Raw genomic sequence first — 72,089 nt, 5'->3', positions numbered from 1 at the left:
CCTCAGTCAGTGTTCACTATGTATTAAGTCTCACTCACACACACCCCTTGCTGTCTTTTTCAAAGCTTATATTCAAAAGACCTTTACCTTTACTCCTTTTTTGTGACAGACTATAAGGTTTAGCCCCTAGCTATTGGGGGATGCTTCGACGCCCATCAGATCTTTGTTACACGCACTGCACTGTATTTATATGATATATACTGTGTTTATTGGGTTTTCGTCATATTTACTTTGTGTCTTCTTGCAGTTAGGTCGCTGTTCAAGTATCCACTCTAGTCAGGCCTTAGCAGAGCTACCAACAGCCAGCCAGACGAGCCCATCTCTGTGGGTAAGTAACCACTAGTGACTGTGGGTTGAGCGCTCGCTGCTGCGATCTGAGCGTTATCTGCAGGTCGCAGGTTTGAATCGCAGCAAGGCCAACTCAGACTTTCATCCTTCCAAGGTCAATAAATGAGTACCAATTTCGGTTGGGTGATATTGTATGTAAATATGTGCTCTGTAAAGCGCTTTGGATTAAGGCGCTATATTAATAACACATCATTATCATTAATGTAAGGTGATCCTGTATAGCACACTCAAACCACTTTGATGACCTTCATTTATGCACACCGTTTGAGACTCTCCCCCAGGAGCACGGCCACCCTAGGCTCCAGTTGAGCCTATAAGCAGCAGTGTCCAGGCAGAACTGCTATCCTATTCCTCTGCACCCAAATTAGAGTTAGAGAATCAGTTGCTCTCCTCTTTCAATCTGGCCAAGTTTTGTTATTGTCAATTTGCATCCAGACCTAATGTGTGCTAGGGCAAAATGAAAACCTGGATTATACCTCTCTGAAACACTGGGGTGGAGGGTAGGATTATTACACAAATGTGTGCATTTGTGTTCAGGCAACAGGAATTCACGTTCTATCTGTATGTATTGCTGCATGCACCCTTGGTGTTTTTCATAAGTTAATTACAATCCACCTTTCCTTTTTGGCTACTATTTTTTTGCTGAGACATCAGACCATAATACAAAGTCCAGGCTGCTGCTGGCTAGGAAAAAGAACATGCATGCATCCAGTTCATTGACCATGCCATGGGACTGGATTACTGTTAGACTCACCATTTTATAGACCCAGCCGGATATTTTTCTCTTTTTTGGGGAGGGAAGTTATGGCGAGGATAGGGATCAGTCAAATCTGAAAATGCTGACATTGATCTAAGGGAAAGCACTTGTTTCCTCTTAATAAAATGATATTTTGGTTGTTGGCAGCCAGGTTACTTAGATCTACTGTGATAAAGGTAGGAATCTGATGCCCATTTAAGGTCATTTTATTTTTTAGGAGAGAAATGGATTTCAAAAAAAGAAATGGAGGGTAAAGAGAAAAGAAGGAAAAGCGGATTGAAGAGGAAGTCAGCAAAACAAAAAAATTGAAGATCTGGTTACAGGTCAGACCATCAAAATGTCAGGTGGTACTGCTGGGGCAAAAGTCGAGTAGGGTGACCAGGCATCTTCTTCAGGTACAAGTGTCAAACCTGGTTCTTCACTGGAGCCATCAACAAGTGCTCAAGATGTGAGAAGACTAGAAGCCAGAGTCTCTGCAGATATTAGGGACATCTCAACAGATGCAGATGCAGCAGCAACTACAATGTCAGCAATTATTGAAGGTGCCCTTCGAGAGGAAGTGTCGGAAACAAGTCTGCCTGAAATAATTGAGGTGTCTGTCTCGAGGAAGTAGCAGCCGGTGGTGGTACCAGTCTGTCACAAACAATTGAAGATTCACCAAGGAAGAAATGTCAGAAACAAGTCTGTCTGAAATAATTGAGGGTGTTCGTCTCGAGGAAGTGGCAGCCGGTGGTGGTACCAGTCTGTCACAAACAATTGAAGATTCCCCCAAGGATGAAGTGTCAGAAACAAGTCTGCCAGAAATAATTGAGGGTGTCCGTCATGAAGTGGCAGCCAGTGGTGGTAGCAGTCTGTCACAAAAGATTGAAGATTCCCCCAAGGAAGAAGTGTCAGAAACAAGTTTGCCAGAAATAATTGAGGGTGTTCGTCTAGAGGAAGTGGCAGCTGGTGGTGGTACCAGTCTGCCACAAACAATTGAAGACTCGCCCAAATTAGAAATGTCAGAAACAATTCTGCCTGAAATAATTGAGGGTGTACATCTCGAGGAAGTGGCAGCCGGTGGTAGAACCAGTCTGCCTCAAACAATTGAAGATTCCCCCAAGGAAGAAGTGTCAGAAACAAGTCTGCCAAAAATAATTGAGGGTGGCCGTCTCGAGGAAGTGGCAGCCGGTGGTGGTACCAGTCTGTCACAAACAATTGAAGATTCCCCCAAGGAACAAGTGTCAGAAACAAGTCTCCCAGAAATAATTGGAGACATAATCCCCCCAGAGGAAGTTTCAGGTATTAGTCATTCTGAAGAATCTTTATATGCTTTACAACATACTGAAGACTAAGCGAACAGGGGTGTGCCGCACAGAACACGGACAAATGATCTACAGGTGGCAGACTATTTATTTTAACGTCCAAAACCAGATCAACTTTCCTATTTATTTCAGCACTATCCAATTTAACCTCCCAAACATAGACACATTAAAGCAGACTTAGCATTGTGGTGGAAAGATGGGAGTAAACAGCATTGGTTAAGTTACTCTGAAATACAAAAGGCCGTTTTTTACACAGTATGTTTAGCATTTACTAGACGTGGAGAGAGGGGTCTTTTCATCAACGGGATGAAAAACTGGAGGCGTCTTTACCAGCGCATTGTAGAACATGAGGCAGGCCATGGTCACCAGAGGTGCACAGATTCATATATGTTGACCTTTTCAGAGGTCAGCATAGGCGGTCTATTCTTTCACCGACAGAAATTAGCTCGAAGTGAGCAAATATGAAAAAGGGGGAGACATATTGGAGCACTTTATTGATGTTGTAAAAGTCATTGGGAAAAGGGGGCTCCGTCTTTGTGGGGAAATCAGAGTCCATGTCCGAGCTAGATAACAAAAAGCTGGATCATGGCAACTTCCTTGAAATCCTTCTGCTCCTAAGTAAATATGACAGACCTCTAACGGAACATATTGAGGCCATCAAACCAAATCCAAAAGGAAAACTGGGCAAGGACGAGGTGCTTCTGTGGCCTTCATGTCAAAGACTACAGTTGGGTATGTGATTGACGCCATTTCCAAACTGATTAAAATGGCAATCTGTCAAGAAATAAAGGAAGCAGGAATATTTTCCATTCAGATAGACTCAACCCAAGATGTGAGTGTTACTGATCAGTGCGCTATAATTATTAGATATGTTACTGAAACTGTACATGAACGCCTGCTAGCAGTAACCAACTGCACTTTGTCTACTGGAAAGGGGCTTTTTGATTTGGTGCAAAGTGTTATTAAAGATAATGGTTTGAATCTACGAAAGTGCATTGGAAATTCAATCGATGGTGCATCCAATATGCAGGGCCAGTACAATGGTCTCACATCCTGGCTTAATAAGGAATCCCCTGGTCAAATTCATGTCTGGTGCTATGTACATGTATTAAATCTTGTACTTGTAGAAGGGGCACAAGCATCAAATGAATCCACGTCTTTGTTTTGCCTGTTAAACTCCTTTGCCATTTTTTTCCAGGAGTTCTACAAAAGGATGGATGTCTGGTGTGAGCTGTCTGTGGAAGGCCGCAGAATCCAAATAATAGAAGGAACACGGCAGTGGGCAAAGGCTGCAGCACTATGGAAAGTTATTGGCTCCTTTAATTACCCGAACAAAGCAATGTTCATTGCTGTGGTTGTAGCCCTAAATAATATTGGCTCAAATACAGATAAATACAATGCAAACGTCTGTTACCAAGCACTAAACTTTGCTGAGGGTCTGTGAAAATTCCAAACAGTGCTTACAGCCCAGTTATATCTCAGAGTATTGAATTCGACAACCCCATTATCTAAGTGCCTTGAGATAAATGGAATAGACATCCTCCAGGCACAAAGAATGGTCTTGGACACTACATAAGCGCGTGCTACACAGTCAAGAAATTTTGATTCTGTGTACTCTGCAGCAGAAAAATGTGCATGATGGGCCAATGTGGGCTCGGAAAAGAGAGAGTATATGATAAAGGAGTGGAAACTGCACTTCAAGAGGGGAGAGTGTCCCACAAAAAGAGGATGCCTGGAATGAGTGCAAGGGATGAGCCAATCACCTTGGCTAAAGACCGGTTTAGAGTTACTGTACATAATGCCATTATGATCATGACATAATGAACATTCTTCAAAGCCTAACTAGTCGTTTTAAAACCCACTCATCTCTTGCCACAGATATAGCATGCCTGGATCCCATCAATTTCAATGAAAGTCTACCTGACAATGCTCTTAGAAATATTTGCTCCTTGCTTGAAAGACTGGATGACTCCATAACAGTACAGGGGTTAAGGGAAGACCTCTCGGACTTTGCAAGCAACTGGGCTGAACTGAGGAGGACACTACCATAAAAGTATGCCTTTGAAGCCCTAGATAGTAAAGATCCAGCACTACAAGAATTTGGAGAGCTACCTAAACATTTAGTACAGAAATTCAAAACGTGCCGTTATTGCGGAGTATGTTGCTATTTAATTCTTAGAAGGTATGACATTTTTGGTAGTCCCCACCGGCAATTTTATTTGGCATACAAGTTCATCTTGACCTTATCTTGCACACGGGTAGCATGTGAAAGAAGTTTTTCGAAATTGAAAAATATTAAATCCCGCCTAAGAAACCATCTCAGCCAGGACAACCTCGAAGCCTTTATGCTTATGTCTGTGGAGCGTAGTGTGCTTGTCCGATTGCAAAATCCGGACATAATCGACCTGGTTGCACATAAAAGTGTATTGTTGCAGGAACTCTTGATTGAGTGATTTCCAGGATTTTCATGATGCTGGAAGCATGATTTCCAGGAGCTGTGCACCATGTCACAGAACTGTATGGAAAGTTATGTTATTTCATGAGTTGTATTGTTATTTGAGCATAAATACAACTAGCAACTGGTACTTTCCGGTATCATCATTTGGCTGTTCTGCTTATTAAATGCAATTCTATTTTCATTACTAGTGGCAACGAGTAGACATGCTTTGAGTCTGGTTCTGCAAAATAAGTATTAAGCTATGTGGTGATGATGTTTTTTTTAAAAAGAGCAAAAGGAATGTTATCACTTTCTCAAGCGTTTACACAAAACATAACATACAACAGACACACAAACCCTTCATAAGTAGCATTTTCTGTAAAGTCATGAATTGAACCGATTTACGGATGATGGTTTGAAGGTCCCTTTTTTTTAGGCAAGGGTTGGGCAACTTTTTGAGGTGACCGTGAGGGGTGTGCCAGCTTTTTGAGGCGAGGGGTGGGCCACTTTTTTTGGGTGTCTGGGCCTATTTCGCCTGTGCGCTGCGGGGCAGGAGAATGGCCGTGTGGGACACAAGGATATCTTTTCTCACCTGCAGCATGGCCATTTGTCTTCTCTCGCAGCAAGTTAACTGACAGGGTGTGCCAGTTCTCCCAATTCGGAACACTGACTCAACTGTAAAAGACAACCTGCTCAGCTCAGAATACGCACGCACCATTGCATCCGTTCTGTAAGGCCTTCACAATGGGCGGGACAAATTATTGGGCCCAGACAGTTAAAGAGCGATGGAAGGCCCTGTCCCTGAAACACAAGTTCGCACATTTCTAACAATGAACAATGTCAACGTCTTTCTGCACATTGAGAGCACTTGTTTGTGGTAGGGAAGCACTTTCTGCTGTAAAAATCTTGCTTGCATTATTTAAGAGCGTAACTTACTTACATATAAAAATACAGAGGCAACATGCCCCTGGATGTTCCCATGTGCCCCTGTGCCAAGCAAATTATGCAAGTCTAAATCATTTGATGCTGGACCTCTCATTCGCACCCTCTTGCAGAAGTACAACCCCTGGCCTATTTTGGAAATGCTGAAGACATTTATTTGTGTTTTTCCAATATTTTTCATCTTGATATTACATTTTCTGGAATGAATTTCAGTGGAGAGTGTGGGCATGTCCACCCTCTTTGGAGCATTCTTAATTTGGAATTTATTCATAATTAATTTTATACAGTTTCTGCTGCTGAGACCTCACAAACACCAGAGCGTACACCATGAAACAGCATGAAACGTGAATCCAGCTTTATGAAACAGGGTGAATGCAAGTTGTAATTTCTCTTCCATGCAGGCTACCACTCCACTCCTTTGAGACAGCCCAAAAATTATAATAGCAGATTGGCAGACAATATTGCCCTTCTCTGGACCGCATCTGTTATGTAAAGTCATATCAATTCAGTACATGTTAGGCTAGGCCATGTTATAAACTCTGCAATTTTATTACATGTCATATCATGTCAAGATTAATTTTATGATATGCTGAGGTCCCAGGCCAGCACGTCACATCACATGTACTTGTGTATATTTCTAGCCGCTAGCCGATAACTGCAGAGCAATCACCAGTTGTGAAATATATTCCTCCAGATAAAACCAAGCTCTCACCTTTCTTTGTGCACTATCCCATGACCCAGACATTGTCAGGCATTCCATTTTACTTTTCTAACTCCTCCCACTTGTCTAATACCTTGCACAATTTATTACACGTCACAAGCAGTCCAGGGATCTCCTTCCCCTACAATGAGTGCGGCACACAATAAAAACGCTTAGATTTTTTATACTACAGATCCTTTTGAGAAGGCCTCCAACCTATCTTGCACCCAACCTCCACAAACACCCCGTGTCACAATGGACTAGGAACCAGGCCGGTGTACATCAATATATTAATTTATTATTGAATGTCAAATTAGAACTAACACATTCCAACGGTGTGGCAACACAAAGACAAATATCCATTTTGGTCAAGCAGCACACTGAGAAAACTCAAAATATACAGTACAAAAATGTACTTTTACTTCTTTCAACACTACCATCAGAAAACATTTCGAAACACACAAAGAAAATGGATGCAGGCAAACAGGAAAGTGCATGCGCACAAAATGATGCTTGAGTCTCAGCAACCCTCACCCCCCCAAACATCCACTAGGCTTGTCAGTTTTGGACGGACAGCGGTGGCAAGAAGTGGGAACACAAGGGAACATCGGATTTGGGATATAGTTCACAGAAACAATATGGGGAGCAAGCAAAGAATGGGAAAATTCTTTTTTAGCGCACAATGGAAGACTGGGGTTTTTAATTATTTGTCACAACTGGTATGGGAAAGACAGGGAATTTGTTTTGCTAAACTTAGAAAAGCAGGCAGGGCATTTAGAGAATACTAGTCAGCACACAAGAGGAAAATCGGTTTTAGGATATTCAACAGCTGGGCAATGTGAAAGAAAATGCAAATGGAAATTTGTTTTCACCTCACAATGGGTTAAGAAGAACAGAATGGGAAAATCGTTTTTTGGAATGTGGAGCACAATTTCAATGGGAAAGAAAATGCAAATGGAATTTGTATTTTACAGATGCTTAAAATGACAGTTAAGTGCTGGGAAATGGGTAGCTCACAAGAGGAAAATTGGTGTCTGGTTAGGATGACAGATGCAATGAGAAAATACAGCTGCAGATGGAAATTTGTTTAGCGGGGAACAATTGAAACACAGGGATACATTCGTTTCTCAGATCACAATGGGATTAATTCTTTTGGGCAACACTTTATGAGTATACCAATTCAATATACACTGGGAAAAGATGGTTGCTTTCAAATTCCAACAATACAAATCCTGTGAATTAAATGGGGAAATTAATTGATTTTCTCAGAAAAATACACTAAGGAATTACACAGGCAAATGGGGATTCTTCAATGGGGCAATGACTTCAAAACACAGGCAAATGGGCCTACACACTCTATGGTTTTTGGGGATTAGTTCTACTTACAGGAGAGGTCTGGACTGGATATCAAGACGTGTCAGAGCACCACTGCCAGGACAGCCAATTGGGTCAGTCAAGGATTTTCTCTTTCCTCCAAAGGGTCCCAAGTTAGCTACTAGGTCTCCTGGCTCCTCTGCAAGATTAGGCCTCACTGCTAGTGCTGGGATGTTCCTCCAGATTTCCGACAGCAGCTCGTCTCAGAGGTTAGTGGCAAGTGTCCTGATCTGAGGTGGGGTTACTTGCTTATAGGGCAAATGACATCAATATTGTGTCATAGTTCCCGTAGAAGGGATTGGTTCTGTGTTACTAGTCCACTCCCATCTGTGTGCTGATAGGTCCAGAAAATGTGGGAGTGCTTTAGGACACCAGGGGAGGAGACCACTCCATCATCTTACTTTGACAGGGGGGGTTGGTCTGGTTCAGGGACATAGAAATCTCAATGCATGACAAACACCCTTAATCTCCATATTTTGACAGATATGAAAGATTTTCTGAAACCTATATTTTACTGCGAGTCAAATGACACTACTCAGGAGTTTTTCTATGTCATTCCTGTGCAGAGCTATACTTTTTCTTCATTTACTCCAGAATGATATCAGTGAAAAATATGCCCCTTGATGGGTGGCATATGAATCATATTTTACATGTTTTGTCACATTTTTGCATCACTAGTAAACACAATAAGGCCACAGTAACCTTTTCCATAATAACTTCAGTTGTGTGTACCTTACAAAAATCATTTTGGGATGCCCAGAGGGGTTTAATTGACAGCTTTCTAGAAATACCTCAATGAATATTGTGGGAAAAATATAGTCAGTTTTACACGATGAAAACCATTTCTCCCATTTTACACATTGGACAGTCAAACCCACTCATTGGCCCTGTCCCCTACTTTCCTGGAGCACATAACACTAGAAGAGGCCTGTGTTTAGATTAGCCTGCACATTCCAAAGGCTAATGACCAGCTAATGCATGTTTTGATTGCAGCTTGTGGGGCCTAGGGTCATATAACTGGAGAGCCGAACTGTCTTTACCTTGTCCACACCGCACATTTGATCGCTACAAGTATTTAAGTTGTTTTTTTTTAGAGAAACACTCATGTTTGAAGTTTACAGGCCTCTCTTGATCTCTAGGACAACCTAAAGGAAGGAATTCAGTTTCACATCTGAGGAAATCGCAAGCAGCCCAAAGCCTTTCACACTCAATTGAAATTGCCTTTTTAGCTCACATTTTGCCTTTAAATAAGCTCTTTAGAATGCACACAGTTTCTGTATAAATGAGTGTTCCACAAAGTTGTCCCTTACATACAGCTATTAAGGAAGACCTCATAATTACACTTTTAGTGGCTTTGGTGAACATTGTCACTTTAGAGGCAAAATCAAAATGTCATTTTGGTTGATTTCAGCTGTGAAAGGCCTTCATTTTACTGCAGTTTAGCATCCCCTTATATATTATGTACACTGGCGTTTCCTCTGTGATGGGCTCATGATAGACAGAAACCAAGTTCATATTTGAAAGTCTTGCACACATTTTGATGAGCATATGATTAGTTTACAGGGAAAAACTGAATTACTCATTTTATTTAATGCTCATGACAGAAAGAAATCTGCTTCAATTTCTGCACACAACGCTGACATCCCATTGAGGGTTCTGTGGACTGTGGTTTCTGTTACTTCAGCTCTCCAAAAATTTGGCAAACCTTGCCATGTGTCTTTCCCTTATGCCAGGCTGTTGGCATCTTTAAATATCTTGCTGTTTGGATGCCCAATTGCATTCCTTTTTACCTTGCTTCCATAAGCCTCATGTCCCACATTAATTCAGCTCAGGCCTTTTACTTAGGAGCATGTCGCCCATCAACTGTAGACTTTTTTTTAGGGCAACCAGGGGCTCTTTGATGTATTTATGCAGAGAGAGTAGAGAAATGAGAGAATGAGGTGTCCATTTCACATTGCCTGGCTTCATCCCAGGAATCTCCTTGAGAGCGCGTCTGCTCTTTTCCTGGTCTTAATGGAGTGGTGCTCTGGTTGGTGCTCCACTCTTTTCAGATTTGTATTTCCATTATGTTATTGGTCCTGGGCCTCTCCCGTTCAAGCGGCTCCACCTCGGGCCTGTAGAGGCAAGGAGTTATTTAATATGCCAAGAAGAAAGGAGAGATTACATATTTTATACAATACTATTTTTACCTAGTGGGGACGTGAAAATTGACAACAAAAGAACAAGAGCCACATATCATATATACATTGCAAACATGTTTTCATACATTCATATCCTTCGTAATTACTTCAAACTAAGAATAATTACTCCCTGTAGATGTATCATTTTCTTCATCTGGGTTCCAATTCTTTACCTTTACTCTTCAGATGGTTCCTGGGCTCTATCCTCACTGGGTTCTTCAATCAGTCGCAAGATCTGCCTGGGATGACAGCTCTTCAACTGACTGATCTGAACCCATTTCTCTTCCATTTGTTCTCCTTTAGGTATGCAGATCTTATAGAAGACAGGTGAGATTTTATCTACAATTTCAAAGGTGCCACGCTCTTTGGTCTGGTTCCTTTGAACATTGTACAAGTAGACCCTGTCTCCTACATGGTACTCTTTCTTGGTGGTCTTTAAGTCGTAGTGGGTGTTCATCCCCTCTGCTGACTTTTCCAGATTTCGCTGTGCGTACGCAAAAGCATGTCGAAGGAGTTCTCTCGAATGCTCAATATATTTAAGGGTCGTGGACACATTGATCAGGGTCTGCTCTTGAGTTCTGTAGAGCAGATGCTGAGGTAGCACAATTTTTCATCCCGTCATGAGCTCAAACGGAGACATTTTTTGTCACAGAAGATGGTGCAGACCTGATGGCCATCAGGACAAGTGGTAATTGGATGTCCCAACTAGGCCCAGAGTCCGTCACAAACTTCTTTAGGATGCCCAAAATCATTTTATTATAACTCTCAACTCCCACACTCGAGGCTAGGTGGTAGGCAATGTGGAATTTTCTCTTAAGCATGAGTATCTCCCACATCTTTGTCATCACCTCGCTGGTAAAGTGACTTCCTTGGTCAGACTCAATACTTTGATGAAGGGAGAAACACAACAAGATATGATTGATCATGAGGACAGCCACTCTATTCCCTTGCAATTTGGGGCCAGGAGACATTCCACCCACTTGGTAAACAAGCGTGTCAAGGATTACCATGTACTTGTTTCCTCTAGAGGAGCGAATCACGGGCCCAATGAAATCTACTTGCAAATCTGACCAAGGCGGTGTCATCCCCCTTTTCTGTAGGGGAGCTCTGTGTGTGAGGGAACTTGGTTGAAATTGCACACACACATGACATCCCTTCAAGTATTGGTCAAGGTCCTGGCCCATGTGTGGCCAGTGTGCGACCTGTCACAAGATTTCCAATGTTGTATTAAACCCCCTATGAGTGGCTGGGGGCACATCATGGGTGTGAATTAACATCAGGCTTTGGAAGGAGGAGGGTACCACCAACTGGTTACATCCAGAAATGGATCTCTGTACCAACAAACCATCTTGGATTCTGAACATTTTGGAAAACTAGATCAACACCCTAAGATCCTCTTTCCCGATGTAATCGGATTTGGTCAGAGGAAACTTCACGGGGTCTTCAATGTGTTGATAACATTTCCCACTAATCAGATCCCTTTTTGTGCCATAATCAAATCAGCATCTGGGGTTTCCTGTCATGATCTCTGCTTCCAAAAGATCAGGACTTGCCCGACTCCCTTGGAAGCAGACCCATAACCCCGGTTCCGAGTGCCAGCCAGTCTCAATTGGGACCTTTTGGACCCTGTCCTGGCGCCAGTGGCACCAGGCTCATAAAAATGCCCAGTCCCAGCGCTGGAAGCACTGGGCTCATAATGCTTGGGTGGACTTACCTGCAGCAGACCATGCTGCTTACTTACCTGCCAGTTGAGCCCCTGATCCTCTTCTGTTTGGGACTACTTTTCCTGTTGGGTGGGGCAGGAGCCACTCCCTAGGTTCAGAACACTGGAACTCTTCTGGAAAGCAGGAACTCTTTTCTCACCTAGGCGAGGTTGTGGAAGGAGACACCTAAGCACTACAGGAGGCTATTTAAACCACACCCGATGGATGAATCTTGCTTTGCGTTATTCTGCATTCTCTGCAGCAGAACGCTCATCGTGTCTTCTGCTTCTGATCCTGGGCCTAAGGGAACAAAGGCTTACCATCCTGGAAACCAGTCTTCAACAGCACCTGTAAAGACAAAGAAAGAACAGGTTAGCACTACGGTCTTTAGTGGCAGCGCATCTCTTACCTGGTCCATCGGCTGTCACCATTGCCTCGCGCTGCATTCCGGCATCTGAAAGACAAAGGCTTACCTACTCTTCGCATGCTCCGGAGGTCTTCGCACTGCATTCCGGCATCTGAAAGACAAAAGCTTACCAGCTCTTCGCATGCTCCGGAGGCCTTCGGCGCTGCATCCCGCAGCTGAAAGACAAAAGAAGGTGCGTTTAAAGACATTGGGCAACTTTATTACTCACGTGCCATTACTCCTTCCCACGCCGAATCCAGTGGGTATTCCAGCACCCTTCAGCTTCTCTAAAGCTCCGAACTTGTACCTGCAAGATAAAAGGGACAGTTAGTGCGCATCGTGAAGCAGGCTACAAGCGCTTACTTACTTGCTTCCAGGCGCTTCTATTCCTCACGCGGGTTCGATCCTCAACTCTCATCAGCCCGCCATCCGCCTTCGCCGGAACCCTGCAAAACAAGAGATATCATTACAAAAGACTTTTAAGACATTTGAAGTGCCCAGAACTTACCGTTCGTGCAGTTAACGACGGACAGCAGTCCTCTGAGGTCAAGAGGCCTGCACCCTTATCCAGTGAAGAAACTGGTTACGGCACCCTGCCCCGAGGCAGATGGAGAGCTCGGCGTTCACTTACCTAAGGTGATGACGTTAACCTTTGGGGTTCTACAGGAGAAGAGAAAGGGAGGAGGAGAGAGGCACCCAATAACCCCAGTTCATTAATCCCATATTTTCTATCTGCAGACATCTTACTCTTCGAGTCAGACATACAGTGCACAGAGGTCCAGCCCAAAGAGCCAACCGTGTGTTACACATCACCTTTGAAGATACGGCATTCACCCAGTCAAGACCGGCGCCTCTGCGGGAATCAGGTGAGCGTTACATTTCCTTACTCCACTGGGCAGTTGAGAGTTCATTTTGGGAAAGTGTTTGGGACCTGGTGACAACAGAGACCTCGATTTGCCCCAACAGGGACTCAATCTCTATGAGATCCCGTGGATGGCTTTGGTTTAGGCCAACTGGTCAGCCAAGTAATTTCTGCTTTTGTCTGGTCCATCTATTCTGGAGTGACCTTGATCTTTTTCCAGTAGATGGTCATCTCATTAGAGGTGACCAGATCATCAATGGCTTGTATTAATTTCCCATGCTTGAGTGGTTTGTTGTTTGCACACAGAATGCCCCCATTTTTCCAATTAATCAGGTGTTCCAGGAACCCATTCTGGACATCATCTGAATCAGTGATTATTACCAGTTTGTGGAGCTGGTGTTTCATGACATTGAGGATGGCTTGATGGACTGCCATCATCTCTGCCACCTGACTACTTCAGGGACCAATCTTGTACCCAGAAGAGGGCTCTGGGGCATCATTCACCCAAGCATTCCCAATGCTAGCCAGCAGTTATTTTTCTCTGTTGTTATCAACATGGTTAGAGCACCCATCCACATACACTGTGGGTATCCCCTGGCATGTGTCTTCCTCAAAGACTTTGTGTGGGGAAGTCAGGTACGCCTCCATGTTGTCTTGGGTTTTTAGACTTTCATCCTTGAGACAATTTTCTTGGGCACAATCATGCAAGTCAGCCAAACCTTGTGCGAGGGGACTCTTCTTGTTTTGGCCATATCTGACCTCCCAGGATAGCCTTGCATGGACAGAATCCAAGAAGTAATTCTGGAATTACTCACGTTCCCTGCCCAGATTCTCTCACTTTGAAGGTATTGCAAGGGCTGGTGAGGAGTCTCGACAATGATGTGCTCTCCCTGGATGAACGGGGGGGTAATTCTTCAATGCCCACACTGTTGCCAGGAGTGCCGTCTCACAATCGTTGAATTTTTCCTCCACAGAAGACAAAGCCTTAATCCCACATGAAATGACTTTGTTGAACTTGACGTGCTTTTAATATAATACTGCTGTTAAGCAAGTATTTGAGAACCCTGTATCCAAGAAGAACTCCTTGTTTTTGATGGGGTAAGCCAAACAAGGCACTTGTGAAAAGCTTCTCTTGAGTTGTTTTACTGCCTCGGCTTGCTCTGGAGCACACTCCCACTTGACCCTGGTCTTTAGTAAATGGACCAAGGGTCTTGTGACCACTGCACAGTCCTCGATGAACTTCCTACTATAATTAGTAAGTCCAAGAAGGCTTCTTAGTTCACGCAGATTCATATGGCCCTTTAATTTTAATAATGCTTCCACCTTTTTTGCCTGAGGACTGAGACCCTCAGGGGTGATTTCATGCCCTAGGAAGTTCACGCGGGTCTTACACCATTACGCCTTCTGGAAGGACAGTTTTGCTCCGGCTTCCTTCAACTGGGTCAGAACATAGCGTATTTCAGCTATGTGTTCCTCTAAAGTTTAGCTTTTGATTAGAACATGATCTACATAGGCCATGTTTCCTCTTTCACGGCCTTGTGCAGAAAGATGTTAAATTAGTTTCCGGAGTTTATGTATCCAAAGGGGGTTCGGGTCCACGTGTATTGTTGCCCCCAGAAGGTAAAGACTAGCTTATACTGGTCTTCCCTACTCACGGGTACTGTCCAGTAACCATTGGTCAGGTCAATGGCGGTATACAACTTTGTCCCTTGGATCTGGGCCAGTCCCTGATCGATGTAGGGAAGAGGCCATCGGGACATGTGGACCCATTTGTTTAACTCCCTAAGGTCTCTGCAAAGTCTCCATTGGCCATTGGGTTTTAGTATCCCCAATACCGGGTTAATAAAGGTACTGTGGACTGGACAAATTATCCCACGGGATTCTCAGTTCTTTATGATGTCTGTGAGTGACTCCATAGATGCGAGGGGCAACCAATATTGCTTCATGAATATGGGAGCCATCCCAGGGTCTGTTGGTATGGAGGTTGTGTGTATCTCGGTGCGTCCACAGTCGTACAAGTCCACGGCAAAAATCTCTTGAAAATCACAAAACACCTGTTTCCATTTCTGTATTTGCTCCTTGGTCTCACAGGCGTCAGCGAGGTTGATTCATTCCTCAACCATCTGCCTAAAGCCTGGAAATACCTTGGGTTTCACAATTTCCACAGTATCCTCCAGTTTCGTGGAAAGATCTCTGGTGATGGTGTTGGCCTGGACACGAGGTTTCAAGGAGGAGAGGCAGTCACCGTTGACCTGAAATACCACCTCATCCTTCATGATGTCACAGGTTACCTCTTCTCCCCCATAAGGGCAGGAAGAGTACACCAAGAAATTCCCCCCTTGCCAGCTGCAAATCTTTTCTGTAGGTATGTCGTCATCTCAGAGGTAACAGTCAGGTGATTTTCAAAAACGGAGAAGGGTTCCCATCACCAGTCTTTTCTCCTACAGAGATTACAGTGATGTCAGGTCCTTGATTGGTCCTAAAGTGGAATTCGCCATTTAGTTGACAATGGGCTAGCCTGCTGTTCTACACTGTCATGTGTGAAAACACTTCCTCAATCCCAAACTATGAGCACCCACTTTGTCATGGTTCATTACACAGCACACGCAAGCCAGGGAACTCCTCCCCCTGCAATGAATGTGGCGCACAATAAAACACTTTTTATTTCTTTAGTATACTACAGATTCTTTTTGAGTAGGCCTCAAACCCTTCTTGCACCCAACCTCCAAAAACACCCTCTGTAACAATGGACTAGGAACAGGCTGGTGTGTATCAATAAGATATTTATTGATGTATTAATTTATTGTCAAACGAAAAATTAACCAATTACAGCAGCCACGACTGTTGTGGCAACACAAAATGCAATAATATCTACGAAACAACCATGTTAAGATACACAGAACAGAAAAAAAAAACAATTTACCTCAATGATAGCACCAGCCTTAAGCACCCACCTCCTGCAACACTCAACCCCCCCCCCAAACATCAACTGGACTTGAGTCCTTTGAATGGAAGGCAGTGGCAGGGAGTAGGAATACAGGGGGAAAATCAGTTTTGGTGTGGTACCCACAGAAATAATATGGGAAACCAGCAAAGAAGGGAAACATCTGTTTTTGGAGCAACATGGAAGAATTGTTTTTATTATTTCTCACAACTTCTAGGGGAAAGAGATAGAAACAGGGAATTTGCTTGCTTATTTTTAGGAAGACAGGCAGAGCTTTTAGGGAATACTAATCAGCACACAAGGAGAACATCGATTTTTAGAATATACAACACAGGGGCAATGGAAAGGGAATGCAAATGAAAAATCGTTTTGACCATACAATAGGGAAAGAGGAACAGAAGCATAACATCATTTTTTGGGTTATTGAGCTTAATTTAAACGGAAAAGAAAATGCAAATTGAATTTGTTTTTGCTGAGGCTGAAAAGGTCAGGTAGTTTCTGGGAACAGGGTTAGCTCATGAAAGGAAAATTGTTTTTTGTTCAGGACGACAGATAGAAGGGGGAAGTTACAGTGGCAAATGGAAATTCATTTAACACTGAACAATTTAAACACAGGAACACATTTTTTTTTCAGATCACCGTGGGATTAATTCTTTTGGGGCAACACTCTATAACTATAACAATTAACAAAAACACTGGAGAAAAGATTGCTGGTTTCGAATTTCACCAATTCCGATCCTGTGAAATTCAATGTGAGAATTGACGGATTTACTTACAAAAATACTGAGGATTTACACAGACAAATGAGGGGGGATATTCTAACATAAACCAGCAAACAAGAGATTCTTCTATGGGGAAATGACTGAACTACACAGGCAATTGGGGTTTTCAATGGGGAATTTTCAATGGGGGAAATATTGGATGCAATGCTACAAGAATGAAGGGCTTGTACAATTTAGGGCTGAGGTTATTGCTACTTACATAGGAAGCCTTTGTTTAAGGTTTAGTAAAGCCAGCTGCACCTCAGGACACTCTGGAAAGATAGGACAGGGGTCTGGTCACTCCAATCTCAAAAATGACAGCTGTCAATTGGTAAGTTTCATAAGTCTTCTCTCTGTCCTCCTATCTTTCTCCTTTTTCTGTCTCCCCAGTTTTTGTGTGTCTGTCCTGGTGCAGTCCCCCTTATATAGCAGAAATGGCATCACTAATTTTACAATCTAGGAGAAGGACCCTGCAATAATCACTGCTGCTAGGATTGGACAGTTACCCTCTCTCTCTCTGCCCCCAGTCAGCATTTGTTTAGGGGTTTGGTGTAACGTCTGTCTTTTCTCATTTGTCACCATCCTTTGTTTTCCTTTCAACTTTTTGGCAAAAACTAGTTATGTATCACAACTTAATTGTACTAGCAACTGCCGTACTAAACATATTTTCTGTTCTAGCTGATCATGGGGAATTAGATAATCTGACCACCAAATCCGTACGATGCAGCATGGTCAGGTGTCACATTTTTGTCATTTTCATAAAATGTACGACAGTTATGAATATGTAAGTTAACTATATCCCTAATTTCATTTTCCACCTTTTCACCAACTCTCACACCTGTAACAGGTTCAGATCAGCCAGAAGCGCAGTCTAACTGGCCACTACAGTTCCCAGAGTCACAGGTAGATGCAATTTATATCCCCAAAACTGCCTGGAAATTACATAAAAATTGTATAAAAAGGAAATAAATCCACAGTATGGTTGCTGTGCAAAATGCCTACAATTAAAATAGTCTTTTAAATTAATTGTGAGTGTTCCTGCTCAGCAAATGGGATGGCTGCTTCATCCAGCACCACCATCTGTTCCCTTGGGTCAGCCTGTGCCCAGAGGTTTTTATGAGTCGCTTTGAAGTTAGTGTGTGCTCTATGCTGTGGGCGCAACAAGGATCCACACCTTTTAGTCATGCTCCAGCCAAGGATGTCTTTCTTTTGAAGTCCCTGCTTTAACTGCCTTCAGGGCCAGCCAGTCTGGGGGACAGTGGGCTTTCCACGCCTTCAGCACAAACTTCTATTGCAGAGGTCATTACATGGGAGATGTCACATACTGCTGAAGTGGGGCTTTACTTTGTGAAGTTTTGCCCTCAGCCAGAAAATGTTCTTCCTGAAGACTAAGTGTCTCTTCAAATGTCACTGGAGTTTTGTGGGTGAAACATAATATACATTGCTTTGGTCAACCCACACATCATGTTTTGCTTTCCTACATTTTTCTGTGAGCAGTGATATTTTTTTCCATTGTGGCTTTTAAAATCCGTTTTTATTTGCAAACATATGTGGAGGCCGTTTTTGCTTTCAATGTTTAAAAATCCTGTTTTCCATGTCACAGAATTCTTTGATTCCTCTTTCTTGTGTGAATGGAGCTGATGCTTGTCCATTGATAATGACAGGTAGGCCCCTTTCCACATGGCTCTTTAATTGTACATGAAACAAAAGCCTGGCAGTTTTTGTTGCAGTGTTTAAATGCCTGCTATTCATATGGAAAAACAAAGCAAAAGTCATGCCTTTTTTTGCAGGGTTTAAATGCCTGCCATCCATGTGAAGGGGAATTCTGTTTGGGGCCTTTACATGCACTCCACACGTCGGGAAATGGCTGTTTGTTAATGTGGCCTTCTCATCGAGTGATAAGGCCACTGTGCAATGCCTTCCCAGCTTTGCAATAAAAAATAACCTACAGCAACTGCCTGATCTGAATATCACACACAAACATACGTGCCTCAAACCAGACTTTTACAAAGCATCTTCCTTGGACATTCAGGTGAGGTTCTTCAAGTAAGCTTTAATGTAGATACAATACAGGATGACACAACAAATCACTGGGTCCCATCACCCAGGCTGGCTTCCACCAACTGCTCACTCCTAGAACATTGACACAGCATTCACACCTAAACATTCTGTCACAGAACACCAACATTCTCTCAACACATCATTCACATGCATACATTGCAAGCACTTCACAACACATCTCCCTCCTTACACACAGACAGAAAACCACAAAAGGAAACACATAGGGAACACACTAAGGTGGCATCTTTTTAAGGAGACATGTAGCTCACTAAAAGAAAGAGGTTTGGAGAGAGTCCCTCCCCCCAACATAATCCACATTCGTGCATGGAGGGCGTCCTCCCTCTCTACATTTGCTGGCTTCCATGCAGCACTCGTCAAACATTTCAGGAAGTTCCTACTTTCCTAAATTGGTATGGAATACATTCTACTTACTCTCACTTCTCCAATGGGCGCAACCCTCCAATCCTTGTGGGACACCATATCCACACATACACAGGGAAGGTGTGACCCTCTAATCCTTGTGGGACACCATATCCACACATACACAGGGAAGGCACGACCCTAAAATCCATGTGGGACACCACCCGCACACACACTTGGAAGGCGTGACCCCCCAACCTTGTGGAAAACCATACCTAAACTCACACACAGAGAAGGCATGACCCTCCAATTTTGTGAACCACCATTCACATACACCTCTTATACGGAAGGTGCAAACCTCCAACTATGTAAGACACCATTCCCACATACTCAACCACATTTCTTTCATAGAAGGTGTGACCCTCCAACTTTGTGGGGCACCAATACACCCACCCACTACACTCTAAGGAAGGTGCGACCCTCCAACTTTGTGGGACATCATCATCCCCACTCATTCATCCATGCCATCTTCCCTTCAGGCATCATAACACGTCTAGCAATAACATGCTCCTAATTTAAGCATCCTTTACCCCACCTAACCATTAACAACAGTTAAGTGCTAAAAGTCCATGCTGATTAAAATCAGCTGTAAACCTGAAAATCCTCAAAAGGTCACTTCTAACCAACTACTTAGCCTCTCACAACACTTTGGCACTTTCTGTGCCCTTTTTAAAGCAATGACATTATTTCCTAAAAGTCTATAGGTGCTTTGCACCTCTAACCTGAAAATCCTCAGAAATATTACTCTTTAATACACAGAAATGCAGTTATCATTTACTCCTTACTTACACTGTGTATCCATCCACTTCACAACACATGCAATCAACTTTTCAAACACTTATACATGTTATGTGATTGCAATGAACGTTTAGCTCCACATATTAATGTGAATATTTCCAGCTCTAAACCTGAAAACTCCTCAAGAGGTTACTTCTGGACCACCAACTCAAGCGCACCACTCACGCTACTTCAGGCACAATTCATTCACTCCCCTAGCCTGAAACAATAATAATAATAAACAATGTAAAGACCAGAAATGCACAATCTAAGATTGCATTTCACCACTAACATGCAATTCCTCAAAAGGTTAAACTTTGGCCCACCTACACATGTCTCGTTCGCTTCCCTTGCCTCTTGAAAGGAATTGGCTTTAATTATCCATGCATGCCACCGAAACTCATTACACCCCTTGTCCCACATGTATCTACAATGCTCCTGAATTGACATCATACTTTTGTACCAATAATGCAGGACATGAACACAAAATAATGACAATACGAGCGCTGCTCCCTATTGAACTCTAATTGGGAAACCTCTTAAGGCCACTGTGTTTTCAGTTCCAGACAGGCATCTTCTCACCACAACAAAACATGCGTCTGAGGACCAACTACCTACAGGTCCAAACCTTACCAGTCCTGCTCCTCACTGCAAACAAAAATTCAGACCAAAAACTCAGCTGGATCTCATGGTCACACCGACAACCCCAATTCGCCCCTCGGGCTGCCACAGGGCTGTCCTTCATTTACTAGCTTTCATTACACATGTGGTATCTGCAGAATCTCAAGACAACTGGACCCGGAATCACAGACAAAAAGTTTTCACGTCTGCAGTACTCCAACACACAAAGTTCTTGCACCAAACGCATTGCCCCCCCCTTTTGTTTTACGGTGAACATCTGTACCGCACTGTGGGAGTCTACCCCATTCTCACTATATAGAGAAGCAGTCCATGTCGATAACCAGCACAACTACCCACTGTTCCTGTGCTGAGCTTTCTCCCACATAGACCTTGCTTTCACTTATCATTTTATGACGTCTCTGCGCAGAAGTATCCAGACAAGGTCAACTTGCTGGACACGCAGAAAGGTGCTTTACTCAGGAGTCAGCCGTTATTCACTTAGTTCCTCCCTCTCTAATCGCGCTGCATACCGAACGCTGATCTCCACTGCATGGTCCTCCCAGCATTCCAGACCATTGGCAGCTCTGGGGGCAGTCACTCCGACGTCATCATTCAACCTTGGGAGAAGAGTCACACGGAGCTCTGCAGCTCCAACAGTCAACGCAGCTGGCCATCAGCACAGTGCATCTGGTTACCTCATCTACTCGCCCGTTTGGGCTATACATATATCTGGCAGGCCACACAGCACAACATGTCCTTTAGCTCTGAAAACCTTTGGTCAAAGTGTCCTTTTTCTAACCTCAGCACCTTTCCACCGTGCCCCTCACTCCAGTACATCCTAAGGGCACAATATAAAGGTAGAACGTCCTCAGTTCCTCCCTTTAGAAACCCAGACCTTTCCTGGTAGCCCTGGGCACTCTGGAGCCGCAGCTCTCTCGGATAGACCAACTCCTTAAACTCTTTGGGTGCCTCATAGGGAGCATCCTGACACCTTCATGCTAAAGCAATGTCTGACCCGGTGCTAATATAAAATAGGCTTTGCATTTTATGCTGGCTCTAGTGTTATCCCAAACTGACTCTGGTACCGGGGACTGCACTGGGGCTTCTGTTTCCCTTCTTTTTTCCCTGGGTGATGGGACTTACTTCTTGTGGGGGGCAGTGGTTCCTCTCATTCTCTACTGCCCCCCCCTCTCAACAGACTGGCACAACTTTTTTACTTTTTTCTTTGCACGTAGGTTCCTTTTTCACTGGTTTGAAGGAATCCTCATCACAATTGTTGCAAAGTATATTCCTTGGACACTTTGGTAAGGTTCTTCAAGTAAGCTTTAATGTAGATACAATACAGGATGATACAGCAAACCAATGGGTCCCACCACCCAGGCTGGCTTGCCCCAACTGCTGAATCCTAGAACCTTGACACAGCATTCACACCTAAACATTCTGTCACAGCACACCAAGTTTCTCTCAGCTCATCATTCACGTGCATACATTGCAAGCACTTCACAACACAAATAAGAATGTTTATCCCCCCATGTCACACTACCTACATTGTTTGAGTTGTCAGCATGCAAACAAAAGTAACATCAAATCAAATAATTTAAAAAAATAAACATTAATTTTCTGAGTTGATACTAGAACCCACTTCTGACTACCTGCTCTTCATTCATAACCAAATGTCCTAACGGTTTCACAACCCAACGCACACGCGTAAAACCAATAGAAGTGTTGGTAAGCGATATTGCACCGCCACACGTCACCATGTGTTCGGCTTCACTAAAACCATGTGTAGGGGCTGCATGGTTGCCATCTAGTGCCACACTGTGGAGAGAGTGGAGAGGTGACGTTGTTTTTTTTTATATGTATGGATGATTCTAAAAAAGATATAAATTAGCCAAAGGTGACTTGACATGATAATATATATAATTAACAGGCAAATGAGGTTTCAGGGGTTGCTTAATAATAATGAATTAATTATAATTGTTTTTTTATAACATACTTTGGATTCAAACCTGCGTTGCTCTACGCCCGAGTACGTTACCCCTGAGCTACACTACCAGTGTCAAAGATATATCTCGACAGGTACCGTAAGCATGGAGTCCATTTTGGATAACATTTGTTGGTTTTTATATGGAAACCAACACATTTAATGCAGTCCCACCTGTCTTTAAAGTATTTCTGAAGGGGTTCCGCTGCTCCCAAATCACCATTTCTCTTGCATGCAAAAAAGGTGTGTTATCTGTGAGTCCATTTTAAAGTAAACTCATGTTTGTTTCAATTTCATTGTATTACCCTTTCCTTGGTCCTGACGATTGTCCTGATTCCCACCCATTTCTGGCACATCTGAAAATCCCTCCACATGTCTTCTGAGTGTAACTAGTGTCTTTGATCAACTTTGTTCTTGAGCTAGTATACAAGCTTTGACATATTTTGGGTTTACACACTTACAATTGCTGTCCAGCATATCACGGTAGCTATGCAAATGTGACACTCCATTTGGATTGGTGACATGTACTCTTTCATTGAACCTAACCTTACATTCCCTTTTCATAGTAAGTGTTTGCTAACTTAGAAATAACTACCGTGGCAATCAGGATCCATCCTTGATGGTTAGATTGGGAAACTAAAGCACAACTAGTTCAATCTGTATCCAAACTGCATTGAACTCCTTCAACACATCAGACAACCATCACACTCAATGTCTGAGTACCAGACCTACCATTTAGTATACATCCTTATTCAATCTGCGCCTTATCCCTACACTGATTATTTGCTGCAGTCCCTCTCAATCGAAGCCAAATTCACATACACCCAGTCTTAAAGTAAACGCCACACACCTCACTGCATGCCTAACCTTCTCCTCACCGAGCACCACGTATTATTGGTTCCTCCAATTCCACCTCATTTCCACCCTCTCATCTTACCTCGACAAACTAAGGTTTGCAAACCTGTGCATGGGCACAATAGGTAATATCAAGTCTGAACAAGTCTCAAAACTTCGAGAGCACTTCAGTGGTAACAGATGCATAATCTGACTGTGGCTCTGTCAGCCTGCTGTTAGCTGATCATGGTGAAGGAGAGACAAACATCCTAGCATTACACATGGAATCGCCATTATGTTTCATCTTTCCCAACCCACAAGGAAGTGACTCTGTCAATACAATACCATGGTCCCTGCTTTGGCCACCTACCTGGCTCCCTTTTCATCAGAATGGTTTGAGCTTCTCTTCTGGTGCTCCAGGGACCTGGACTATTAAGGCCCTGCTTATGCATTTTCCCTCTGCATTTCTCTTGTACACTGACTTGTGAATTCCACGGTGAAGGCTTGAAGCACACAACTCCCATCTTCCACCCACTTATGGACGATCACTACAACACATGAATCTCACATAAATAAGCTGAATGCCCATCCCACTGTGGACGTGACTGTGCCACTAAAATCCCCTAACCCACCTTGTAATGTCCTCTTTGGCCAGAGGCCTTACATTCCTTCCATGAGAAGTCTAATCTCATGTTCGGGTGCTGTTGTGACCTCATCCTTTCTCGTCATGCCACTTCATTTACCTGTTCAAGTCTCTATTCAACTTCCTTAGGAATTTCAAGAGAGCCCCGCTGGAAGATTAAGGTGAGCTCAATGCACTCCCCGCATGATCAGGATTTATGATCTATTGATTATGGAGTACCGGCAGACTCATGTGGGGATCTCAGTGAGTAGAGGCTGGCAACGGGTAATGCCTCATTGCCTTTTTGTCACTATCACACAACACTCACTCTCCTCTAAGATACATACTTCTTACAGACTGTTACTGTAAGTACCTGTCTTTCACCTGCCCTCCCTTCCCCTTCGGACTCTCCTTTCTGCTCAACCACACCTTGTCCAGTGCTCCACTTAACTTGTATCCCCTTTGCTGCTACACTTGTCTCCTCTCTCTCTGCTGCCTTTGTGAACAGCTACTTCCTCCTTCTCCTTTAACTCTACCTACCGTAGCTCTCCCTTTGGGATGCTCACGGCCACTACCTGCACCTTGCTGTCCATTTTTCTTTTCTCTCGTTTTTCACTTCCCCTTATTAGTGCAGTCACCTGCTGCTCTCAGAAGTAACACTTAGCCACACCACCTCCCCTCTTGTTAGCATTGTCTGTCCTTCCTCTCACGTTCTCCCTATGACACCTGCCCTTCTTTGTCCTTTTTCTCATGCTCTCCACTTACTTATTGGCTGCCAAATATTTCTTGCCACCTTGCTTGCTGTGATGGGGTGATAGTATTTTGCCCCTTAAGTAATGGTCTGCCACCTTGCCTAAAATTACTTTACCCACCCAGTCTGTAATGTTGTGTTCCTTCGGATGCTGCAGCAGCCTTCCCCTGCTAACTACGGTTCCATTCAATACATTGCTGTTCCATACTCTATATGTCGCACTGCAACAGTTGTGGCCCTGACCACCTCAGTTTCCTAACCTGATTCCTTAGATATCTAGTACTTCTCATCACTCTGTGAGTCTCAGCAACATTGACTCCCTGGTGCAGATTCGTTGGCCTACCTTGCATTCAAGGCTTCCACTGTTACATGAGGAGTTTCTGTGTGAACTCATATGTTTCATGTAACCCCCTTTGAGCCACAAATGCATGAGAATTTAAGGGCATTCTTAAGTTTAACGATTTTTCTGTGTGCATGGTCCTTTTCACAACAAATAATCTGTCTGATTCTCCCTGAACTATTCCATTTGCCCCTGCTCCGCCTTCACTGTACTAGAACCAATTATCATATCCTACATCTATGCCCAGTCACCCCCTCTATTTCCCCATAAGATTATATTTCTAAACCTGCAAATAAATGTCACGTTAATAGAAACATTTACATGTATTGCCATCTTTCACATCATCCTCTTGCATGGCAGTTCCACATGATATCCACATTGTCTGTTGTTGATTTCATGGACTTCAATTGAGGTACAAGATGGAATATGCACCTTAATTACGTTTCTCTCCAAAAGAACATGTAAGCCAAGAAATGTTTTAACATTGCCATCTTAACCTCCGGATGCACTAATAAACATGCTGCAAACATTCATGAGCTTCTGAAGGACCATGACATCAACATGATGAAAATCAGATTTACCGACAATTACACCACTTTGGTTGATACTCACTTATCAGTTGGGTTTTAACTTTGTTTGGGGAATGGCTCTCATTCCCCCTCTTAATTGTCTACTAATAGAATCCCTACTAACAGTACTTCATCATTTGAAAGCATTGCCTGCACATTCTTTGACGTCCCTAGAATACAAGTTTGGCTAATTACAATACATCAAACATAAATAAATAATCAGATAATTGTTAAACTGCAACACTTATTTGTATTTGTATTTATTGATTTATTAAGCGCCTTACGCCAAAGCGCTGTACAATTGAACAACATAATACATAAACAAACAATATAACAGTTGAAGCAAATACACTATGAATCAGTCAACAAAACAGTGAAAAGAGCAATTAACTGAAGGGGATAGGTAGGGAAGGGTAGCGGGAGTGGAAGGAGGGGAGTGGAGAAGGAGGGTAGGAGGAGGGAAGGGGAAGGGTGGAAGCAGGAGAGGCGGGAGATAGTTAGGGGAAAGAATAAGGAGGGGGAAGCAGGAGGAGGAGGAGTTTCAGGGAGGAGAATGGAGGAGGAGAGATTTAAGGGAAGTGCGGAATGAGGTGAAGGTGGGGGTAGAGCAGATAGCAAGAGGAAGGGAGTTCCAGTGTAGAGGTGCTAGGAGTTGGAAGGAGCGTAAACGAGAGGAGGCACAAGGAAACAGAGTTACAGTGAGAAGGAAATGGTCAGCGGACCGAAGGGAACGGGAGGGAGAGTAGAAGGAGAGAAGGGAGGAGAGATAAGGAGGAGCGAGACCATGGAGAGATTTGAAGACAAGGCAGAGCAATTGAAATTTAAGTTGGGAGTGAAAAAGGAAGCCAGCCAAGGTAAGAGAGAGAGGTAGAGATGGAGTCACGGGTGGAAAGTAGACAGAGGGTACAAGCAGCAGAGTGGTAGATGGATTTAAGAGGGGCAAGATGAAAAGCAGGAAGTCCAAAGAGTAGCGAGGAGCAGTAGAAGAGGTGGGAGAAGATGAGGGAGGAGATTAAGAATTTACTAGCATGGAAAGTGAGAGAAGGACGGATTTTGCGAATATTGAAGAGGTGGCAGCGACAGGTGTGGGAAGTGAGGTAAATGTGTTGAGAGAAGGAGAGTGAGGAGTCAAAGAGAACCCCTAAGTTACAAGCTTGAAGAGAGATAGGAAGATTGGAGGGAGGAAAGTGAATGAATGGGGGAGGAAATGGAGGGGGAAGAGAGTTAGAGGGAAAGAATACAACTTCGGTTTTGTCAGTGTTAAGAGAGAGAAATCGGGAAGACATCCAGTTCTTAATGGCAGTAAGGCAGGAGGAGAGATTTTGGTGAAGGTCAGATGAGAAGGAGGAGAAAGAGAGAAGGAGTTGAGTGTCGTTGGCATAGAAGTGGTGGGAGATGCCAAACCAGGAGATAACAGGGGCAATGAGGGAGGTGTAAAGAGAGAAGAGGAAAGGACCAAGTACCGACCCTTGGGGTACGCCATATTCAAGAGGATAGGTAGGAGAGGACCGGCCACCCCAGGAGACAGTAAAGGTATCATGCTATTGTTATCATGCTATTGTTACTATATATGATATGATATGATATGATATATAGTCAATTGGTGTGAAAAGTCTTTTTTTTGCAGGCTCATTTGTGCACATTTTCACACTTCACTGCGATCGAATTTGCAAAGTTTACCTTTTTTTCCTCCATCTACACTGTGTAACGAAGCATGGTATCAAGAATAGACCAAAGCAAATGATCACAGTTCAAGGGTGTTTATTAAACTGTATTATGGGTGAGGTAAAATGGGAGCAAGCTACGACCACCAAATAATAATAGTACAGTCCTAGTGGTATCTTAGTCAAATAAAAAGGGCCTGTACAAAATAACCTATTGCCAATACCTACTGCTATGCTACAAAATAGTATTTGTATTTGTATTTTGTATTTTATTTATTTATATTGCGCACCTAACCGGGAGGTAGCAAGGCACAGTGGCAACAAGAGGTTTGCAAAGCTTGGTTACATACAAGGTACGCGGTCCGGCTGTGGTTACAGTGCTGGATGCGTAAAAATGGAAACAATGCATGCCGAGGAGGCATAACTTACAAAGAAAAACAATAAAGGCAATATTATATACAAGGAGCAGGTTGTCACATGGCCGATGTCTACGTCAAAGCAGGTGACAACCTAAATGTACATATTTACAAACATAGTAGCCTGGAGCATCAGGGCAGCAAGAGAGCAGGTGGTCATTTATATGTCGTGAGTGTTGAGCCAATGGATGGTTTTGGATCTAAATTGGTGGTAGGGAAGGTCCTCCCTACAGGTGGGAGGGAGGGAGTTCCATAATTGTGCTGCTTTTACCGGAAAGCTATTTCCTCCTGACATAGTACGTTTAAACGTAGGCACCAGAAGGAGATTAGAGTTGGCCATCCTGGAGGGGCGAGAGGAAGTAGGTCTGGTGAATCTGGTGATAAGGTATTGAGGGGCTGCTTGGTGGAGACATTTATGAGTCAGAGACACTGATTTGAGGAATATTTTGTCTTTAGTGGATAGCCAATTGACAGATCTTCTAGAGTCAGAAATATGGGCTTTCTTCGGGATGCTGAGGGCCGCTCTTAGGGCATTATTTTGAAGGATCTGTATTTTGTTGGTGATATATTTGTTGCAGCCTACATAAAGTGCGTTGCAATAGTCCAGCTTGGACAGGATCAACGCCCTGGCTAGTGTGATGCAGTTGGAAGGGGAGAGAAAAGGTTTGGCTGCTCTGATGAGTTTGCAAGTATACGCTGTGGCGGAGGCCATGGCATTGACTTGTTTTTTGAGGGTGAGAGTAGAATCTAGGTAGAAGCCGAGGGTTTTGACCTCCTTGGCTACCGTGATCTTGTTATTGTCAATAGCAAAGGAGGAGTCATTTTGGTCCAATTTGCTAAGGTTATGTGGCGATCCCAGAATGAGGAGTTCTGTTTTGTCATCATTCAGGCATAGACCGTGTGAGGCCATCCATGCCAGAATGATGAGGTACACTCCATTGACGAAGGCCAAATCCTTATCATAATCCCCCGTCAGCGGGATGAGGATCTGGGTATCATCGGCATAATTGGTGTAGGTGATACCCAGGCCATCTAGATCATCAAAAAGGGGCTTTGTGAATATGTTGTACAGTGTCGGGGAAACGCATGAACCCTGGGGCATGCCACAGGTGATGGGCGTAGGGTCAGCTGCTGCTAGAGGTGAGAAGACTCTCATTGTGCGGTTGTTTAGAAAGGAATGGATCCAATCAGTCACCTCTTGAGAGAAATGGGCTGCTTTTTGAAGGTGATCACATAAGATCTCGTGGTTGACCAGGTCGAAGGCAGCTGATAGATCAAGAAGTAGCAGGAGTGCGGTCCTGCCCTGATCTCTCAGTTCATCTATCTGTGCCTTAAGGTCTATGAGTGAAGTTTCGGTGCCATGTTGAGGCCTGAAGCCCGATTTTCTGACTCCTAAGAGCTGGAAGTGCTCGAGGTGGTGTTGGACTTGTTGGTATGCTACTTTCTCTATGATTTTAAGAAGGAACGGTACTGTGGTGATGGGGCGGTAATAAGTAGGAGTGGAAGGGTCAAGTTTCGGTTTTTTGAGCAAGGGGAGGACCCATGATTGTTTCAGATTGTTGGGTACGGTGCCTGATGTGAATGACGCATTTATTAGTTTGGTAATAAATGGTGCTAGATCACGAGCTGCATCCTTAATCAATTGTGCAGGACATATGTCCCCATGGCAGTTCGATGGTTTGAGAGAGAGAATGACCTTTTTTACCTCTTTGGTAGAAACTCTGTGGAAGTTGGCTTGGGGATTATGATCCTGGGTGTGCGTCTGAGTAGGGTGAGTCATTTTGGGGGTGATACTACTAGGCTTGGTAGAAGAGAGAAGGGAATCTTTTTTGGTGTTTATCTTTGTCTTAAGGGAGGAGATTTTGTTTGCTAAGGCATTTTGTATACCCGTGCACCAGTTTTTGTCCTTGAGGCACGAGTCAGGCACTTGGACGGGAGATTCAACCTCTTTTAGTATAGTAAAAAGTTCTCTGATGTTAGATTTGGCTTGTAGGATACGGGTGCTATAGGATGTATGTTTGGCCAAGATAATGTCTTTTTTGTATTGGGAGGCTAGTCTACTTAGGTCAGTCTTGTTTTTTTCCGAGGGATGTGATCTCCAGATTTTTTGGCAACGTCGCTTTTGCTGTCTGAGGGCTTTGAGATGGGGGGAAAACCAAGAGTTGATGTGTTTCCTAGGTTTACTCTTTTTGAGTTGCAGTGGGGCTATGACATCAAGAGATGAGAGCATGACTTTGTTGTAAATGTCTACCATCATAGCGGGATCCGTATGGTCCGGGATGGCGTTCAGGGTCGGAGCGATCAGAGGGATCAGATTTTCAGGGATAATCTTCTTTTTGTTTCTCGTCTGGACAGCTGGGGCTATACTATCAATGTGTGCTGGTGTCGCCTCTAGTGTAAACGGGATCAAGTAGTGATCTGTCCAAAGCTGTGGAAGTATAGAGGAGATTAGGACTGGGCAATTGTGCACAGCTAGCCAGTCCAGAGTTGTACCTTTGGTATGAGTAGGCTCCGTGATCTTCTGGGAGAAACCCAATTCCTCTAAGGTATTATTAATTGTTATGGCATTGGCGTCTGTGGGGTCGTTAAAACCCAGGTTAAGGTCTCCTAGTAAAATGCTTTGTGAGGAGTTCTTGAGGTTATTAGATAGGATATTTGTAAGGTCTTCCTCAAATGACCATAGGGGGCCAGGTGGTCGGTAAATGAGGTTGATGGAGATGGATTGATATGGTTAGTTTAGCAGTTAAGGATTCGCAAGATCCTGCAACGGGAGGTGTCTCAATAGTCAGGGCAAATTTAGTTTTAGCTATAATGGCGAGACTTCCACCTCGAGAGGTGGTACGATCAAGTCTTAGTAGGGTATAGTCATCCGGAATGGCTAGCATAATTGCGGGGCCTGCTGTTGGGTGTAACCAGGATTCAGTAACAGCTAGGAAGTCCAGGTCTTCATTGTAGAGTAGGTCGGCAATGTCAGTTGCGTGGGCTACCATGGAGCGGGCATTTATCAGTGCTCCCTTGGTCCCAGGTTCTGTTGGTTTAGACAGAAGTGTTGAAGATTTGTGCGTACTTTTCAGGGCACGGGTAGGCTCACGATAGAGTCTGCTGTTTAGTTGAAGAGGGTGCTGGAAGGAGCTGAGGTTGCTGGTAGTGGCCTTACTGTGAGCTATATTGTTTCGAGGGTCATAGAGCCTTGGGAGCCTTGCACGTAGTTTGAGGTTCCTTTGTATGACAGTGCAAGGTGTGGTGATCATGTTGGTAGGTTTATGCCAAGTAGGTGGGGGCTCGTGTGCAGGTAGATGAGTGGCATGGTTGGGTACTGGACATTCATGGTATAGAGCAGTAGTCTTAGTGTCACAGTATAGAGCGTGTGGTTATATGTGTGGGATAATGTTCACAAGAAAAGAAAGAAGTGTTCCCAAAATGATAAGTCAGGATGGTTCAGCTGGGGTCTCCCTTCCCCATGTTTTTAGCATGGGACAAGGCGGGACACTTGAGCACATCACACTCCTGGGCTTCTTTGGCACGTGGATACAGTTTGTTTCCAAAATATCATGCCCTTCTGTGGCCAAGTCTCTTTCACACACCAGATGTGCCAAAAACAACAAACAAAAAGTTCCTTTCAATAATCTTCATGTCAGGTGATTTTCTCCTCACTCCTGGATCTCACTTGACCGGGCTCCGATCCCTCTTGCAATGCTGACCTCCCTCTGTCGGGTTCACTACGGCCTTTCTTTCAAAATGTCAGCAACTTGTAACATTCAAGAGTCTCAATGTCTTTTTAAACAATCATTCACTGTGGACATCCCTTGGTCGGGCTCACTCTTGTCGACACAATGTTGTTGCACGCGTTATGGTTCACCCCAATTCAAAGGCATCCTTCAGTCAGGTTCACATTTGCCAAATACACAGTTCACTTTGCTTTATCACAATATGGTATTCCCTTCCCTTCGCTTTTCCTCTTGTCAACGTGTCAGAGACTTTCAATTGTACAAGGGTTTGACACGACCCTTGTATACCACTGCGACATATCACGACAGCCTCCACTAAGGCCTCTTGGTTCCTCTAGTTTCAACACAACCAAAAAAGCCTCTAGTCAGAGTCCTTCGAATGAGCAGCCTCACAGCACCAGACCACTCCACATCTGTACCTTCACTTGAGTTTCTTTAGAGTTCATTACACACATGATCTTTGCTCACACAAATGTTGCCATTTGTAACATTGGGCTCAACACAGTTCAGTTTACTTATCAGCTTTCTTCAACTCACTGGTTGTGCTGAACCCTTTGGTGTTTCTTGTCTTGGGAGTCAATGATGGCACCACACCGGCAAGCACTTCTCCCCGCTTTGGCTATCAGCATGGGAATTACCCTTGCACTGTTGACACCTGTCATACCACACGCGAGCTGGACTTCCCAGTCTTATGATTTCCTTTTTTGAGGCTTCGCGGGTCTGAGTTGACAAGGGCAAGGGCCAGTCCCTCCTCGTCATCCTTTCTGGTCTCGCTGCTTTTCTCCTCCATTTAAACTGCTGGTCCGGAATAGCTGCTTCCTCGTACACCTTGCTCAAAATGTGCTCTCATGCTCTGTCTTTTAACCCTGTGGGGAAGGGAAAGGGCAGTCAGGTGTGTGTAGTTATTATCAATAGCCTGACTGTGCCTGACCCTTGTGTTGGAACATGTCAGGTAAATGGCTCTGGTGTTAGTCAGTTGTCTTTCATGGTGTAAGAAAGTGTTTGTGGCAGAAAAGGGGGGAGATAGAGCTTCTGAATTTCCTACAGGGTAGGATGGTGAAAAGGTGTTATAAAGAAGGGGGTACTGCGTCTCACTTTTTGGTGTCCCACGTCCACTCCCCAAACACCACACATCCAGGTGATCCTACCCCACTGGTTCACCCCCAGGAACTGGATCGAATAGCAATGGTGTGTCCTGGCCACCTAGATGACAGATCTCCGGGGACTAGCAGGTGAGACACCTTCAGGTTTCTCACAGCTGCCAGTGACATTATTTTTATTTCTTTTATTTTTACATACATAGATGCGCACAAAACCCTGAGGCATATCGGCGCTATTTACATTACAAGTGCAGTAGTACAGCCCACAGCGTGTAGGACCAAGCATGAAAATGATAAAATAAGGGTAGAACACTCTGGTATAGACTCACCTCCTGGGACGGGGGCTACATCAGTTGTGTAGGTAAGCATATATTTAAAAAGCAACATTCATGTGGGTGCACAGTCTGGCAAAGCCTCACCTCATGTGATGGGAGGGTTACATCAGTGCACAGGTAAGCATGTATACTTCAGAAACAAGATTTATGTGGGTGAAACAAACAAACAAACAAACAAGCCCCACTTGCTATGTCTATATTGGTGAACAGCGTGCAGGATCACATCCGGCAGGCCTGAGGAACAGTGAGCAGTGCTCAAGTAGTCAGGTATGGAATGTTAGAGATTGTGCAATGAGATAGGACCGGAGGGAGACATATCAGCGTATGCTGGTCAAGCTGCACACAGCGTGACTGGGGGCCAGGTCAGCAGCGCAGAGCATCATCAACATCGTTGAACAAGGAAAATACATTGGTGCGGCCGCCGAGTCAATTTGTAAGAATGCTGTGGTAATGAAACAATGAAAGGATGTCAATAGATTAGCACGGGTAGCAGTCATGGATTAGCTGTAGAAGTGTCCATCCCGCAGCATTGGGAGGGGGGTTGTGAGGGTGAGGTTAGCAGGTGGGCATGGGATGGTTGTGAGGCTGTTGAGACGGCAATGGCGAGAGTGGCAGGAAGCTTTCTTACCTGTCGTGTGGGTCGGTGATGGGTAAGAATTTGATGGAATGACTCAAGATGAGACTCAGTTATGGGTAGTGGCCGGGAGGGCCCATCCAAAGCCCATACAGGCCTTTAGTCAGGGCTGGCTAAGTTGGATGCAGGGACCACGTGTCAGGCATCTTAAGATGCAGCCTTGGTGCATCCGAGTGCTGCATGGAGACAGATGTAGCTACCTTGGCCTCCAGGATTGAATGCTTTCCTGACCAATTATCTTCTTTCCTGGCCGAGACAGGGGCCCCCTTGCTATTAGTTGATGCCAATGACCAATCACATTTCTCCATGCACACAGGTGCCTGCTGCACTAGCAAGCCCCCAAGGACTTGCATGGATAACGTGGTGGTCATATTAAGATGCAGCATTGGTGAATTTGAGTGCTGCATGAAAGCCGATGTAGGTGCCTGGGCCTCTAGGCCTGCATGCTCTCCTGAGCAATTAACTTCTTTCCTGGCCAAGACAGGGGCTCCTGGCCTTAAGTCAAGACATTCTTTTGCCTGTGCCAATCATCTTTTAGGTGATATTTCATGCCAATTCTTTTTCCTGATAAAAAATGGAAACCACACATGTATGTAAATGAAGTCGTTTTCAAAAACACAGTTTGGCTGAAGAATTGAGAAGCATATCCCCATTTGCAAAGTTTACTAATTGCTGAAGTGCATTCAGCCACACATACCAAATGTACATAATCACATTTGTGAACATTATTACTGGCTATAAGTACATTTAGTAGGAAACAAAAGACAGATAGCTACATTAAGTCGATTTTAATTCAAGCGTATTACACATGCGCTAGACAGAAGAGGAAGTCCACTTACGCACAGCACCCTTCACTTTGGCATCAGCCTGCCTATTGCTTTCTCTTGATGACTGTCGCCGAGTGTTTGTGGCTGGGGAGATGGCCCCTAAGAGCACAACAGTCAGTGGGTGTGTCTGCCTCATATGCTATGCTGTACATTACTTGCAATGTGTGCCGAATTGGGGTAGTACGGCCCACACCTTTGAGAAAGGAAGGCCTTGTTGGAGAAGGTGGTTTCCAAATAGAGTTGACACATGCAATCAAATGCACTCCCAATTAAGTCTGTTATTGCCAGAGCAATGTGTTGCACCATGTGCAAGACCTGTTTGTACGCTTGAGCTTGTTAGTTAGAGTTTAAAGTTTGACTTTAATTTTTCGGGTTTAGCTCTTACAGTTGAGATTTTAAATGTAAATTAAAAAAGTCCAAAATTAATTATGGACTTTTTTAATTTACATTTAAAATCTCAACTGTAAGAGCTAAACCCGAAAAATTAAAGTCAAACTTTAAACTCTAACTAACATTTTACAGGGCAGTTTCTCAAAAGGATAAGCTTCTCGGTGATTTAGCACCAAGATGCATTTGCACCATTGTGAATTTCATTATGCCTCATGTATTCTGTAAGAAAAGACCCAACAATGAAACACCTGTGAAGGAGTCAGTAAGTGGGATGCTGCATACCACTGCTCTTTGAGGGGTTTGGAGGACTGGAACCAGCAACACCTTAGCCAGATGAAACCACACAATTCTATGGGTTTGACAGCTGTCACTGTTGGCCGAAAGTATACTCCAACTCCCAGAGATGGGTCAAGGGTTTTTATTAATAATTTTGGCAAGGTGATAAGGGTTGTCTCTTGCCTAGAGTAAGCAGTTTCCTTCCTAACTCAGGTTTCCTTACTCCCATTTTTAGTTTCCAGAGTTCATTGACCCATTTTGTCTAATTTCTGCCTCTCTGTCAATGAGGGCCAAAAGGCAATCACCTTTTCTATCTAGTCTCCCTCTGGACTTCCGAGGCTGGATCTACACTAAAGGGGGTTGTAGGTTTGTGCTGTTCAGACACCCAAGCCCCACTCTGTCTTCTTCCTCTCATGCTCTGGTGTTCCACTCCCTATTGCTTACTGTCCGTATACCCTCCTCCCACTACTCTCCTGCTTCCAACTCCACCCCATTCATCTCTCCTGCTACTTCCAACACGTCTTCTACTTGTTCATCCCCTTTCACTCCCTCAATCAACTTTCACTCACTCACTAGTCAACTTTCACTCACTATACGTGCACTTACCAACCTTACACACACACTCATGACACAGCATTAGTTGCTCTCACCAACCAATACCTGACATTTCCTCCTAACCACCTCCACACTTCATTGCACCATCCTTCCTCCTTATGATCTCTTGGTCTGCCATCTCCTCCTCCTACTCCTTCTCCACTGACCTCAGTTGAACAAACCATGACTTCCTGTTCTTCTTATCCTCCCCTCCTTCTCCCATCAGACGTTTTACCAATGGGAGAAGGAGGGGAGACTTCTTGCCATAGTCAATCTTGTCCTATCAAAAACATCAAAAGACTTAAAAGGGGAGCTAAACCCCATCCCTTTCTTCCATCTGGTGCCGATGTGCTTGGCAAATGGTGGCCCACATTGGAGGGCACTCCAGTTTATGTTAGAGTCCCACATTCATTTCAATGAAATCCCTAGTAAATGTATAATGGTAATGGGTGGCTGCCCCCCAGCCAATGAGGAGGCTCGGAACGGGGGAATTACCACATGGTAATCCCTCCGCTCCAAGCCTCCTCAAAGATAGAGGCTGCTATCTTCCCCCGCCGTGGATCCAGGTAAGTGCTCTACTCCCTTGCCCTTCTCCCTCTCCATAGATTTCCCTCACCCCACCCTTCACTCCACTTGCCTGCTTTTTTCTGCTCCGTTTCAGGAGCGGATGTGCTGGAAACACTTCTGTCTCCAGCACGTCCACTCCCGATCTGCGACATGGAAAGGAAGAAGGAACTATGCCTAGTCCCTTCTCATGGTTGCCATATTTGTTGTTTACTTTTTTATTAGTTTTTGAATGACCGCCATGGAAAGGAAGAAGGGACTACCATCTTTCTTTCCATGGTGGCCATTGTGTTAGTTTACTTTTTTAATTATTTGCTTTTAGTACCCCGGTCTTCAAAGCCGGGCTACTAATAGCAATAATCCCCTCGCTGGGGTTGGCATTGATGAGTCAGGTAATGCCCCAGGGCCTTCGTTGTAGCTATGGGCACCAGAGCATAACCTGACTCGGTAAGACCCCCTGCCCCCTCAGGTTCTGGGATTATTGCATAATTAAGCCATTCAGCAGTAATGTGATGGTTTGTTTTTGTCTCAGGCAGCTCCAGTGCAGGTGTCAGAGTAAGGTGTACACTGGCGTGGGGGAGTGGTGTGCAGCATCCCTGGTGGTTGTGCAGGCTTTTGGTCACTTCATCTTGCCACAGCAGTCTGATGACTGGAGTTGTCTGGCAGAAGACTTAGATGGGTTGATGTCTTGCGGAAGGGAGGTCTGGCCAGACTTTGGCTGCATCTTGATGTTGTCTAAAAATAAAAATAAGACACTGGCCATTCTTGTTACCAGGTGGTATGAGGAGATCCACAGTGGTACTGTTGAGATACATACAGGGACGTAGGGATGAGACCTAAACTGAGGCCCTCCCATCTACCACATTCCCAGTCTGAAGTAGGAATTGATCTACATTCAACACTGGTAGGCCAAACATCTAGAGGGACCTGGAGGGTTCTCCATACCCTTTTAACAAAGTCAGACTATTGACCTTGTCACACAGCATGCATATGTGCTACAGAACGTCAATGTGCAGAGGACTGAGCAGCCACTTTGCGTACCCAATGTATGTGCAGCACATAGCATGTGTAAGAGCATGTTTCCATTTTCCAAACCTCACAGTGTACACACATCTGAAGACCCAGACACCTTTGATGACATGTAGTTATGGGAATTATGGGCAGCTGCATAGCAGCCTCAAATCATGTAGGGGCACATAGACATTAACTCCAATAGGGAGATGCAAACAGATGTATGCAGGGCTCTACATTCATCAATGGTTTATGGTAATGAAAATGACAATTTGGTCGAAATAAAGTATCAAAGAATAAAGATAGTGACAATTTGGGTTGATGAATGGGGTTTCGAGAAGTTCACCATTCCAAAAGCCAATATTCACAGATGCCAATATCCTGAATTTTTTATTTTTTATTTTATTATATTTTATATTGCGCTTTTTACGAAAGCGCTTCCAAAGAACAATCAGCCATAAAATAAAATCAGCATAAACAATTCTGTTCAAGATCAGCCATTAACAATCACACTGAAGAAAGTGAATTTTTAAGGAAGAGCGAAACAGAGAGTAGGAGGTTATAGAGTGGAGAGATAGAGGAAGGAGATTCCAGTGAGGAGGGGCAAGCAGTTGAAAAGATCGAAAGCGAGATTGTTCACAAGGGGCATGAGGAACAGTAAGTAGGAAGAGTCCAGCAGAGCAGAGAGGGTGGCAAGGAGAATAGAATGAGAGAAGAGAAGCAAGGTAATCAGGAGCAAGACCATAGAGCGATTTGAATACTAGAGAGAGGAAATTGAATTTGAGCTGAGAATGAAAGGAAAGCCATCCATGAGAGTCAAGAGAAGAGGAGATTGCGTCACAATAGGAAAGTAAAGAAAGTGAGCATATGGCAGAATGACAAATTGATCTAAGAGGGGCTAGGCGAGAACAAAGAAGAACAAAACGTAGAACAGAGCAGTAGAAAAGCCAAGAAAAGATCAGTGAAGAAACCAGGAGCTTAGTGGCATGAAAAGTAAGAAAAGGGCACATTTTACGAATATTGTAGAGGTGAAAACGACAGGCTAGAGAGGTGAGTGAGATATGATGGGTGAAAGAAAAATTTGAGTCAAGATAAAGGTCGAGATTGCGGGCAGTAGGGAAAATCAGCAGATTTGAGGGAGGGAAGAGGATAGAGGGAAGAGGAGATGGAGGTGGAAGAACATTGGCAGGAAAGAAAAGAACTTCGGTCTTTCCAGTGTTTAAGGTAAGTAAATGAGACGTCTTCCATGATTTAATAGCAGTAAGTCAGGAAGAAAGAGTGGAATGGATGTCAGGTGTGAAAGTTGAGAAAGAGAGAAAGAGCTGAGTGTTGTCCACATAGAAGTGATGTGACACTCCAAAGGAAGAGATAACAGGGGCAAGAATGGAGGTGTATAAAGAAAAAAGAAAAGGACCAAGAACAGACCTTTGTGGGAGTTCGTGATCGAGAGGGAGAGGAGGAGAGTTATAGCCACCCCAGGATATGGCAATTGTTCGGTTGGATAGATAAGAAGAAACCCAGGATAGGACAGTGCACGAAAATCAAATGAGGAAAGAGAGTCAAGAAGCAAAGAGTGGTCCACCATATCGAAAGCAGCAGTGAGGTCAAGAAGAATAAGAACAGAAGAGTGTTTCGAGTAGCGAGCAGTAAGAAGAGAGTACAAAGGCCAAGGCGGTTTCGGTGGTGTGGCAGGGACGGAAACCAGACTGAATGGAGGGAAGGAGAGATAGGTCAGAAACAAAAGATGAAATTTGTGCATAGACAACACGTTCGAGAAGCTTGAAAAGAAAGGGTAAGAGAGAAATAGGACAAAAGTTTGAGGCAAGAGAAGGATTTGTTGTGGGTTTCTTGAGAATAGGTATGATGGTTGCATGTTTAAAAGCCTATGGAAAAGTTGAATTAGCGAGGCAGATGTTGAAGGAGATCCTGTTGTGATGTCTAGTTGATGCAACAGACGCATCACAATACGATATCCAAATAATAATTATTCCATTTTACACACACTGGTGCTGCTGAACAGGAATCTACATTGGAACCCAAAGAACCTGAAATATCACTATTGGAGAGAGACGTAGAGTTATGGAAGGGAGATGTGGCACTGAAACAAACCAAGGGTGAGCCAAATGAAAGTACATCAGGTGGGGCAGATGGGCAACCCCAGCCTCAGAAGGTCCAGAACTCAAGAACTCAACTGGCCCAATCCAACACAATGTCGCATAACGCAAACACACTCCAGTGGGCTGGATCGATGGCCCAAATATACAGGTTCCACACAACCAACTGCACCCTTAAGGGGATAAAGAGATGTGCCAGCACCTACATCCACACAGCTCACCTCAGTTCGCAGCAGTCCAGGAGAAGGGATCCTTTGCTTACCTAGGGATGCTGCAGATAACAGGCTAACCATGTTGAGAAGTCAAAGACTACCCAGTCGTTTCACAGGGCAACATAGGAGGAGTTGCATGAACTATGCAAAGAGATCCAGTGCACGCCTGTATGCAAGTACACCAAGGATTGCGGCAACACTCTGAAAGCATCACTGTTTGAAACAACATTTTGCTTGCTCTATAGGTTTATGTGGCTGCAATGGCCACTGGGGCCTATAGGAGCAGAGCATTCAGTATGGGTCTATAATACATACACTGTATTCCTTGTTTTTATGAGGCTTGCACTTTGCGGATGAGCCTATGATCTTTTGTTTTGAAGATGTTTCACATCTGAGGACAAAGCAATATTACTATGTTTGTGAACTATAGCTGTGTTGTGGTTGTTATTTATTATCTGGATGACCTGCTGTGGAGATAGGGGTATACTTTGTACGTGTCAAACATTGTACGATGGCCATTCCATTAATCAATGTTGATGAGGGATGTTTATGTCGTTGAATAGCAGGGGTCTTCAACCGGCAGCTCTTCATATGTTTTGTACTACACCTCCCATGATCCCTCACCATACACTATGCTGGTCAGGGCTTAAGGCAGCTGTAGTCTAAAACATCTGGAAAGCAAAAGGTTGCATACCCCTTTTGTAGAGTTACAGTAGTATTATGCAGTATTCTGAAATATTTTGTCCAAGTTGTCCACTATTGGGTCATCACTCGCAAAAACAAAGAATGTGTAGTGCTATGTCATTACATCAATGCACATGTGTTTAGCCCTTGACTCTGGGATGCGATAGGCTTTGGCATCATGAATTGGTAGCACACCTCTGAGGACACCTGCATGTCTGTGACTGCTGGCCTGCCCATATTTTTATTATGCAAGCACAATGATCACAGAGAGCCTGTCCAGCATGCATGCCTGCTCATCTGACATATCTCCCAGCCAGACCATCCATAGTTCCCAGTCTCAAGTTGTTGTGTTATGGCAGAGTGCCTGGAAAGGTAGTTGGCATATCTTCCACATGTTAAGTTTGTATTTACATTCAAGATGTGGTTGTTAACGTCACCCATCATCTGCACATCGTTGAATGCCACTGTGTCATGTTCCTGTACAGGTGTTCTGTATCTATCAGGCGGTCCACATGGGTGTGTCATGATTTACAAATGTTACGAACGAGCTAAGACATCTGTGCCACAGAACACAAAGTTCACAATTGGACAAGGGCTGGTGTCAGAAGACAAAGTTACATATTTGCTGTAGACAATATATTGGCATTGATAAACAACGCTTGTGGGTTCAGCGGAAAGCAAACACATAGATTGTTCCGTGGCGTTAGCGAAAGCGATTAACAAGACATGATAGACGCCTCTTCCTAACCACAGAATAGCAGCCTCTTGTCTTCAATGACTTAACGCCTTGATGCCTTGAAAATACACGTGGTCTTGACACCATCATAGTAATAAGCTATGGATGTTCTTTGGACAAAACCTACCGTTAGGGTCAGCTGAAGGTGAACAGTTTTTCCCCTTTCAGACAGAAGAAAGCCAACCACAAGGGGCAGCTTCCTGTTTTAAGATGAGCGTGTAGGAGTCAAGAGATGCTTCTGTGCTGATAAGAAGCCAAAGGCAGGAAACACAATACCAAAATAGAAATACACGGTTAGAGTGGCTGAAGACAAATGTAGCTGTTTCCCGCTGAAGAAAGGCATTCACTAGAATGAGGCTTTAAAAGGGTCAATGAGCGAATTACATGCTTTGATCTTGTCCTTACAGGGAGCACATTCGATGTAAGGTAAATATCCAAGAGGCCAAGACGGTACCTGTCGATTGAGTTTTCACATAGGTAAATCATGTGTGAAATGCAAACCAAAGCACAAGAGCAGGTTCAGACATTAGACTTTCTCTCCAGGCCGAGGAAGAGACGCACATAGTACATGTAGGCTAAGTCACGCTTGTTAATATCAAAAGCACAACATACTAAGGCTAAGGGTATTTGGCAGCAGACAGCCACAAGCAGACCACAAGATTGTGGGGGGCTGGGGCTAGCAGTCGATAGCAGGTCAGAGCAGCAAGCCCAGGAAATTGTGAGTTTCAAGTGTGTTGACTGAACCTTTTTTGCTTATAATGAGACTGAAGGCGTGTTTTATTATGTCACTCCACTCCTGATAATACCATAGTATAGCTTAGTCAAACATAACATGAACTCCAGGATTGCTAAGCTGGTGTTTTAAAATGGTGAATTGTACTTTATCTTTGTTAAATGCAAATCATGTTTATAGCTTATGCAATAATTCTTTCTCTATATCTAACAGTATGCTATGTTTTTATTGCTCTAATAATAGCAGGTTTAATGATGGTAAATCTAGTAGAGACCAGAGATAATATTAAATATATTGACTTGCTAACTTCCAGTGTCAGCTTCATATTTTGAGTAATGCTAAATAATAAGGTCTCTCTGAGTCAAAACAAACTACACAATATTTTCTGGCTGTATTTTGGTCAATTATGACGAGAGGTGCAAACAGTCAGGGAAACTGTCAAAGCACTAGGCCGGAACCCATGAGGCTCCTCTCATCATAACTTAAGACTTTTGATTCTGTTCCCACGCCACACAGCCCTACCTAGGGTCGAGGGGGGCGGGCAGCGAATCACACCCTAAAGAGCAATTAAGTCAGATGGCACCCCAATAAGATGCAACATCTTAAAGATGTCCAGAGCATTACTAATATTTAAATAACATCATGCCCCAGTCAGTGGAGAAGGACAGGGCAGCATTTTGTATTCTTCTAAAATGTTTTTATTTTTTTATTTAGAGGTTAGAGAGCATACAGGAGATGGTGCACAATGAAATCACTGTTCCCATCCATAGCAGAATGGCTCTATATGATTAATATTTTGCTACAATGCATAACATTGTGCTGCAATATGCAGCTCAGCAGGGTATAGCACCTGCGTAGAAACCTCAAGGACAGATGGATGCAGGTGGGGTACAACTACTGACATTGAGAATAATATTGGGATCCTGCCCATCCAAGAATGAAGACATTCCCAAGTGGTATTCAGAAAAATTAGGACAATTGCAAGCTGCATATCCACAAGTAACTCCCCAGCAGAGACACAGGGCCCTAGCTATGTTTCTTCCATCTGGCTGCACACCACCTCTAGCGAGCTGTGACAGCTGGATCTCAATCTATAGCTGGCTCTATTTACAGCTGATAGGCACGCCGTCCATCACATCACTAGCACTGATACTAGCTGACATCATGGGAACACAAGGCACGGCCACAGCCATGGATCTGGGCCTGTCTATAGCACCTAACAATTATCAAATGGTTGAGAGCATAATCCTACCTTTATTAAAAGGAGCGCCTGCAAAGTTAGAAGTCCATAGAACATTGTCCCAATTAAATGAGCAAGAAAAAAGGGGGCAATTTGGAGACATAGTGATATCCACCTATCAATCATTGGGCAGGGATCACTTGGGCAGAAGATCAGTAGACACACATGAAAAGGGTAAGAAGGATCTTAAGTCAGATAAGGACACACAGGATGAAGGGAGATCCTTGAAAGGACGGGGCTCATTCCAGGGTAAAAAGGGCAATAAGCCACAGAGGCGGCAATTGTCACCCATTGAGGAAGAAAGATATTCAGAGCACGGGTATAAAAATGAGAAATCTGCAGGAGATAGGCAGAACCCACAGGGGTGAGGTAACCACAGGGGTAGACAGTCCTGGGGTAAGACCGGGGGCCAGTCCCATTTTAGACCTGCTGACTATGATTTTAGAGACAGGAAACACATGAAAAGTCTGGCACTGATAAGACTTTGTCTACCTCCCAGCAGGCACGAACACCAGATCATTCTAAGGCTGAGAGGAAGGAAGTGAAGGTTGAGAAAAAACACACGGCAGCACTACAGATTTCACAGAATGCAGATTCCACGCACTCATCGCATCGTTCCCAAGACTAAGCGACACACGGATTGGAATGAAGTCCTATTAGACTCTGGGTCTGACATTTCCATATTTGAATGCAGCCACAAGGCACTATTGTAGCACACAAGGGCACACAGGCATGCACAGATCACTACTCCCACTGGGCAGACATTGGATCATAATGAAGTGTATTTTGTGACAGTTCAGCTAGAAGGCAAACACCACAAAAAGATTGAAGCACTATTTTGGCCACAGCTACACATTCAATATAAAGGGCTGTTAGCATTTCAAGACTGGCCACCTTTCTATGTAAGGCAAGCACACAGGGGTGAAGAAGTGGTAATGCCTGCCTTTTCAAAAGAGGCGAGTGGGGAACTAATGCAAAAATATGCAAGAAAATGGTCAGTGCTGGCAGCAGTGCAGCTGTTTAAAAATCATGTAGGGCATGATAAAGAATGTTCAGCACATGTGATTCCAGTGCTGAAACCACCCCTGCCACAAAGGCAGTTTCCAGTTAAACCACAGGCAGTTGCCCGCATGCAAACCATAGTAGACCAGCTAATGGACCAGGGACTAATCATAAAGCAAGCTAGCCCACATAACAGTCCTGTGCTCCCAGTTTTAAAACATGATAGTACCTACCGTTTTATTGTAGATTTTAGAAGTTTGAATGCACATTGTAAAACAGAGGCCGTCCAGAACCAACATAGTTCTGGATTGCTAGCCAACTTACACAGATGCAAATATAAACCAAACCTTGATCTAGGCATTGGGTATTTCACACAACCTTTAAGTGTAGAAAGCCAGAAATACACTGCATTCACTTTTAAGAAAACTCATTTCCAGTTCGCTAGAATAATGCAGGGGTATAAAAATTCATCTAGCATATTCTCAAGCAGAATACAGAGCTTACTTGCAGTCATTCCTAATTGTTGGCAGTATGTAGATGATATTTACATCACCTGTGAGAATCTCAGTGAACACTTGCAAGAAGTAGACAGAGGGCCTCATTACGAGGTGGGCGGTAAGGGATTACCGCCACCGGTAAGGGCACTGGTGCTGGTAATCCTTTACCGCCCTACTACGAGTTCCCTTTGCGGGTCCTTCCTTAATGCCTGATTTTTTCAGGCGTTAAGGACGGGACCCGCAAAGGGACTCTAGAGCTAATAACGGTACCACAATGCAGCTGCTCCTTGATCGTTTCTGGTGGCCAGGGCTTCGACAACAGGTGAAAATATATATTGCAAACTTTGACACATGTTTACAGACAACTGTAGACCACAGCAAAAAACCTGAAGAGGTTCCTTTAAGAAAGGCAGCCTCGCCCTTTGAGATCCAATATATGGATCATATAGGCCCACTACCAGTAAACCAATAGAAGTACATTCTAGTAATAGTAGAATCTTGCACTAGGTTTACCTGGATGATTCCTCAAAAGAAAGCAGGCTGCAAATCAGTCATATGGGCACTCCAAGGTGTAGTAGCCATGACAGTAACTCTTAAATGCTCCATTCTGATAATGATAAAACCTTCCCAGAGCAGGCTCTGAGAAAGGCATTAGAGGCTTGGGGATCAGAGATGCACTTTCCTATACAAGTCTCATCTACAGATGGAATGGGCTCATAGGAAGGGCAAACCACTCAATAATGTTGTGCCTGACTAAAAAGCATTCTGTCATTTGGGGGGGGAACTGGTTAGACCATGTGTCATTAGTGATCAGGAGTGTGAATAATTTATCACGCCAGTCTCTATGCAACGCTAAAACTCTGTTTGAACTCTTGTTTGAGAGAAAGATGTATATGCCTGAACTGCATGCTCTTCCCAGCCCCATACCCAGGAACGAGCAACTGCTGGCTACAGCGCTGCTGAGGGAATCCCTCCAGATGGAAGCTGCTGAGGCCAGTCCTGAAAACACCCTCAAAGCAGGAGATTGGGTCCTGGAAAATATCCATGACAAAACTCTGTTTGGCCCATTTTACAGACCAGCAGTGAAAGTAATCAGAGTGAAAGGTTCCAGAACTGACATCCTACCCGCAATACCACCTAAGAGAGGTACTAGGCTAGTCTCTGTGGACCACCTAAAACCTGTGTCAGATGGTGTCCGTGATGTTTCCATGGAACCTTCCTCTTCCAAGTGAAGAGCCCACGGAAGAGGAAGAAATGGAGATCCGGCAAATGATGATGATAGGTGTGCAAGAAGGGGAAGAATATGCCAATCTTGATTACACGTCCACAATCCAGGAAAGTGCTGCAAGTCTTCCAATTCAGAAACAGAAAGCCTTCCAAGTTGCTAAGGTGATGAAAGAATTATTTTGGACAGACTTCCTAAAACAGTGTTATAAATTACTGGCAGTGTATTTCCTCCTACTGTGGTTCAGCCTCATTTAATTCTTCATCTCACTGGCCCTCATTACAACCCCAGTGCTAAACCATGGCGCTATTAGCACCATGGTTGGTGCCGGTGTTGTAACAAGTCCGCCATGGTGGAATGGGGAAATACCGCCCCATTCCAAGGTTGGCGGGGCGGTAATTCCCTATTTCACCATGGCCCTTCCCCATTCCCATTTTCACCCAATAGGGCTCAATGGGACTGGGGAAGGCGCTAAGTACGGTACCGCAAATTGCGGTACCGTAATTAGCACCAAGATCCCTTTGCGGCACCCTACTTAAACGGCTGGTAAAACCAGCCGTTAAGGTCGGGTCCCGCAAAGGGACATCGTAATCAGGCGTTAAGGGTTTAATGGCGCTGACACCTTTTACGGCGCCGTTAAACCCTTAACGCCAGGGTCGTAATGACCCCCACTGACTTCTAGGCATTTTCTGAGCAAGGTTTCCACTCCACCTGTAAGCAAAGAACTTGTTCTAAAGCCTTTAAATTCTTCAGACATGTTAGAGAAAAGAGAGCTCCCAGAGCCAGGAACTCCCGTCGCAATACAAATGTTTCCTTTAACTATGGGTCATGTGTGGATGCCATCATTCAAAACCTATAATGGTTGAGCAACACAGCTACAAGTCCACACCTTTTCTGTGAGTGATGAATCCAGACTGTTTACACCCAGTAATCCTGTGTCTAGAAAATACAGAGAACTGTTAAGAACTAGGCTTCAGACATTTGCACAAAATGCATTATTTGATGTGTTTGATAATGTGGAGGACCTCCAGGAAATGGGGCCCCATGTGTGTTATGTGCAATATTACAATGCCTTTTTACTTGTCAAACGTGAGCCAATTTTGTGGTCTAAATACACATTCTGGGAACACTGTGCAGTGCCTTTCCAAACTGATAGTCCTGAATTAAAAGCAAAGTTCTCATATATTTCACTGAGACCATATCAAGCATGGGATTACATGTTTGAAAATCAGCACAAATTCCATCCTGATCCACATGATGCACAACATGTGTGTGTTGCAGATTCAGTCCTCTTTGACAGAGAATACTTTGCAAACATGACTGAACAAATATGGCAGGGAACTGTCCCTCTATGGTCTACTTAGGGTCAACGGAAATGGCAAATTAAAGGGGTTCACACATTAGATATGGCTTGTAAATTCCCACATTTTTTTTTAATAAAACATTTTATTGTTTTTCATGACATAATCAAAACAGCCACAGAACAAGAGAGCAAAAACAAAACAAAAACAAAAGCACTCCAGGACAGCGTCTTCAATCTTAAGTCAACATAATATTAGTATCACCGATCACCAAGAGCCCCTCCCCTAGCCCTCTCTCCATCTGTTCATACAGTGATCACCATTGTCCCGGGCCTTCAGGGCCCACTCTCTTCCCATTTCCCCCATATTTTAGATGCTTCGGTTGGCAGCCTCTTGCGCCATAGATCTGGTGTTCCATCATAGCACATGAGTCCATATCTAGCACCCACTGTTCCAGTGTCGGGGGGTCTGGCACTCCCCATTTTTGTGCGATGTTACGCTTCATTAGGGCCGTCGTTGTATTTAAAAGCAGGTTTTCCAATTTATTAGAATTGGACTTGTCTGGCACACCCAGGATTATTGCCCTTGGGTCCAGTTCAATAGAACGAGTGAGTACCCTGGACAGTTCTGTACAGCAAGCGTTCGAGAAGGTACGGATCCGGGGGCATGACCACATGATCTGAAAGAAGGTTCCTTCCTCCTCTCCACATCGGAGCCAGTTCGAGTTTGTCGCCCTCTTTCAGCCATATAAAGTGGTTCTAGGGTAGTACACTCTGTGCAGGATTTTAAGTTGCACTAGTCTGAGCCTAGAGGGAATGGCCACCTCCTGCTGGTGCATTAGAACCTGGATCCAGTCTTCTGGGTCTATCTCTCCTACATCTCTTTCCCATTTAGTCTTTAGTCTCGATAGCTCGGTGGTCGCAAAGGATGTGATGGCGCTGTAGAGGGTGGATGTGCATTTGCGCAGGAAGCATATTACGTTCTATCGGTGTATAGTCGGGGACTGTGTCCTCTGAAGGTATGTGGGCTCTCAGGGCATGGGTCAGTTGCATGAAGTGATATCGTTCGGTATTAGGCAGTTGGAATTTGCACTGCATGTCTTCGAATGTGGTTAGTTTCCCGTCCCTCAGGATATCTTCTACCATAAGAATTCCCGCTCTCACCCAGCGCGGCCACGGTTCAAGTTTCTCAATTTCCTTTAGGTTGCTATTTTGCCATAGGGGTTGCGCTGCGGTTATTTTGTTTCCCCACCCAACAAACACGTGTGCCTGTCTCCAAATGGTGGTGATGTGGGTCATAGTTGTCGGCAGAAGAGGCCGCTGTGGGGACGGGTATAATACGTCTAATGGATCTATACCCTGCATGGCATCCACTTCGGCCCTGATGTGAGGTAGTGTCCGGTCTCCGTGAAGCAAGTCATTGACCACCGCGAGTTGTGAGGCCCAGTAATAGGGTTGGAGGCAGGGTACCCCTATCCCACCCTCCCAAATGGACCTCTGCAAAGTGGTCAATGCTATACGTGATTGGCCTCCCTCCCAGATGAGTTCCCTGAGGAGGGTTTCTGTACGGTTGAATTCAGAGGTGGGGATCGTGAGTGGGGCGTTCTGCAGGACATAGAGGAATTTTGGAAGGGCCATCATTTTAAAAAGTGCAGCTCTTCCCATGAGAGTCAGAGGGAGAAGTTTCCAGTGATGGACATCATTAACAAACCATTCTATAGTTGGTTGAAGATTGTCCATTGTATATTTAGTAAGATCAGTTGTTATCCAGATTCCCAAGTACATAAAGCCCTGTCTCTCCATCCGGTACGGGCAGCTCGGTGGGCTGGCCTGCTCCCCCCCTTTCACCGGGAAGAGTACGGATTTCTTCCAGTTAATTCTCAGTCCGCTAAATTTCCCGTAGCTAACGAGCATCTGGGTTACTATAGGACAGTTCTGAGTCGGTTCAACCAGGTATAACAGGAGGTCATCGCCGTACAGAGAAGTACGGTCGTCGTGTTCCTCAGGCAATCTAAATCCCGTCCAGGCCCCGCTCTGGTGAAGCCACAAGGCCTGTGGTTCAATCGAGAGGGCCAATAGGAGGGGGGAGAAGGGACACCCCTGTCGTGTGCCCCTGCCTAAAGGAAAGGATCAGGAGGTCCACCTGTTCACCTTGACCTCTGCCTGGATATTTGTGTACAGCAGTTTTACCCATCCCAGAAAACCTTCTCCAAACCCCAAATGGATCATGATTTCCCAAAGACTGTCCCATCGGATTGAATCAATGTCTTTTCAAAATCAATTGCCAAAAGGGCCAGTGGAGTATCAAGAACAGGAGCCCATTCTAGCACCAGATGGAGTTGGCGCAGATTCATTCGGGTTGGTTTGTGTGGCATAAGTATCAAAGTATTGGTCCGGGTGTATCAAAGTATTCGCTACCAGTTGGAGCCGATTAGCTAAGAGTTTAGCCAGGACCTTGGCTTCGCAATTAATTAACAAGATCGGCCTGTAAGAGGCACATTTCTCCTGGGGTTTATCAGGTTTCGGGATAACTACAATGGTGGGCTTGCACAGGTCCTGTGGGAGGGAGTCTTGTTCCCGGGCGCTCAACAGCATCTGATGCAGGGTAGGCACTGTGTTATTACCTCCTTGTTTCTGCCAGATTTCAACCAGGAACTCATTAGGGCCCGGGGTTTTCCCCGGTTGCAATTGTGCAAGGGCTTCTACTATTTCAGCTTCCGAGATGTCAGAGTCCAGCATCGCCCTCTGTTGCTCCGACAGGGTAGGGATTACTATGTCGTCGAGGAGGGTTGGGTCAAACAACAAGGTTGGGGCCTGATATAGTGTGGCATAGAATTGGCCAAAAGCTTCCGCTATCTCAGCGTCTGACCGGCATCTCTCTCTCTGCGGGGTGATGATCTCCCGAACACAGCGCTGTCCCTCGTCTCTCTTCTCTAACCAAGCCAGCATTTTCCCCGCTTTGTCCCCCAGCTCATATATCCTGGCTCTGGATTCCCAATGGGCTTGCTTGGCGTTATCCAACATAAGATTCCGGAGGTGTTCAGTGGCACGTTTAAGGGATGTGTGGGTCTGAGGGGTTGGGTCGAGGGTATGTTCATTCTCCCGTTGGGTTACCTCCGCCTCTGCCTCACTTATCTTCCGAAGCCTCTCCCTCCTCCTTTTCACTGTCCAGGAGATTATTTCTCCCCGCAACACGGTTTTATAGGCCTCCCATATCACTATCGGGTCATTTTCACCAGTATTGTTAATCTCGAAGTACTCGGTTGAGATTTCCGTGAGGCGATCAACCAGTTCCAGGCACCCCAGATAGTAGTTATTCAGCCGCCACGTTCTAGGGGGGATTGTGCCCTGCAGCTGTGACTCCACCATCAGAGGTGAGTGGTCCGAGATAACCTGGGCAAGTAAGTCTGCCAAGAGTATTCTGAAAAGGTCTGTGTGCGGAACAAGTAGATAGTTAAGCTGGAGAGGGAGCCATGGGCTCCTGAGTGAAATGAATAACCTCTGGTTCCCAAGTGCAGTTCCCGCCACACCTCACAAAGGCCTAGCGTGGATACAAAGTTGGACAGCCTCGTGGGGATATTCGGATTACGCTGTCTAAGATGGGGGCGCTCCATGGTGTTACACATGACGTCATTAAAATCGCCACCCAGAAACCACTTATCAGATTGATGCTTGCCCATAAGGGTAGTCAGCTCGTCCAGAAGTTCCTGCCCCAGTCCAGGTGGGGAATAGATTGAGATAAACCAAAATGTTTCCCCCCAGAGTGTCCCCAGGACCAACACGTTGCGACCCCGAGGGTCTTGCTCTAATTCCTGAAAGGCAAATGGGACGCGTTTATGTATAAGAATAAAGGTGCCCCGAGATTGCATGGTATATCCCGCATGAAAGGCAGTCCTGTAGTTGGTCCGCTGGAAGAAATTACAGTGTGATCCTGCTAGGTGTGTTTGGATAAGCAGGGCCACATCGGGGGAGTGTCTACAAAGTAGTTGCTTAATCAAGCGTCTCTTGATCGTGGAGCCCATCCTGTTCGCATTCCAGGTGAGGACCTTAAGGGATTTGGTGCATACAGTCAGTGGCGATTGAGATTGATTAGCTGCCATCCAGCAATATTATTAGAGGGGCAGGCAAATGACTTGCAGGGATGCAATCCCGGTGTGTGGCGGTGTGGTGTGAAACAAACAAAGATTGAAGACTGAATCGCTGTCCGAGCGTGCTAAGGTCCCAACTGACCAGGAACCATACCATCCCATGAGACCTACAGGAGCAAGCTGGTCCTGGGGTAACAAGAAACTCCTTCCAACTAACCCCCCTCCCCCGCCCTTTACTCCACCGCAACCTGAAGTACCTGTCGCCCAAACATTGCTGACAATAAAAAAAAGAAGAGTGTCAGCTTTTAACAGCTCCTATTGAAGTTCAACTAGAAAAGTTGGGGGGGGGGTTAATACCCCAAGTGCGAGGGTAACAGTCCTCTGCTTACCGCATTGTAAGTATGTGAAACGCCTTTGATAGCCCTGCAAGGGCCTACTGTGGTGTTGTCCATAAAGTGGTTGCCTGCCAGCCAGGAGGTTGAGCCTTCATCGGGAATCAGGGCGGTGCCCCGTCTCCTCCATCTGCAGGTTGTCCGGCAGTGGTGGCCGGTCCGGTATACGACGTTGCTCCGGCGGTGGTCTAGGATTTCTGTTTCTATTACTTCGGGGTGTCGACCAGTCCCCTTCAATGTGCTGCTCCGCCCAGCAACATGCCTCACCGGGTTCGTCAAAGTGGACCGTTGTGCCCTTATGGTAAATTTTCAATTGTGCAGGGAAGAGCAGGCCGTATTTGACTCCTAGTGTTTGCAATTGTCTCTTAAGCTTTCCAAAGGATTTCCTCGCTTTCTGTACTTCCCTTGTGTAATAGGGAAAGAAGGCCAGCTTGGAGCCGTTGAAGGTAATCGTGCCCTTGGTTCGTGCCAGTTGTAAGAGTGCATTCCAGTCTCGATAGTTTAAGAACTTCGCTATTACAGTGCGCGGAGGAGCGCCGGGCATCGGCCTACCTGCGGGCATACGGTGTGCTCTTTCTATAGAGAAAAATTTAGAGAAGGAGTGCAAGTCGAACAGGTCTGTTAGTAGTTGTTCCAGGAAAGGTTCCATGCATGGCCCTTCCTCTTTCTCGGGAATGCCGAGTATGTGAACGTTGTTGCGCCTGGACCTTCCTTCGCCTTCCTCTACCCTGGCCTTCAGAGTCCTGACTGTGGCCGAGACTCCTTGGAGTTGTTGTTGCACATTATGTAGCCCATCCTCTGTATTTGAGAAGCTCTGTTCTGCTTCTCCAGTGCGTGCAGACAATTTCTGTAGGTCATGTCTGAGGAGGGATACATCCAGACTTATTCGGTCTATCTTCTGCTCCATAGACGAGCGAGAGTCCGCTATGGCGGCCATGACATCTTTAAGGCAAAGCCTGTGTACGGATTTAGTGTCTCCAGAGTGCTGTGGCTGAAGATTGGATGAGGGAATGGTATATTGTTCAATCCTATTCTGCATAATAGGCTTCTTCGTTTTTTCTTTGCCCATGGTTGCCACCCGGCCCGGCGGGTGTGATCTTATGGCGGAATTCCTGCCTTTTGGTCTTGCGGGATACTACCCGGGTCGATCTCCTCTCAGCAGTGCAGTGACAAAACAGTGGGGTTATCCCAGCCTCGAAAGGGGGAGGGGGGGTGTTGCAGTTCAGTTTGCTACTTGTTGTCAATCCGTGGATGTTTGCGGGCTCCGGTGCCGAGCCCCCGCTCGCAACTATGCTGGCAGGTGTTCCACCGTGTTCCCCCTGTCTCAAACTTGTCAGCTTCCCAGGGTGTCTATGTTTCACAGGTGGTCATAACAGATGTTGTGGGTTTGATTCAAAATGACTTATCTATCATTAGAAATTACCAAGAGGCCTCCGTGAGTCTTTCTGTAGTAACTGATTTTTTGGACACTCTCAGCAGAGGAGTCTCAGACTGGAATGTGATTTCATGGCCTGAACAAATACAGGCGCTTAACTTGTCCAAAGTGGCAACACGCCAGGCAATGTCCGGCTCCACTTTCTTATTGCTTAGTGTATTAGCAAAGAGTGTAGCGGCAGCATCTGCATGGGCGTCCGGCTCCACAAATTGGACAGTGCACGGCGTACTAGACCTTCCCGTTCAAACAGCACCCTCTATCATATGTCAAGAATTACACTATTGGGGTAATGTACATTGGGTGAATGATACGTGGATCAGAGAAGATTATGTGGTACCATATTCTCATGCATGTGTGTCATAAACTAGGCCTGAACTGACACTGTACTCATTGCGTGATTGCAAAGGTTCTACTAGAATAATGTGTGAACATGCTGAACTAGTGAATTCCTGTGACAGTAACTCGAGATGCACACTGCAAATTGCACCAATTGACTCATTCTTCTGTAAAGCACATATATTGCAAAATGGTTCATATTTGGTGCATTTCAACCAATCTTGCAGTCATGTCCCAATAGGAATACCAACTCTGATCACCGTAGGCACACAAGTTAATGCTGTGGTTCATTTTGGATCCACCTAGCTCATTTCAATTGAAATCATTAGTCTGGCCTGGTGGCAATTTACAAAAACTTGAGTACCTGAAATTGCGTTTGTACATAGCAAAGCTGTTAAAAATGCAGTTGGAGGTGAGAAGTACTGAAGATACGTATCTGCAAGCGCACTCCACTGTGGTCAAACAGATTGCATCTCTGCTAGGTTCTGAGCATACAAGACAGGAAGCCTTGCACTCCCTGATTGACAGCTCACAGTTTAATGGGGCCAACACTGGCCTTTCTGCAATCACTAAAGTAGCGTTGAGTCTCCTACATAAAAGGCTTAATGCCTTGCACACAGTCATTAGAACATTGACTTCGTCGAGTGCTTGGTACAGTTGGCTGGTGATAATACCTGGATTTTTTCTCATATTTTGCTGTAGACACTGAAATTATGACAAGCCACAGAATTAACACCCTGGAAACAACCTGTCTCCGGTACAGAACAGAGTTGTGCAGATGTATGGGATATGAGCAGTGTTCACTGTTTCAAAAGCCTATTATTTTGTCATTAACCAGGACGAAATCTACTGTATCAGCCAGTGCTAAGTGCCGAGTATGTCACCAAGAGTCATTGCTTGCAAAGAACGTGGGAATTGCACAGTCGTCGTCTAGACTACCTCTGTGGTGCAATAGAATCACCAGGACATTGGCTGTGCACAGAGACATTTGTGGGATTCAGAGGTACTTCCCACAAGTATTCTATTGTGAGTTCATTGAGAGTCCCTCTGACACCGCGCCTGATAATGGGGTCATGCCAGAGCAAGAGAAATTGTGCAGAGGATGAAAGCAATTATTGCCCAATTCATCCAGCACTCCCAACGGCATTATCAAGGAAGCACCTGGTCCCTCTGCATCACAGCCGGACCCAAGTAAGCCACAGAATGATCGATGCATGCTCTCAAACCCAGACCAGAAGGCAGCTGGGGAAGCAATCGATGCAAATGACAGATTCCTCTGGTTCCAAGAATACATGTCAGAAGGGAAAAATGCCTAAAACAGTGCGCAGCGATGACATGAGCATTCTGTTCTCTTCTCCGCAATGCTTCTTAACCTACCTCAGAAAGAGGCTTGCTTTTAATTCAGTGGTCAGAACACCTGACATTCTACACAGGTCATCTAAGCAAGCTGCTCAGTCAGACAGCACTGAACTGAAGAATTATCACATTCTACCTCAAGATGCAAGTATGAATGCAAAGCAAACATATGAACTGGATGACCTCCACATGCTGATTGCTGTGAGTGACAAAGACACTCACATACTGGTTTAATTCCAAGGACACCGATTTAGACTATTAACTGTTTATGCATGTGACAATGTGCTCAAGATCACAAGCTCGACAGCTCATTGGGTTAAAAGACCAGGATGCAAGGTACGTTGGGTGCTAATTAATAATGGATTCTCAAAGGATCCTGCAGCATACTTTGAAGCCATCGCCAGTAATGAATTTGCAATCACCCTAAATACCTCCTTATGAATACAGGAATGATTAGCTAGGTCCAGTGACAATATAATGGACTCATGCTGAATACCTCAATGTTGGATATATGTACTCATTCATGCTAATGTTAGCAAGTAGTGCTAACCCTTTCTAACTTTGATGCAGCTGTTGATGTTTTATTTTTATTGTTTGTGTATAGCACACATTACAGGCTCATAGGCACTATGCAAATAAATCAGGCAGCTTATTTTAATTCTGTGTGCTGAAACATGATGTGTACATGAGGTTTCCTTGTGCCACCTTTATGTAATCATAGCTCCCAATAAGCGTATTCACGACTTCACAGAGCTACAGTACTTTGATCTATGCCAAACTGCTTTGAAGGGGGTATGTCATGATTTACAAATGTTACGAACGAGCTAAGACATCTGTGCCACAGAACACAAAGTTCACAATTGCACAAGGGCTAGTGTCAGAAGAAAAAGTTAGACATTTACTGTATACAATATATTGTCATTGATAAACAACGCTTGTGGGTTCAGCGGAAAGCAAGCGCATAGCTTGTTCCGTGGCGTTTGCAAAAGCGACTAACAAGACATGATAGATGCCTCTTCCTAACCACAGAATAGCAGCCTCTTGTCTTCAATAACTAATGCCTTGAAAATACACGTGGTCTTGACACCATCATAGTAATAAGCTATGGAGGTTCTTTGGGCAAAAAACACTCAACACTCATTCACACACAATGCGAGTGTGGCTTTCAAAAGACAGAATCAGACACTAGCTGTAAACTCACAGGCACTTGCCGTTAGAGTAAGCTAAAGGTGAACAGTTTTTCCCCTTTCAAACAGAAGAAAGCCAACCACAAGTGGCAGCTTCCTGTTTTAAAATGAGCTCGTAGGAGTCAAGAGATGCTTCTGCGCTGATAAGAAGCCAAAGGCAGGAAACACAATACCAAAATAGAAATACACGGGTAGAGTCGCTGAAGACAAATGTAGCTGTTTCCCGTTGAAGAAAGGCAGTCACTACAATGAGGCTTTTTAAGGGGTCAACAAGCAAATGACATCCTTTGCTCTTGTCCCTACAGGGAGCACATTCACTGTAAGGTAAATATTCAAGAGGCGAAGACGGTACCTATCGAGTGAGTTTTCACATAGGTAAATCATGTGTGCAATGCAAACCGAAGCACAAGAGCAGGTTCAGACTCTAGACTTTCTCTCCAGACCGAGGAAGGGACGCCCATAGTAGATGTAGGCTAAGTCACGCATGTTAATATAAAAAGCACGACAGGTCAAGGCTAACGGTATTCGGCAGCAGGCAGCCACGAGCAGACCACAAGATCGTGGGGGGCTAGGGAGAGCAGTCGATAGCAGGTCAGAGCAGCAAGCCCAGGAAATCGTGAGTTTCAAGTGTGTTGGTTGAAACTTTTTTGCATATAATGAGACTGAAGGCGTGTTTTATTATGTCACTCCACTCCTGATCATACCATAGTATAGCTTAGACAAACATAACATGAACTCCATGATTGCTCAAGCTGGTGTTTTAAAATGATGAATTGTACTTTATCTTTGTTAAATGTGAATCATGTTTATAGCATATGCAATAATGCTTTCTCTATATCTAACAGTATGCTATGTTTTTATTGCTCTAATCATAGCAGGTGTAATGATGCTCAAATCTGGTAGAAACCAAAGATAATATTAAATATATTGACTTGCTATCTTCCAGTGTCAGCTTCATATTTTGAGTAATGCTTCATAATAAGGTCTCTCTGAGTCAAAACGAACTACACAATATTTTCTTGCTGTATTTTGGTCAATTATGACAAGAAGTGCAAACACTCAAGGAAACTGTCAAAGCGCTAGGCCGGAACCCATGAAGCGCCTCTTATCATAATTTAAGACTTTTGATTCTCTGCCCACGCCACTCTGCCCTATCTAGGGTTGAGGGGGGTGGGCAGGGAATCCCGCCCCTAAGGGGCAATTAAGTCAGGTGCAATCAATGATATGTCAAACCCCAGGAATTCCAGCAGTGTAATGAACTGCCCGCACTATGCCATCAATTGTGCGTGAATAATGGGGTATGGATTTATGTCACCTGGCAGATTGATGGATCAAATCAAAATCAAATGAAACTGGACATAAAGGACCTAAAGTAGAAATTACAGCAGAAGCATTAGCCAAGCAAAGCTGACACAAGTATAGCTCCCCTACACGCATGTGCTTCTCAGACAAAGATCACCAAACAGATCTGTTGCTATGGATCATTCAGATTTAGCAAACAGATGACAGCGCGTCTTTAGTTTCTACAAACAGCTGCTGGGATCATCAGTAGCAACCAATGTTTCCTCAGAAATTGGCAAAAGATGAGGAAATGGATAGTAGGTTATTTTATCCCTGTAAAACAACTAAGTTTGTCAGATAGATGGAAATATCTCTACCAATTGCTCATATTGCCCAATAGTTAAAGCTGATTAAATCTCAATTGGGTAATCAACCTGCTATGTGCACAATTAGTAATTAGATGGAAGTATGATGCAACAATTTCTTGGGATGCAATTTCTATGTATCTCCATCTTCATATTAACGACTCTGCCTACCAGCCAATTGCTAATGTCTTGTGCAGACATGCAGAACATAACATTTGTTTTGAATGACCTTGGATGTTCATAGGGTTTAAGCACCAGAACACCATGCCAACCTCCTACAAAACTTAAGCTGGCCAGGGCATCCGGTCATGCACCGCTAATGAAAAACGCTGCTCAACAGTACCTCTACACAAGCCATACCTAATGGGCCCCATATTTTAACCCATGCTAGTGCACCGTTAGGTTGCTCTTTGTCCATGATTCATTCTACATGCGCATCGTTATGCACTGGAATATTAGAGAAGAATTCTGGCACTCCAAGAAAGTATTTAAGGAACACATTCTCCACAATTTCCAACGAAGTACCCTCTCTGAGACCCTTAAGCGACGTGCAACAAAGGGCTTGTGCAACACCTGTGTAGCAGTCTCAACTAAGACACTACCCAATTTCCTGTGCAGAGCTCTAACAGAGAAGCTCTATTGTCTCATCTTCACTTGGGTTTTTGCAACTTGTGAGTTCCATGAAAGATGAATAGTAAAACAGAGCCCCTGGTAATCACAGGCATTAGCTAATTCCAGAGCTTTCCTACTGACCCCTTTCCTTGGCTTCCTGGCCCTCTATTGACCAATGACCATAAGCTTCGATTTTTGAGACTTGGTTATTATACCAAGATCAACACACGATATGGAGGAAGGAAACTCACAATTTGGTGAGGGCAAATTCAGATTGCCCTTAATCATGCATTGTCATTTTGTGCGAAACGAAGTTGAGAAGTGAATTTGTACCCACATTTGCTGGACATTCCCCTATTGCATGCTTAATGTGTTTAATTGACATGCTTTATTCCCACTTCCCACATCTTCTGTTCTCCTTTTGCTCATGTTCTATCTGCTTGTGGATCTCCAGGCCCAGTTTGTGCAAGCAAGCAGATCACATGAATTTAGCACCAATTTTACTGCTTTGTTAATAGAGAATGGTGCAAAAACGTTTAGCCCCAATCAGTATTCAGGAGCAGGGTATTTCATTTTTGATGTGTGCTGTGTAACATAAAAATGTAGTGGACGCCTTTTGTTGTATGTTATGCAGCAAACAGAGTTAAAAAAAACTGCCTGATTAATTGTTGCCTGCGTGCACAGTTTTTAGATAATATGGATGTGACAAAATCTGTTTGCTCCATTGTGTATTATCAAAGCATTGCTCACTTTTTCGCACCAGTGCACATCTTTCATTATCTGGCCACTGGGGTGCACATTTCTGAGAATCGTGGGCGATTATGTCTGTTTTATTTCTTGCATATCTCTGATTTACCTCCAAATATATTTGGAGAATCCGGCACTAAGCGTTTAAACTCTCAACTGTAAACCCTGAACACCCCAAACTAAACTCTCGAAACTGTAATCTAACATTTAATTCTAACTTTACTAGGTACTAAACTACAGAATATCCTGAGTGATTGTATGCTATGTCTCTGCATCAGGGGTAGTCCTTTATAATTCCGATTTCCCTTATTCTATTTTTTCCCATTTCTATTGTCGTTTTTTTATTGTTATTTATGAAGGACTGGACAGTGGGACACGTTGAATCTTTTGCTTTAATTGTATGCTGATGCTTTGAGATTACAGCATTTCTATTTATGTCATAATAAAAATGACCTTGCACCCCAAAAGGCATTTGCCATGTTATGTTTTTAAGCACACTGGAGCCATTGAGCCACTGTCAATGTGTTAAGGTGAGCAGTGGCAGGATGTAATGAGGACATAGAGCCTACATTATGTGGGCTGCTAGGCTCCAGTAATCGTAAATGTTGGTCTCTTCTTCTGCAGCTCTAAAAGGCGGGGGTTTTCCCATTTCTGTGGCGAGTGCTTACATCGCATGTGCATTTTCATGCATTGTGAGTGTGTGCATTATTTATTTTTATTTTATTTTGTATTAAGTGTCTTGGTTAATGTTAAACCATTTCACTATATCATCAATTCATATAACATCAATATCATATCAATAGCAAAAATAAACAATATAATATAAACCATTATCACCAATTAAAAAATATCATTCATAAAGGCAGAATTCTGACCAAGGACTAATTCCAATGGATGCACATAGCGACTCACAGACCTCACAGTACTGTTCTACAGTTCAAAGATGCCAGCCCAAATGCCAGCTACCCACACCCTGTACAGCGCTGTGCTGCCCTCGAGCTAGCTCCACGCTGTAAACAATAAAATAAATCATATAAAAAATGTGCACATTCAATAAAATACTGTCTTCATAGCCAATACAATAAATACATTATCCAGTAGTTTAGTCCAATTTCATTTCATAACTATACCACTTTCAATATGTCTCCATACGAAATATACTGCTTATGAAATCACTCTTGAATTCTCTGCCATCTCATTAGACCAAATTTGTTTTCATGTAATATCAGAAACATTTTGTGTAAAATTCTCATATCGCTAACAATATACAGTGTTTAATGCCACGCATTGCGTTAACAGGTGGCGAGTGGTTTCTAACTCTACTGCGTAGATTCTGCATGCTCTCTCTATCAGAGGGAGATGACTTCTATAACCTGTAAACATTAGGGAAGGTAGCCGGTTTAATCGTAGTTTCATTATAAACTCTCAATTGATAAGAATATGGATTATGTATTCAAATGGAAGCAAATATGAGCAAGCTTGCCTAGTGTGTTAATTCAATTTTGGTTGTTGTGAAATATGCTATATTACTAATTCTGTCCCAATAGTAAGCCTTTTCTGTGAGCCGTTTCCTTGCCATTGTATAATTATCCGTGAGGTCCATGTTCCAACCTATGACGATAAGAAAGTTGTTCCATGATAACACAAATTCTTTCAAAACCTATTACATTCTATATTAGTCTTGATGATATCTGCAAACCAGTTCAATACAGTTTCCCCAGTTTCTAAAATGATTCTCAGAAGTAACAAACTTTGTTTGATTTTAATTAACGTTGGCAAGGAAAACAGGCCCAGTTCCATTCTAATTTCCTACACGTATAATGATTGGGGTAGTCCCAGTATATAACTCCATAATTTCCCTTCTAAAGTTTTCATCCAAGATAACTGCTCATCTGTGTATGTATCAAGGAGATGCAGAAAACTCGAGACAAGAGTTGTCTTGTACAGCTTTAATATTCCCCCAAGTGAAAAAAAAAAGAACTTTGGTGCAGATGAAGTTCTTTAGTAATCTGCACCTATGCAGGGACTTGAGGGCAGTATACTGCTTTATTTTAAGGAGTGCTTTAGTTGAAGGCAGAAGAGTGCCCAATTATACATAAGCGTCTACTATCTCAATAGGTTTTCTGTCCATCTTCCATATGAATTTCTTCTATGCATGCCCTATATTAATAACAATGATCCTAGTTGTTGGGTTGTTTATCTTTAAATTATGCTCCTTAGAATAAGAATACAGAGTCAATAATGATTGCTGCAGCACAACGGGAGTTTTATCAATAATTACCATATCATCGGTAACACATAGCCAGGAGATATGCTGCTTACCTATATTTGGCAGATAGTTATTACATCCCTCCAGCACTTTATGCATATCAGCCACATAAAGATTGTAGAGTAAGGGGGCTAATTCAGAGCCTTCTTTTAACCCATTGGAAACCACAATATGACCTATGCATAGTCCAGATTGATTTAATCTAACTCCAACCACTGTCTGTGAATGCAGCTGAACAATAAGATTAAGTAAACTGGGGTCAATTTCCCACTCATACAATTTACCCCATCGTTTATTTCGGTCCACACCGTCAAAAGCACTGATGTAGTCAATAAATACAATATTTAAGGAGAAAGACTTAGCAATAAACATACTTCGAAGGAGATATTGCATGGTCCATATATTATGTGCGATACCATACCTATATGGAAGCCTGTTTGCTGGGAAGAAAGAAGATGGCATTTATTTACCCAAGAACATAGATCATTTAATAATGCCTTGCAGAACAATTTACTTGGAGCATCCAGCATGGCCAAGATTACGTGTGAATTGGAGAGGAGCCATTGAATCTGAGGTGAAGAGGTGCGCTTCTGGAATTGCATTATACATTTCTATAATCATCAGGATGCTTTACATTGGATGCGGGGTACTGGAAGTCCTGAATTTGGATTGGATTGGCTATTGATTTGCCTTAGAGTTCACCAATCACATTTCACTTGTTGAGGACGGCAGGAGTATTCGCAGGGATCCTGGTTCTGTGTACGTCGTGCACAGACAGATGCACAGACAGAGACTCTATTTTCTTTGACAACATTCCCACTGTGAAATAATAAAGGTTGTCAGGATATTCATTTAGAGGAAAACTTCCCATTAGGAATGGCCATACAAAAATCACATTATACGGCAGATTTAAATAACATGGTGATTGGAAATATCCCTGAAAAGTATGTAGATGCCAAGGGTGAGTTGTCAGAACACCTGGACTCTCAGCCCAAAGGAATATTTAAAATTCATTATGTGTATCCTTATGATTCAAATGAGACAGTGTGCTGCCATCAAGAGGATTGCATAACATTTGAAGTGGAAGCTGATATGCCAAAATATTTAAAAGTGGCAGTTTTACAAAAAGATACAGCCACACAGTTAGAGGAAAGCGTCGAGATTCCCTTACCAGAAGATTTTCCAGAATTTTCCAAAATGGTAGAAGAGCAGATCTCCTTAGCGGATGCATGTAACAGCAATGAGGATAGAAACAATCTGAGGGAGATATTTATGGAGTTTAAGGATGTATTTGCAAAAGATGCTTATGATTGCGGTTTAACTGATTTACATGTGGCCACACTACCAGAAGGGTGTAGCAGAAGTCCAGTATTTGTACGCCAGTATAGACTACCGCTAGCATGTTTAGAATCATTAGCAGAGATTATAAAGAATTTGGAAGCTCAGGGAATCATCAGGCCCATTCATAGCACATCCAATACACCTATATTAGGTGTGTTAAAGCCAAATGGTCAATGGCGGCTATGTGCAGACTTGAGGGAGTTAAATAAAAGAGTGCCAGTAGCCAGATGGCCACTGCCATTCATTGATCAGGGCCTAGCTCAGGTACATGGTTCAAAAGTGTTTACCACATTAGATCTCACCTCTGGATATTGGTGCGTGCCATTGGCAGAGGAGATACAGAATTTATTTTCCTTTACATTTGACAGGACTCAATACGCCTGGCTTAGAGCTCCGTTCGGGTACATCAATAGTGGGAGTGAATTTGGCATATTTTTGAGAAAGGCCATGCCAGATGCAGCGGAAAGAGGAACCATAGTTTATGTGGATGATGTCCTGATAAAAAATGAAAGCCTGAAAAGCCATTTTGATTAAATAAGACATGTGCTTGGCCAATTGCAGAAAGCAGGCGCCAAAGTGTCTTTACAAAAAGCACAATGGTGCAAGAAAAAAGTGAACTTTCTAGGTCATGAAGTGACTGAACATGGGCTAAATCCACAAAAGAAGAAAATAGAGGCCATACAAAAACTAAAGGACCCTAAAAATGTGAAAGAGGTAAAAAGTTTATTAGGGATGACAGGCTATAACAGAAAGTACATTGAAAATTATGCTGAAATTACTCAACCATTGACTAAACTGCTTAAACTGAATACACCCTGGATATGGGAAAAAGAGCAGTCTGAGGCAGTAGCTAAATTGAAGGAATGTCTTGTAAAGGCACCATGTTTAGCATATCCCATAAAGGGTAGGGATTTCTTTGTAGAAATAGGGTTCTCTGAGCATTGTATGTCAGCAGTGTTATCACAAAAACATGATGTGAATCACAAAACTATTGCATATGCAAGTAAAGCATTTTCCCAAGTTGAAATGAAATTCAATGAATGTGAAAAGGCCCTATTAACCACTGTGTGGGCGCTACAACATTTCCACCCTATTGTTCAGGGAGAAAAGGTGATGTCGAAACAAATCATCAACCTTTGCAGTTTTTAGAGAGTAAAAGAATTAGGTCAGGTAATCTAGCGCAGTCCAGAATCACTTCATGGAGGCTGGCATAACAAGGTTTTCCTGTAGAAGTGAGATATGGACAAAATAAAAAGAGCCCAATTGCTCAAGAGTTAGCTGACTTACATGACTGTGCAGCTGAATGAGTATCAAATGAAATGGAAGTGGAACCTAGTTTGCAGGAATTTGAACAATCACCACACAAAGCTTTTGATTAAAAAATATGCAAGGATCTGCCAACTGTATATGTGGATGGTTGTGCTTTTCACATTGAAAATGACAGTAATAAACAATTAGTGTCAGGAATAGGGAATGTCTGGTTGAAATGTGAAGGCGTCCCTAGTGTAGGGATGAGGATTGGAGCTAGAAGCAGTCAAGTGGCGGAATTGGCGGCCATTTATAAAGCAATTGCTACTGCAGTTGATAATAAATTCAGTGAAATTGTCCTGGTGACTGATTCTGACTATGCACGAAAATGCTTTGTGGAGTATTTACCTGGCTGGAAAGCGAGAGGCATGGTTACATACAACAAAAAGCCACTTAAACATGGAAAAATGATACAAGCCATAGACAAATTGGTGTCAGAAAATGATTTGACAATATACTGGAGAAAAATGTGTGGGCATTTAAAAACAGCAGGAGAGGATAAGGAGGGAAATGAAAAGGCAGACCACCTGGCTAAAATTGGGGCTGTGATGGGAGAATTGCTACCCATTGATGATTTACTGGGTGAAATACAAATTGATGCATTAACACGTTCTAAAGCACCAAAGGAGGTAGATCAACCAGTGGTACAATGGGGCCATGACACGCCAGACCAAGATTTGATTGAGGCACAAAAGAATGATCGAATTTTGGGAATCTATTATAATCATTTGATAGATCCTGAACAAAACCCTTTAACAGAAAATGATTGTATGGGAAAAGAAGAGTTGAGGGTACTATTAAAGAATAAAAAACTAATTAGATTACAATATGGACTCATGATTAGAGAGTCCATAACAGGACAGATACAGTGGGTGGTACCCCTTTCATTCAGAGGGCTAATGCTACAACATGTACATGATGCAATAACTGCAGGCCACAGAGGTTCACAAAAAACATTGGAAATACTAAAAGATTATGCTTACTGGCCACATATGTCCCAAGATGTGGAATTATATACTAGAGGATGGCCCTCATTAGGACCATGGCGGAGGTCCATGGTGCAATTTGCACCATGGACCATGGCGCAGAGCTGCCAATACCGCCATGGGGGTTGGCGGACTTACCGCCCCATTCCGAGGTTGGCGGGGCGGTAAGTCCCCAATCCCCATTTACCCTTCCCCATTCCCATTTTTGCCCCATAGGGTATAATGGGAGTGGGGAAGGCGTTAATTACGCCACCGTAAATTACGGTGGCGTAATTAACAACAAGTCCCGTAGCGCCATGGATTTTCCCGCCTGCAAAAAGCAGGCGTAAAAATCTCCATGGCTCTACGGAATGTCGTAGTCTGGTGGAGAGGTACGCCATGCATTACGCTGGCGTAAACCCCTCTCCGCCAGGGTCCTAATGAGGGCCGATGTCTAGTATGCGCCCAATTTAAACCTGCTTCACCAATGCATAGAGCCCCATTGATGAAAAGAGGCCTAATTCTTCCTTGGTCAGATTTGTAAATAGACTATGTAGGCCCTTTAAAAAGGTCGAGCAAAGGAAACCGTTACATTTTAAGTGTGATATGTTTGATGTCGAAGTGGTATGAATGTATTCCTGCACCAGATTGTAGTGCGCAAACAGCAGCCACATTGCTGGTGAACCATGTGTTCTCAAGGTTTGGGTTGCTACAAAGAATTGAGTCAGACAGAGAAAGTCATTTCACAAGTACTCTAATGAGTAAGGTATGGCAAATACTGGGTGTGAAAAGAAAACTACATATCGCATATCGGGCAGCCTCTTCAGGTGGAGTTGAACGGAGCAATAGGTCTGTTGTGGACATATTAAAGAAATTTGTGGCAGAAGCAGGTTCCAGCTGGGATTTACGTTTACCGTTGGTTTTGATGGCAATTAGATCAACTCCTGCCAAAGCAACAGGTATTAGTCCACATGAAGTCTTAACAGGTAGGAAAATGGTGTTACCACAACACCTACTATACAGAACAGATGAGCAGACACTTGTGAGTGCATCCGCAGTTCATGAGTACATTGATGAACTGAGGAAGCATTTGCAACATGCATTTGCTTTTGTGCAGAGAAATCTAGAAAGAGCTGCTGACAGTGCAAAGTCATACTACGATAAAAGAACATCAGTGAGAGAATACAGTGTAGGGGATCAGGTGTATAAGTTTCATTTTGGAAAAAGTAAACAGAAAAATTCTAAATTTCGAGCAGCCTGGCAAGGGCCATTTCGAATTATAGATAAGATCTCTCCTGTAGTTTATAAAATGTTGAAGAATGAAGGTGAAACAGCGATAGAGCAGTTTGTCCATGTAAATCAGATCAAGCCATGCCATCCCAGACACGAGATCAGGCAGCTTGAGCATGTAGAAACAGAAAGCCCTGGGGCTACTGCCCACTGATGCACACAATACAACAGAAAGTCCCTTGAACACAAAAAGATAAAATAAATGGGTACAGTCAGGAGGCAGTGATAGAGAAGTTAAAAAGTTGATTATTATAATGGCACATAAACACTGTAATATCATGTATGCTTATTTTCTTTTTAACCTGTGTTTAATTTCAGAAAAAAAAAAGAAAACAAAAATGTTTTATTTTTGGCAAAAGGGTGAAGTTAGTATTGTGCTATATACTTAATCTGTTTCTTTTCTATTTGATTTAGAACATTAACTATTTATACCGGAGGTCACGGGAAACAATGGAGTCCTGGAGTCCCCTGGATGAAGACCAAAGGATGCCTGCCTCCGGGTGGAGGTGAAGACAAAATAACCGGAATGCCAAAGAAAAGATGACTTCTATAGAAAAGGATCCAAGAGTACCAAGATGAAAAAGTACCCGAATGAACCAAAAGAGGCAGACAAGTGTCCTGACATATGGAGTTCCACGTATTTATTATTTTAATTAATTGTTTTAATCTGTTATGTTAATTATTTGTTTTAGTTAGTTGTTTTATTTTATTATTTTCAATTGACTTCAAGTAAATAATTGAAACACGGGACTATGGACACTTCCATTGGGAAGGCAAATGTAGAACATTTTATAAGAATTGATGAATTCAGATGAATTTTAATATTATATTGATTGACCAGTGACTTTCAATTTTCATCTTCACAACAAGAATGTTAATTGTATTGGATTTTTTCATTTTGAAAGAAGAAAAGGAGCAAGTTGGATTTTTTCCAATTGTGGCTCGGATTAGCCAAATTCTCAAAAAAAGGAGGGTATATGTAGGATTGTTAAGCGTGTTTTGGGAGCACAGAGTACAGCACCACTGCACAGGATCAATGTATAGCATGTTTTTTGAAGTACAGCGCCACTGCATGGGTTTGATGCATTGATATAATGTGGTACAGCAAGACACGTGTTATTGAGCATTTTCTTTTATGCAGCGCCACTGCATGGGTTTAATGCAATTGCTTCAAGCTATGTGTTGCCAGTGCAACATATGGAGATGTAAATGAAGACAGGCTACACAGGTTAAAAACAAACCATTTTCTCATTTAAAAGCGCATTTTATTTTTCATATTCAAAATGCACACAATTGTTTCTTTTTACCTGAAATTTCTCTGTTGCAGGAGACACATTTGAGGATTAATGAACTAACCTCATTAACAAATAACTAACACACTAACTCATTAATAACATAATGTGTTCTCCAGTGCAAAATGAATGGAAAATGACAGGCTCTGAAAGTCATTTTAAACGCACATTCAGATTTCTTTTTTTTGCTCTGCTGCTCTGTCCACAGTAACTGCAGGAAGCAAAGACCTCGAATAAGCAGGAAATCAGTTTGGTTACAGTTGCAACTGTATAAGCCAAGCCATTGTGTGCAGAGGGTGGTTAGGGCATGATAGAATTTTATTGGTTAGGATCCTTTGGTAGGAGGTAACCAGAGTTTTCTTGTATAATCTCGAGGAAGAAGCTGGAGAGACATCTTGACACAGCTCGAAGAAGGACTGGGTTGATAGCTGGGGATGCCTGATTCCTAAAGCAGATTCAACTTGGTTGCAGAAACTGGGATTTCCAGTCAAAAAGTCCCAGTTTGAGTGACAGCAAATGCTTGTCCTTGCTGGGTGAACCCCTCCAGAAGGCGACCAACCCAAGAAGTTACATGCTGAATAAGCCTGGTAATTATCTCGCTGAAGTGTGGGGGCTGAGTGTGTGCGAAAATATTCAGTCAGTGTAGAAAAGGAGATTCCTGTGCTTTACCCACGTGTTTAATGTTGCAAATTGAATTCTTGTTCCCCGCCACTCTCTTCTCAGTGTATCACAAATAATGCTGTTACTGTGCTATTTCATTTATTTCTGTAAAAGAGTGAGATCGTGTTTAAATGCAACTTTTATAATACACAAAAATATCTGAAAGCAGACGGGTGGTGTGTTTTATTTTCTCTTTCCTTTGTGCATTTACCAATACAGTGCTGATGATGTGGGGAGATGTTTAGACAGTGCAATTGTCATTTTTAAGGTAGCTAAAAATAAGATTTGGCTGCAGCTGTGCGCACAATGTAATTCAGTATGAGCAATTATAACTAACTGTGTGTGTTGTAGTCTGCCGGAGGTCTATGAGTCGGCAGAAAGGGAGGCCCGGGACATAGTTCACTACCGTATATAAGTTAGTGAAAAATACCACATGTAGCTCACTGTTGTAGATAATTCAGTGAGAATTGCCCATGGTGGCACACTAAAAATGAAAATGTGGTGTTCCTGAAATGCAAGCCTGAGGTCTCTCTAGTGATTACACGAAAAATCTAAACAAAAATAAGGGGTTCTGGATATTGGGGCCACAAATAAAACAAAGGAATTATGCTCACCAAAAATACCACCAACCACGCATACCAACCACGCATACCAACCATGCATGTCTGTGTACTGAAATAATGCATATCCACTGTATTATTATTATACATAACCCAATCTGAATACAAGGAGTGATTGTTGCTAAATTATTTTTCGGCGGTAAGAAAATACCGCCAGGCCCCAAATCTACACAAAATACCCAACAGGCCTGATCTGTCATACCCAGGTTTTCACTGAGGCAATTGAGCAGGATGGCAAGTTTGACCATATCAAAGGCAGAGGAAAGATCGAGGATAATGAGGACAGAAGAAAGGTTAGAATCAAGGTTAGAGAGCAGGTCTTCACAGGTGTTCAGGAGAGCAGTTTCCGTGCTTCTGGCAGCTCTGAAGCGAGACTGGTGGTCGTGGAGACAACCAACAGATTCAGTGTGCAGATTAAGCTGGGAGATGTCCAGGAAAGGAGTGATGGAGATCGGGCGATAGTTAGCCTGAGAGAAAGGATCGGCAGAGGGCTTCTTTGGCTTGGGGGGCACAAGGGAGTGCTTAAGGGGGAAGGTTCCAGTGGCAAAGGAGTGAGCATAGAAATCGGCCAAGGTTGGAGCAAGGGTGTCAATGTGGTCCTTGATGGTTCTGGATGAACAGGGGAGAACCTGTTTAGATGAGACTTTCATAGATTGGACTTGTCTAGAAACATCGTCTGGGGTGAACAAGGGAAAGGATGAGAAGGGAGGAGGAGAGACGGCCACAGGCGGGCCACGATTGGAGGAGAAGCAGGAGGAGGAGGAGGAGGAAGAGGAAGAGGGGGGGCAGGATGACCTGGGTTTTAGTGATGAAATGAGAAGCCAAGTCCATACAGAGGGCCTGGGAGGGAACAGGAGAGGTAGAGACTGCAGCAGGATTGTCTAGCTCCTTGCAGATTTTAAAGAGTTTGGTTGAGTTGTTAGATGCTGCATTGACGCAGGCTTGGATGTGGGCTCTCTTCTTGGCGAGGACAGAGAGTCTGTACTGCCTTTGGAGCAGGAGGCAGGCCAGTTTGTCAGAAGGTGCACCTGATGCCCTCCACTTCCTCTCAGCCACCCTGCACTTGCGTTTCAGGGTGATGAGGTCAGAGTGGTACCAAGAGTTGCACTTGAATTTGGGTTTCAAGCAGATCCTCATGACAGGGGAAGGTACATCAAGAGTGTTAGAGATAGTAAGATGAAGGTTAGAAAGGACTGTGCCAGGGTGTGAGGCAGCCAAAGGTGAAGAAGGAGAAGAGAAAGTAGCGGCGAAAGCGAGAGGACCGTCCACTCAGAGAGGAAGGGGGCGAACTGGCCAGGCGGCCTGTAGATAGTGGACACAGTGAGAGAAAGGCAAGGAGAAATAAATAACCTGCAAACCAGGCATTCCAGGCATTCAAAAGAGGAGTCCTGCATGGGAATGATAGAAGCCAGAATCCACTCTGGGAAGATCAATGCTACACCCCCAGCGGGACGGTTGGTTCTGGGTTTGGAGAGGATCTTGTAGCCATCAGGAAGGAGAGTGTCAAAGCTTGTGCCATGAACCAAGTCTCAGTCAGACTGAATAGATTTAAATCGAGTTCTTCCAGGAGATGGCAGATGTCAGAGGAGTGTTTGACAGCTGAGCGAGAGTTGAGAGTTGCAATGTGGAGCAGGTTGCCCCATTTAAGGAATTCCGTGGAGGGGTACAGGTCAGATGTATGCCCTGTACAAGCGTTGATTGTGCCCAATGATGGGCAGAGTAAGAAGGAGGAGAAGGCAAGGTAGTCAGAGAGGAAGAGGGTGCCAGAGGGGTGGAAGAGGAAGGAGACAACAGGGTGGCCGGAGAAGCAGCAGAGGCAGCCATAGAGGTAGCAGAGGATGGAGGCAGCTGAGGAGCCATAGGGGTGGTGGAGGAGGGTGGCAACAGGGTGGCCGAAGAAGCTGCAGAGACAGCCGTAGAGGTGGCATAGGAAGGAGGCGGCAGAGGAGCCAGAGTGGGGAAAGAAGGAACAGCAGGAGAAGAAAGGAAGTTGATAAGGCGCGGGAAGCGTCTATCAAAAAGGAGGAGTTTGGCCTTGGACCAAGATGGTGCCATCTAGTTAAACATTAATGATGGTCTTGGAGAAGTGGAAGGGGGCCAGGAGGGCATCCCAGCGGTGCCACCATTAATGGGCAAAGAAGAAAAAGGAGAGAGAATAGAGACCACTTGGGGGTCCATAGGCCTGGAGAGGGAACGACAAAGAGTATGTCGGTAAGGGTCTATCTGGAGGAAGCACTGCTGTAGGTATCAGAGATAGGGAGGCCTGGGTTGGAGACCAGGATGTCCCTTTTGAGCTTCTTCCTGCCAGACTTAGTGAAAGGGATAGGACAGTCGATAGAAAAGCAGTTAGAGAAGATAGGTGAGCACCATAGTTGGCACAGAGAGGAAGAGGGGGGAGAAGAGATGAAGGGTGGGGCAGGGAAGCAGGCAGGCAGGGGGAAACACTAGGGGGACATGGAATCGCTAGGGTGTGACATGGAAGGAGCAAGGCACAAAGAGGACAGAACAATGGACAGAAAATCAGATGCAGTGCATAGACACATCAATCAACCAAAGTTACCTAGAAGTAAAGAATGAACACAGCAGGAAAGACAGCAAACAATGCAAGCAAACAACCCTGGAGAACAAAAAAAAACAGGAACAGAACAATCACCAAAGGGACCTAGAAGAAAAGAATGAACACAGCAGGAATGCAGGCAAACAATGTATGCAAACAACCCTGGAGGACAAAAAACGGCAAGAGCAGAACAATCACCAAAGGAACCTAGAAGTAAGGAATGAACACAGCAGGAATGCAGGCAAACAATGTAAGCAAACAACCCTGAAGAACAGAACGACAGGAACAGAACAATCACAAAGGAACCTAGAAGTAAAGAAAGAACACAGCAGGAATGCAGGCAATGCAATGTAAGCCAACAACTGTGGAGAACAAGACGTCAAGAACAATACATAAAGGATCAGGGGAGGGATCTAGGGAGGAGGGAGGAAAAGGACTGCAAGGGATGCAGCGAGCACAACAGCTGAGGGAAGGATGGGGGGCATGCAGCAGAGTTGAGACAGAGCACATGTGAACTAAAATGCAAGGGGGTGCACACAGCCTCATTAGAGGAAATGCACGTGGCCTGGGTTGCACCTCCTAAGAAGAGAGGGGCGCACGTGGCCTAAGTTGTGAGGGAGTGAAGGCAACCTAAGGTAAGAGGGGGCACACAAGGCCTAGAGTTGTGTGCTGTAGCTCACGCAGCCTAAGTTACGAGTGAGTGAAAGCACCCTAAAGTAAGAGGGGGTGCCCGTGGCCTAGAGTTCAGTGGGAGCACACACAGCGTAGGTTGCTAGGGAGTGAACGCAACCTAAAGTAAGGGGGGGCACACGCAGCCTACAGTTGCAAGGGAGCGCATGCAGCCTAAGTTGCGAGGGAGTTAACGCAATCTAAGGTAAGCAGGGGTGCACTCTAGGGCTGTGAGGGAGCGCATGCGGCCTAAGATGCGAGAGAGCACAAGTAAGCAGGGGGGGGTGCAGTTGTGCGAGGACAGGACACGGCCCATCCAATGCAGCAGTGTGCGTCTGCC

This window comes from Ambystoma mexicanum, chromosome 5p (assembly GCF_040938575.1).
Source record: "Ambystoma mexicanum isolate Mex_15411 chromosome 5p, UKY_AmexF1_1, whole genome shotgun sequence".
Taxonomy (NCBI): domain Eukaryota; kingdom Metazoa; phylum Chordata; class Amphibia; order Caudata; family Ambystomatidae; genus Ambystoma; species Ambystoma mexicanum.
The sequence above is the reverse complement of the archived record's forward strand: the minus strand, read 5'-3'. Positions refer to the sequence as shown.